Raw genomic sequence first — 65651 nt, forward strand, 5'->3', positions numbered from 1 at the left:
TCGAATTACTTGGAAAGGCGATATGTGAATGACATTTTTGCTAGGGAGAGAGATGATATATAATTTAGCATATGAGAGCGACACTATTTGCATATCACAACTAAGAATGAATAGGAGTAGTTTTGTAAAGTTGTGTTGTATGCTAGAAAATGAAGGGGGTCTAAAAGGAACAAGATATATGGAGGTAGATGAACAAGTAGCAATGTCACTACATTTGATAGCTCATCATGTCAAGAATAGAACTATACAATTTCGATTCAAAAGGTCTGGCGAAACAATTAGTAGACATTTTTCTCTATTTTTAAATGCTGTTATTCGTCTACAAAATATGCTTTTCGAAACTCCAAAGCCGATTGCAGCAAACTCAACAGATTGGAGATGGAAATGGTTTAAGGTAATTTTTACATTTGTTTTTAAAGTTTTGATTTAAGATATCTATTTTTATTTTCCTTTGGTTGTTCTTTTTAGAATTGTTTGGGAGCTTTGGATGGGACACACATTAAGGTTAGAGTACCATCAGAGGATATACCTAGATATCGGACAAGAAAAGGTGAAATTGCGACTAATTGTCCGCTGCTTGTTCCCAAGATATGCAATTTACATATGTGTTGGCTGGATGGGAAGGTTCAGCAGCAGATAGTAGAGACTGCGGGATGCAATCACTAGGACTAACAGATTAAAAGTCCCACATGGTGTGTAATCAATTTTTAAACTATGCTAAATACCTTACTGTGTTTTGAGTTTGTGCTCTATTTTAATTTAATATATTTATACAATTTATAGGACACTATTACCTTGTCGATGCCGGTTACACAAACTGTGAAGGCTTTTTAGCATCATATAGGGGTCAAAGATATCATTTAAATGAATGGAGAGACGGACGAGTACCTAGAAGTCCTCGAGAGTTCTTCAATATGAAGCATTCGGCTGCTAGAAATGTGATAGAGAGATGTTTTGGCTTACTTAAAATGCGTTGGGCAATGCTTAGAAGTCCAGCTTATTATCCGGTTCGTACTCAAAATCGAATTATTTTGGCATGTTGTCTTCTTCAAAATTTTATAAGGAGGGAAATGGCTGGGGATCTTGCAGAAAGAAGGTTGGAAAGAAGATTGGATAGTCAACAAGATGAAGTTGATGAAATGTCTGAAAACTTGGTGGAGACCATTGAGACTTCGAGTGAATTTAGCAATTGGCGAGATAATTTGGCCAATGACATGTTTAATGAATGGAATAGATCTACTTGAGATCAGTTGTGTAATCCTTATTGACTTACTATAATGGTTCAGTTTTGAGAACTTATTCTAATGGTTTTTCTTATATTCATCTTAATTATGGCTTTGAATCTATTTGAGATAAAACGTACTTCATTTAGAGACTTGTCATAGTCTCACATCTGGAGAGTCAAGCAAGGCTGATCTACATGTCTATTTTTGAATTGGGAAAATATGATTTCAAATGAGGGGCTAATCTACATGTCTATTTATCTTTTTTTTGAGCTGTTAATCATTTTTGGTATAGGTGGACATGGCTTCTAAAGCTTCAGAAGAATCTTGCAACTCAAGAAGACCAGGAAAAAACAAACATCAATGGACTACTAAAGAAGATGGTGCACTTATCGAAGCATTGATGCAATTAAACAATGCGGGAGGCCTTAGGAACAAGAATGAGAAAGGTTTTAGGCCAGGGCATGGACAAAAACTACAACAAATGCTTGATGTTAACTTGCTTGGACATGGAATTAAGGCAAAACCACACATTGAATCAAGGTTAAGAACTTTCCAGAAGCTCCACAATATTGTGCATGACATGTTGTATGGAGTTGGTAGTAGCGGTTTTGGTTGGGACTCAGAGAAAAAATGTGTTACAGTTGAAAATGATGTGTGGGTTGAATATTTTAAGGTAATTTAATTTATTATTAAATTTGTTAATTATTTCCGTTTGTTTAGTTGCTAATATAATTTTTGGTAATATAGACTCATCCAGATGCAGAACAGTTTAGATACAAGTCATTGTCGTACTATGAGGAACTTTCTGTCATCTTTGGTGGAGATCGTGCATCTGGGAAAGATGCTCAAGTTCCTGCTGATATTGTGGAAGAATTAGATAAAATTGCAGATGAAAATGATGATGAAAGTATGAGTGTTGATGGGGATTCTGCGCCATATGACCAATTTTCATGTTTGGATCAAAGGAAGAGGGTTCTAGGCCAAAAAAGAGAAAGAGCGAGAGCATTAAAGATTTGTCTCAGGTTATTAGAGAGACGACAGCTATTCTTGGAGAAGAGCTTAACAAGGCAAGTAACCGATTGAGTAAAGCATTGGAATATGATGAAGGCGCTGAAAAAAGAATGAAGGTCAATGAGGTTTTAACAAACTTATCTGGCCTTAGCATGTTGGAGCGACATAAAGCGACAAGAAAAATTGGTTGTGACCGTGAGACTACAGATATTTTCTTCACTATACCAGATGATGAGAAAGAAGTTTGGGTAAAAGCATTATTGAGTGGACAGATTTGAGGGGTACAGCTTGTGGATTTTGTGGACATGGCTTTGGACAAGTTAAACTTGTGATTTCATCGTCAAGCTAATTTTGCAAGTTAAACAACCATTTTGTCTTCAGTTTGAATATTTATATTGAGGCTTACTCCTCTAAATTTGCAAGTTAAACTTGTGATTTCATCTCTTGCTTTTTTCTGTGAATTTTGTCAATTTCTTTTGATGAAATTATTGATCCTGTCTGATTGTCAACAAGCCTGTAATTGTAGCCTCTCAGCTTCTTGAATCCATGATCGAGTATCCTACACCAACTAGAGCTGAAGTTGCTGATGTCTCAGAGGCTGTTAGGCAGAGAGCAGATGCTCTGATGCTCTCATGTGAGTCTGCTATGGGACAATATCCAGATAAGGCATTAGCTGTGCTGAGAAGTGTCAGCCTTCGAAATGATCGATGCTTGTCATGGCAATTTCTAGTTAGTGAGAGACAAAAACAAGCTGCAGTTTCAATGGTACACAATGTATGCGTGCATGTAATGCTGTTCATACGTTTTTTTTAGCAAATTATGTTGGCATGTTTGAAATGTGATGTTCAGGTCCTTTGAATCTCCTGTTCATTTGATATTTGGTAGATTACTTGCTTTTCTGAAATCTTCTGTGTTGGTATCATGAACTGCAGCTTGTTCTGTTTGGCTCTGGAATAAATTAATTACAAATATAGTACATGAACTAACCACCTCATTTCAATTTGGTACACACTTTTTTTATTTCGTAATATTCTTAATTTTTGTTTCAGTTTTTATTTATCTGTAAAAATAAATTTCCAGACAGATGGAAGATTGACCAGTGGTATATAGTGATATTTTTTTATAGTTAATTATCGACGCATGTTACTATGTCCAATCTCGCAAATATAGTGATAATTTTTTATAGTTAATTATCGGCGCATATTTTTATAGTGATATTTTTTTATAGTTAATTATTTCGTTATTTTTTTATAGTTAATTATTGGCAAATCACATCTTTTTTGGAAGGGTATTATTGGTATTTTAAAATAATAAAAATTATGTTCCTAATGAAAAAATTGAACACCAAACACTGTAATGTAATCAACCTTGTAATCAAGGATTACATGCATTCTTTCAACCAAACGCTGTAATGTAATCAAGATTACATTACATTACATTACAAACTTGTTTACATTACAAGCCTGATTACATTACGGGCTACCAAACGTAGCCTAAACCTTTCCTACTTTTTGTTTTTAAACTATAGTTTCTGTTATTTTAATTTTTAGTACACAAAAATCCTTAATTTTATATTATTTCTCACGCTTAATGTAATAAATTATATTTTAAAAAAAAATAGATTTGAATATTTTATCAAGAAATAAGTCAAGGTCGATTGGTTGATCGAAGTGGCATAAACAATATAAAGAGTTTGAGTATTTCATACTTAATTTCTCGTGTCATAGATTATTCGAGTGTTGTTGATTGGAGCTTCTCCAGTTAACTAGGCACCCATGGAACTTTCTTAAAAAATAATAAATCCCAGTCAATCTCATGGACTCAATCCCTAGGGGTGACCGGCCTGGTCCCATGGAAGTTTCTCACCGACCACCAAGGTAAATCGGGAAGCGCATACGACCCATGGAGTTTCCTTGTTCGTGCAGGTTGTGGATCTAGATGGGCAGGTCAGTAGTAGGATTGGGTTGACCCACAGATTGATAATTTTTTTTTTAACTTAAAATTAAAATAGAAAATTCAATGTGTCCGTAGATTAACTCATCTAATGTACAACCTAAATTTAAAATTTTTAATATTTTTTATTTTTATATATTTTTATTTCTTGTTGGATTCGTGAGTTGACCTGCCTAACCCGCAACCTACTTTGGATTGAGAATTTTCCAATCCACTAGTTGATGGATTTTTGACGAATCAACCTGTCTAATAACTCTAATCATTAGAAAACACTAAATAGAGTGCTAAGGTACCTCAAGTATAGGATGGGTTACTAATGACACTAATCATATCTAGTTGTTTTAGAAGGATAAAGTGATGCTTGTTGTAACTAATATAAAAAATCTCTTCAACAAAAAGGTGAAATTTGTCACCCTAACGACCTCACACGGTCAGTCCTACGATCATCTGTGAAGAGGTAAATCAAAAATTTGCAGTTGGTCATAATGGAAAAGGGCATTGCCTCGCTTCACCGAGATTTGACCCTTGCCCACTTTAGCAAGTCTACTTCGTCATAACCAACTCAATTATATCCCAGGAGCAATATAAAAAATCTCAAATCCATATATTATTGTCTATTATACAAATTAATTCTTTTATAATTCAAACGTGAATTTTGATTATTTATATAATTAACAAAAATTGAATAATGAAACATATTAAAAAAATTGAGGTTAAGTTTGCTCTATACATTCCAAACCTTAAAATGCTATTTTTATCTTTGGTGTTCTCTCTTAACCCAATTTTGTAGTATTTAAGAGTTGAATTATAATATAAAAAATTTAAAATAAAAATAATATATATATATATAAAAAAATTTAAAATAAAAATTATATATATATATATATATATTTATTTATTTATTTACTGTTCTAAGTACCAGGAAATGTTAATCTCAACGCATTAATATTGTTCTTGCAACTAGGAACTGTTCGCAACAAAAACATGTTCTAAGTTATATCATATAGAACTAAAACAAGTATGCTTTTGCAAGTGGCTCTGATACCACTGTTGGGATCTCTATGCTTCTAAAAATAATTTTAGCTGCATACAACGCAGCGGAAAAGGGATCCCTCCAGAAGATCCATGCGAAACCATATTCGTTTTACCGATTCTATCTACTAGAATCGAGATTACCGTCGATGCGAGCCCTTCGCAATCCTAACAGCAACTCTTGCCTTCAAAGGTTGACGAATTTCAGCACGATCAGTGTGTTCGCACCTCCATGGTATCCACACGAACACTGAGATGGAGAGGAACCAGATCGTGGTGCTAGCTACAATACTAGGTTCGGCCAAGGTAGAAGAGAAGAGGAAGAAGACCAATCGTCTTTTTCTCAAGAGCCTCTCATCCCTTTTTATATCCAATCATGGAATATGAAGGATTTTTGGCTCTTGGGATTCCATGGAATTAATACATTTAATAATCTCATGCATGTCATGCATGATGATCATGCAACCCTCCTAATGATGCTCATGCAACCCTCTTAATGATGAGGGAATTAATACCCTATTAATCTCATGCATGATGATTATGTAACCCTCTTAATGGATTCGATTTGACTTGAGTCCAACTCAAGTCTCACTCAATCCGAATTGGCATTAAGGGCTGACACTAACAGTTGTTACTTTGGTGGATTCTAAGCATGCTATGAAACATTTGAATGAAGTTAAATTGAGATGGATTGTGAATGAAGCAGTATAACAAGTTGCATATGCAGATCGTATTATATTAAACAAAACAAATTTGGTAGATGAGACGGAATTGGATGCACTAACTAAGAAAATCAAGCACATAAATGGGATGACTCAAATAAAAAAAGCGCAATTTGGATTTGTGGATATAGATTTCATTTTGGGAATTGGTGGATATGATTTGGACCGAATTGAACATGTAAATGTTGAAGTTTCATTTGATGAAGAAGAGTCTTGATGAAGAGGAAAAATGTATGTCTTTATCTGATGAAGAAGAGTCTTCTGGTGACAAATACATGAAAGTTTCATTTTATTTATAATTTTTCATATTAACACACCAAATGTAACTTTTAATTTTCTTTTCTAAAAAATAGAAAATAATATATCATACCAAACACATTTTTTTATTTTCTAAAAACAAGATCAGAAAATAAAAAAATAGAAATAAAAAATAAAAAATAAAAAATAAAAAATAAAAAAAAATTCAAACCAAACGCCCACTAACTTTCCGTCCGTCCTTCCTACTTCTAGTGGTCATCACTCTACAACCAACGACCATCTAATGGTAGCATCTTGCAACGAAAAGTAAATGATGATATTTTTGTTTACTTAGTTCACAACTACAAGTTGCTACTTCAAAGTCCACAATCTTTGATCATTTTTGACGGATAATCTACTATCAAACTCTCCCTTACGAGAGAGAGTTTTTGCTTTTACAGAATATTAAGATAGGTAAACTTTTGCCATCCTAAAGAGTTAAGTACAAAAATGAAATAATATTATTGATAGAAGAATAGTAGATGAGCGTAGATGTCGGTGCAGTTTTTCAGTGTTACGACGGTGTCTCGGATGCTTTGGTAGTGCAGAATGATTATCGTTGTAGCGTTTATTTGTGTTCTAGGATTTCCCCTCGTAGTTGTTTATATAGGCTGATCCGGGCGCTTCCATGTCATCCCGTCGATCCGCTTTCAACGCTGACTCGACATCTTTCGGACGTCTGTATCCCTTTCAGGCACCTGAATGCTGACATGGAGGTTGTCAGATTATCTTTGACTCTACCGTGTCTTATCCATATTTGGGCGCTTGGAGATTGAGGTGTCTCGACCACTGGGATCTTACCACCTCATCTGCTTCGCTGGCCCGATCGATTGACGTCCGGGCTCTTGGACTGTCCAATCCCTCGGATCTATATAGGACCGTCTGGAACCTAAAGTTTCGGCCCATTATTTTCTGCATCACAGAGTTAGTCAGTTTTATCAACTGTTTGATCTTAACTTTTAAATTTCCAATGAAAGCCTAGGTCAGACCGATGCCTATTGTTCTCTTTCAGGGAACACATTTTTACTCACTTCTCTCATGAGAATTTACCTTTGTCAATCAGGTCGGACTTGGTTAGACTTTTACTCAGCATCTAATCCTCTACCCCTAGAACTTCCACCGCTAGACGTCTGGTCCTCCAGACCCGCCTAGACTTCCTGCCTAGTGCTTTGATTTGCCAAGTTTTCTTGCCTAGTCTTTCTGACCAGAACTTCCTTGCCCAATCCTCCTGACCAGGACTTCCTTGCCCAGTCCTCCAGACTAAGACTTACCTGCCCAGTCCTCCAGATTAGGACTTCCTTTGCTCAACCGCAGCTAGGACTTTCCTGTACCATGGCTTTTGCGATTATGATAAAACTTCTCTGTGTGATCATCGATCGATCTTGCATCCCGTCTCAACGTCTGACGTCGTTGAAATACAGTATGAGTATAGTCGAAAGGAAGAAAGTGACTTTTTTTTTCATCTTCTTCCAATCAATAATCTTGACTTTTACCTTGTTTGTCTCATGAACGTCGTAATTGCTTCCACTATGTTGATGTTCGACCTTTGAGTTTGATGACAATCAGTTTGACTTTTACACGATTAGATACTTTCTCATAATGAAAAAATCTTTCCATTTCATTAAGTTAATCAATGATTCCTCATCTTTAAATTATTAAAAATTAATTTAAATTTAAAATGGATGTCATCTTAAAAAATTAAATAAAAATAATATTAAAAATATTAAAAAACATGTGATTTAATAAATTTGGAGTCATAAACCTTATCTGCTTATGCCCAAGTAAGGGGGCGCTTGGTATAAATTTGGTAATGGGAATGGTAATGGGTTTCATTGAGGGGTTAATGGCAATGGGAATGATTACCGAATTTTTGGTGCTTGGTATAGATACTGGAATGGGTATTATTCCCATTAATGTTGTTTGGTTTGGCTTAAATTATGGAATGGTAATCAGTCAAATTTCCATTTTACCCTTATATGTAAAAGACAAAAGTAATCATATAGAGTCATAATCAAAATCATTTTATTTTTTAAAAAATATAATATGATGAATATTTTTTTACATCCCAACGTATAAAAGGCATAATTGTCCACAATAAATCATCGTCCAAAATACAATCGTCTTACATAATCAAAATAACTACCACAATATCAAAAGTGAAAGAAGCAAAAACAACTTAGCACAAAATCACAATACCAAAAGTGAACAATATCAATCGTCTTGTAAACATCTTATTAATGCCCAACTCTCCTCTTCCATCCAGAAAACTTTATTTTTGCCTCTTCCTCGTGCTACATTTTTTCCCATAGAATCATCAGCATTATTCTCCATCCTAAAAGAATATTAAATCAAGTTAATGACACCATAAATCCAAACATACAATTTCTGAAAATGAATCGAAAAGTTGAAAAGCAAATTAAAGAAGATTCTATGGCATAACATAATCGAAAAGTTTCACTTCCATATCAAATAAGATTACATATAAAATACATATAAAAGTTTTTATAAAGTTTTATCAACGTTTGTGCTATGTTTTCCATTCACTTTTTTCTATTAATACAATTCGACAGAAATTATAGGTTAGTGTTGTAATCTATATTATTGATTGACTTTTCTCTGATGGCAGTGGTGTTGGTGTAGTTTATCTAGCAAAAAAAAAATCATCAAAGAAGACAAATTTATCAGAAAAAGGACCATTTCAAAACGAAGGGAAAAAAAGAAGCATGTTTTCCCATTAGTGATGCAATATTTCAGCCCCTAAAATTGACTTTTAGCAAATTCCTTCTGAAGATGCAATTCATTAATCAAAAACAAGAACGCATCTATCTCTAGCAATGTTGAGAAGGTGCGGCAATAGAAGCGGCAGTAGAAAACAGAAATGGACAGGTATCGAAAGAAAGCTACATCGACTGGAAAGGGCGAAGAAAACCCTACCGGCAGCGATGTGGGAGGCGGCGGCGGAGCGCGCGGCAGCAGGGGCGTGCGACGGCAGCAGGGGTAACACAGCAGCAAGAGCGTGCGACGGCGGCAGCAGGAGCGCGCGGCAGCAGGGGGCGTGCGCGGCAACAGGGGCATGCGACGGCGCGGGTGGGGAAGAAGCGGAAGAAATCGCATGCGGGGTAACGCTGTCACGAGAAAAAAATTGCACCGCACTTGGGAATGAGTTTAGTGATAACCGAGGGAGGGGTAGGTTATGAAAACACGGATATCAAATCCTTAATTTGATATCCATTCCTATCTACCAAGCATTAAGAATGGGAATGAAATAGATTTCATTCCCATTCCCCTCTCCTAAACCCGCATACCAAGCGGGCCCTAAATTCCTTTCTCTTATTAGCATTAGTGTATTACAAAGCTACGGAAGAAATATTCATTTTTAAAATATAATATAGGGGCATGAAAAAATACAGCATGAAATCAACATGACACTGCATGGTTGTGGATCCCACTATATGGATATGGAACCCACTGCATGCAGTGTATTATGTTGATTTCATGCTACATATTATTAATCTTTCTATTATTTTAGAAATAATTCCTATGAAACAAATTTTAGAAAAACTTAAGATTAAAATAAAGAAAAGATAAAAATTTATAAGGAACATGAATAATTTGAAAAAAATGTTTTTATTATATTTATTCTCTCAGTTACTTATTTTTCATTTTCCATTAAATAAATTAGTATTTAAGTAAATACTTACTCAAAATAAAAAAAATAAAAAATATGATATAATTTAAAAATATTCTATAAACAAAATTTACCATATTCTAATTGATTTGTTTCCTGGACCCAACCCAACGTAAACCCAACCCAACTCAACCTAAACCCAACCCAACCCAACCCACACCAAACTCGACCGGTTCAATTTGGCGAAAGGAAAGGAGAACTAGGGAAGCAGAGGAACGAACGCTCTCTCCCACTTCGCCGCCTGCACGGAAGGCGGGGAGTAGTTCCGGCGACGCACCGCTGGCTGACAGCACGATAACGCCCGACCGAGTTCCCTTTGCCGACGGATACTCTGCCCCCTCCTCTTTGTTCTCTTGCTAAAGCCGCAGCCTGCAGTCGAGTGTCGAAGCTTTTTCTCCGGCACGCACGATCGCTGCCGTCGCCTTCGCTCGCCTCCTCAGGGTCCGGTACGTGATACCTTTTGATTTTGGTGCTCGAATCTATCACAATCTAGCTGAGTCATTCACCGTTTTCTGGTGATGCTTCTCCCTTCGCTCGCCTAGTTAGCAGTCTCTTACCTTGTTTCCTTATTGCTTCCTTTTGTAGATCTGCATCGGCGGCTGTGCTGCCTTTGTCGACCTCTTCTTTGCCGCGTACCCAGTCGCAGATCGATGGTCAGTACTGCACCTGTTCCTTCACTTGAGATTGTAATTTTTATTAAATGGATTTTACTACGCACATATAAGTTTGGGTATCGCGAAGCTGTCTAAAGGGGATAGCTGAGAAGTGAAAAGATGATTTTCCCCCTTAATTTTACAGTTTTCAATATGATTAGCCTACGGGATGCTCAGTTTGTCAATATAGGTATATCCTTTTGATGAACATGTTGCTAAGAAAATGAACTTGCTGAAGGAACATAGTCTGTTAATTAGTCAAATTTTCATTGTTATCATATGGTAACCTTTTATCACTATCGTGCCGTAGTTTATAGATTTATAAAAATCTAGGTAACTTGAAATGATTTAGTGCTCATAAATGCGAGAGAAAATTTATTGGTTCTACCTATCTGATATTGGTTTGTTGATGACATAGTAATTCCTCTGGCAGGGCAAACAACTATGGTTTGTGTAACTTGGAATATTTTGTAATGCTTACTGAGACTTTGACGTTCACTTTTATTTAGATGTATCCACATTTATAAAATTTCTTGATTGTTTTATGATAGTTAAAACTTGATATCTACGAGTCAATTTCATTGAATTTACCTGTAATGTGCGCAGGCTAGCCTTGCAGATTCATTCTTGGCTGATCTTGACGAGTTATCTGACAATGAAGCCCATCTTGTGAGTTGATCTGTGCTTTCATTCTCTCTTCTGTTGGTAATTGCTGATGGATATTTTCTGTCAGGATGATGAGGATCTTGATGCTGCAGCTATGGAAGAAGATGCTGAAGGTGACATGCCGGACATTGAATCTCTTAATTATGATGATCTTGATAGTGTTTCAAAGTTGCAAAAGACACAAAGATACAATGATATCATGCAGGTCAGAGTCAAGCTCCTAATACCTTTTTCTCTTGCCATCTAATTGAACTTCTTAAATTCTTTGATTAGGTTTCTGATAATGACCCAATATTACCATTGTTTTCATGATTTACTTTATGATTATACTTTTCTTTTTCTTGTTTCCTGTTTCTCCTAGGGCTCTCATATGTGATTCCTCGAGTGATTGTCTTTGTTAAATATATACTTAATTTTCATTTATCTTTCCCTTATTTCTAATCCAAACAAATAACATAATATGAATATAGTAATTTGCCTATTAGGAACTGTCTACATAGTTCCATTACGGGTCCTGGTTTTACTTAGTTATTTTGATGAAGTGGATATGGACTGGCTAGGACTGAATGTTATGCCTTTTTTTCTTTTATCTTTCTTTTAATTTCAGAAAGTGGACAATGCACTAGAGAAAGGAACAGATATTTCTAGTGCTGGTATAGTGTTGGAGGATGATCCTGAGTACCAACTCATTGTGGACTGTAATGCTTTATCTGTGGATATTGAAAATGAGATTCTTATAATTCACAACTTTATTCGAGACAAATACCGACCAAAGTTTCCAGAGCTTGAGTCCCTTGTTCATCATCCAATTGATTATGCTCGTGTTGTTAAGAAGATTGGAAATGAAGTGGACTTAACCCTTGTTGATTTGGAGGGTCTACTACCTTCAGCTATTATTATGGTTATTTCTGTGACAGCATCAACCACAAGCGGGAAGCCTCTTTCCAAAGAGAATCTGAATAAAACAGTTGATGCATGTGATAGAGCCCTTGCTCTTGACCTTGCAAAAAAGAAAGTGATTGATTTTGTTGAGAGTAGAATGGGCTATATTGCACCAAATCTTTCAGCAATTATTGGAAGTGCAGTTGCAGCTAAACTTATGGGCATTGCTGGTGGTTTGTCTGCATTAGCAAAAATGCCCGCTTGTAATGTTCAGCTTCTTGGTGCAAAGAAAAAGACACTTGCTGGATTTTCCACTGCAACCTCTCAATTCCGTGTAGGTTATCTTGAGCAAGCTGAGATTTTCCAAAGCACCCCTCCTTCTCTTAGAACTCGTGCTTGCCGACTATTGGCATCAAAATCAACTCTAGCTGCAAGGGTAGATTCTACTAGAGGGGATCCAACAGGAAAGGCTGGAAGACACTTGCGAGATGAAATCCTTAAAAAGATTGAAAAATGGCAGGAACCACCCCCTGCTAAGCAACCAAAACCTCTTCCAGTTCCAGATTCTGAGCCCAAAAAGAAGAGAGGTGGCCGTCGGTTGAGAAAAATGAAAGAAAGGTTGTATTTTCACACAAAAGTATTTGGAAAAGTAAATACTCCCTTTTCATGTTTAATATTGGAAGGTACACATACTAAAATTTCATGTATATTTGACAGATATGCAGTGACAGATATGATGAAGCTGGCAAATAGGATGCAATTTGGAGTGCCAGAAGAGAGCTCGTTAGGTGAGTAGACAAGTGATAATCTTTTCTGATGATTGTTGTTTACCATATATATTTTTTAAATGGTTGTATTAGGCATATTAGAATGCCATTCTGTGGCTTAATGCTTGATATGCCAGTTGGAACTCATTTGTTTTCGTTTTGACATGTTGTTGCAGTGCTCCTGCAAAAGATCAATACATTGCTTGAAAATTTTAAGGGCTTTGTAAGTTGTTGCTGTTGTCTATTGCCAAATGCCAACTTCATCTATAACTTATGCACGGTTCCATTAATGTTGGCTTTGGTGCCATATGTTTCTACAAAACTCATTTTTTTAACTCATTAGCTTCCAAATGAGTGCTGTTGTTGTCAGTGATGAATTTTACTGTTTTAAGGTTCAATGCCCTCCTAATTTTCTGAACATTTGTTTTCTCTTGCATAATTTTATTATGATAATGCAGCTGACTATCTATCATAGATCATTAAATAAATTATTAGTTCGTACTTGAATATATTCACACATTGAACTTCATCTACTATTGTAGTGAGAGAGGGACTGATTTGTTCTTGATATGTTTTCTTGGCATATCACACAAGACTTTCTTATTTTTTTGGCCAATTATCCTCAGGCGATGGCTTGGGTGAAGGATATGGTATGCTTGGACAGGCAGGAAGTGGAAAGTTACGTGTTTCAATGGGGCAGAGCAAACTTGCAGCTAAAGCTGCTAAAAGGTACATCAGATCATTCCTTAATCATTTTGTTCATCAAGTTTCTTTTTTAATTTAATTTGTACCGTACTCTGTGATGTTGTGTGATAACATATATTTTACCAATGCTACTGTTTGTATAGCAGTCGAACTTGGCTGGTCCTGATATGGATCATCTGAGTTGGATTGAGTTCCGCAAATCTTGACCCGTTTTGGCAGATACCTCGTACACATGTTTAAGAGATTATTGGAAAACCGAAAATATTGTTGAAAGTGCAAAGGATATTAGTCAATATTGAACAGATTAAGGATTAACATTTTTTAAATCAATTGTTTTATTGCCGATCTTGTCTGTGATGTGAAGAGAGATGGCAAACCTGAAGAAACAAGTAATGAGGAGGTTCTCAGCCCACTGTGAGGATATACACTCTGTTGCTCTTTGCTGGAGCTACTGGATTGCAGTGATAGATGTCAGCCTCGGGACAAGAAAGAGCAATTCGAGGAGGAAGAGAAGATCATTTCAGGAGAAAGAGAGGGTAAGCGAGAAGGGAGAAATGGTTCAGGCATTCTTGAAGCATCAAGAACTCATTGAGAAGTGTTATTGCCTCGACTCTTGAGAGTTGGCATCATGTTTGAGGCTTGAGGAGGGCCACTTCATGGGGAGGAAGCCAACATTAAGTAAATAATTAAAATTTTGCTATAACAACTTAATTGGTAATATGTGAATTAGGTAACCATTATATGATAGGTAAAACTTAGTACTTGAGGTATTAGATAAGGGTGGACATTTATAACCGGAAATTGATAGATCAAATTGAACAAAACAAATTCAAACCGAAAAAAATTGTTTTATTGGTTTGACTTTGGTTTACATGCTAGGTAAAATTGTTGGTTTCACTTTGCTTGGTTTAAACTTATACAAAGTGTTAAAACTCGAATAAAATATTAAGATTTTAGATGTATATTAGTATGTCAACTATCATGGTTATTTTGTGATTTACTTTTTATGTTTCATGATCATCAGAAACCTTAAAATATAGTACTTCTTATTCTTAAAATCTCAATTTAAGACTCTTTTCATTCAATTGGTTGACCTAGGTTCAAGGAGAAGCAATATGGAAGCGGTGGGGCGACATCTGGATTGACATCAAGTCTAGCATTCACACCTGTGCAAGTGAGTGCATATACTTGGATCTTTGTTAATTTTTTATCTTTGTAGAGAACTCCATGTTTTTCTTTTTCAACCTTATTATACCACTCTACATATATCAAGTTCCCTACCTTGATTATTATGCTGTATAAATATCACTCTATATTTTAATTCTGCAACAAATTTGTAATTTCATACTTCAACAAATCATGTCCTTTTTAGTTATTTGTTCTTTGATTGCTCTTTCATCTTTATTTATCAAATAAACTCAACTATTTATCAGTTTTGCTCTGGGGTTTTACAATATATGACATTGTTTTTCCCACAGTTGATTTTTCATTGTTGCAAAAGCTACATAAACTAAACCTTTGGGCATCATGCTTCTTCCAAAAGGGGGTTAGCTTTTAGAAAATATTTAGAGACTTGCAAGTGATTGTCCATTATTGCACCTGCAACTCAAGTTCTTCTGTCCTATTGTAATCAAGGTATTAAAAGACACTTTAAGCAGTAGGTGGTTGGCATATTGCCAAGCGCCTAGGCGGAGGCTTAGGTAGGACTTAGGCAGTTGACATTCGATTAGGGCCATGCACTTAAAGTTGCAATTGTAAATTCAAAAATACAATAAGAGAATATTGGTAAAAAAAGGAAAAAAATATCCACAAATATGAAAAAGAATATTTTAGGGCCCAGAACAAATACTGGAAATTTTAAGAATATATTAGCCCAAAAAAACAACAGTAGATGGAGAACAAATCAAAAAATTACAAGGAAGAAATACTGGATGAAAAATAACTGAAAATGGCTGGGAAATGACCAATGGAGGGTGATGAGAGAGTCTCAGGTCCATTGAAAATAGAAGGCTCAGGTGAAATAGAAAATCCAATTTTCCATTGCGCTTAGGCATTCACCTTGGGTGCTTTTTAAAACAATATACATAATCTTCATAGAAAATCCAATTTGTTTCCAGCCTTGTAGAATTCAAAGCTATAATTTAGGTGTTATAATGTGGAATAACTGTTTAAATAATTACAAAATCTTTAGCATAATGAATTCAGAATTGTTTAAATAGCACATACTGAGTTATTGTTGCAAATGTCACCTTGGTTAGTTGTGTGAGTAGTTCTCTTCATAGCTTGGTTTTCATGTGCAATTCAGCTGGTTTTTCCTTTTTCTTTTCTCACTGCTAGTTGTTTTCTTGCACCGAAGGAATTTATGTATCATGATGTTACCTTTGCGCCATCATGTTGGAAAGTTATAGTTGACTTTCTTTGTGTTGTGGTTGGATGAATACTTTGCCATGCTGAGAATAGCACAATTATCAAGATGCAACTTTTACCATGTTTTTTGACACTCTTGAAGTTATCTTTCAAATATCTTTTATTTATCTGTCAGGACTTCTGCTTTAGTTCAATATCCAGTCTATATTAATAAGTTGTTGGGCTCTTATCGTCAATGTCACTTGGAATAAATTTCCTTAACTAGAAAATGATGTGCGAGCCTATTGTATGGCTGTTAAGAGTAAGGCAAGCACTATATACATCCCAGAAATTAGGAAAAATGATTATTTATTTATTTTTCAAATCATGTTTGGCTTGCAAGAATTGTTCATTTACCTGCAAAGATCATTATTGTCTTGTCTCATAAGTTTGAGATTGTTCATCACTTGTAAGTTAAATTGAGACTCATTGGCCCAACCTTGAATCAGAGAACCTCTTATTTGATCGACTATTGAATCCTTGTGAAAAGGGTAAGGAATCAAATGAAATTCACTAAAAATGCTTTAGGTACACTTGTTAATATACCAAGATTCATTTCGGCAATGCACATGTAAACTGTACTGAGCAAATCGTCTTTATCTTGCTTCTTTTAGTACAGAGAGTACTTTGGGAATCATTTTTGTGGTGTTCCGATTAAATAGCTGGAAGGATATTGTTTTTGTGGTCCAAACTAATAATATCTTTTATGAGGTGGCAAATGTATGGTCTAACCCAATGTGACCTGAAGGTCACGGATTTGAGTCATGGAAACAGTCTCTTGCAATGCAGGGTAAGACTACATACAATAAATCCAATGTGATTTGTTTTCTTCGGAACCTCGCATTGGCGGGGGAGCTTTGTGTACTTGACTATCCTTTATGAGATGACAAACGTGCGGCCATACTAACTAGTTGGTATCAATAAGCAATTAGAGAATTAGTTGCCAATTGGAAATTGGCTGCATACTTTAACAAAGAATTAGCTATCTTCATACATCTTACCTTCGAACTCTTCAGTTAACTAGGTCTTCCCTAACTTCTGAGTTGCTGCAGGAAGGCTAGAAATTTTATTTGTATTTTTCTTTTTACCTAACTAGTCAGTGTTTTTTCATTTATTGCTCCAGTAGCAACAGCCAAACTTACCAATAGTTACTGTATCCAACAGGGAATAGAACTTACGAACCCGCAAGCACTTGGGAACCAACTCGGCAGTGGCACTCAAAGCACCTACTTCTCGGAGACAGGAACATTCTCAAAGATCATCAAGAGGACATAGTATTTGTACCACCTGAGTTGTTTTGCAAGAATTGCTATTACTCCGACGAGTTGTTATCCTAATTAATACTTGCTATGTAGCTTATTTAGAACTCTCAACATGTTTCTGACCAAAATTGTGATGGTTCATTGCCAAATCCCTGTAATATTCAGGTGATGAACTAGACTGGACATCAAACTGCCCTTGCCCCATGGATATAATGTTATGTAACATCGCGCATTCGGGTCACAAACAATATGGTTTTTTTTCTCCTTACTACAGATAGTTTTGATTCCTACTTTAGAATGTCATGATGCCTGTAAAATACTCTGAAAGTGATACTTTTTTTAAAATCTCATGTCAATGTAATGCACTTCTTCAGAGATTGGTCACTGAGAAAGCCTACAGTGTACTTTTAGATCTGTCAAAATGCTCATACAGTTCCTCTTTGCTAACCTCTAATGGAGAGGTCAACAAATAGAGACATGCATGGCATTTCAAAGCCTCAGGCAAGTGTTGTTTTGATAATTTTGTAAAGAGAGGTGTTCATTTGATGATATGAATAAAGAAGGATGTTATTTTGATTTTCTATCATAAATTTTCATCTTAAATTAAAATAGAGATGATAGTAACTTAGGGATGTTGGTTAGGTCGAATGAACTGAATAGGTGAGTTAAGCTTGGCTGAGTTTAGGAGACCCAACATAGACAAGACAAACTCATGGTGGTTAATGTGAAATTTACATTCCATTAAAGGGGAGGCCATCCTTTTTCCATAGCGGTCAATAAATGATAATGTTGAGACCTTTGTGGATTCTTTTAGGGTTCAAGATTCTCCTTATGTTGTGGTTTGAGATCCTTCTAATGGAATTATCCTTCTCCTAATTCTTCTATTTTAGATATCCTTATCGTATCCTTAAGAAAGAACTTGAAGAAAGCTATGGCTGCCCTAACTACATTAAAGGAGACGAGAGCTTTGGCAATATATATAAAATTTTTTAAAGAATTTATGCGTGTTCGATTTGGTAAAAGTTTATCAACGGCGCACATTATGTTCGGTGTTCAATTTACACAAGAGTTTAAATGAACAAGCTTGAATAATTGATTAAATTAAATGAATAAATTTAAATACATTATGTTCGTTAATGTTCATGAACAGCGTTCATAAATAATATTTATAAATCAGGTTCATTAATAAAATTTTTATTACTAAATAAATAAAAAAATTAAAATGAATAAATAAGTTTGTATTATCAAATTCAATAACCAATCAAATAAGCTTGAATTGAGAGCTTGATAATATCTAAACGAACTAAGCTCATAAAAAAATCAAGTCAAGTTTAAACAATCATTTCAACAACTTGATTCATTTTAGATTTAACTTAGTTTGACTTGATTATTTTATCAAACAAGTTTGAATACCATAAAATTTAGTTCGATTTGATTTGTTTACAACCCTAATAAGGAGTAAAGCAACTTGTTGATTGAATATAAATGACTATACAAATAGGTAAATGTTTATGATGCATACATTCAAATCTATGATATAGATTATGATGAGATTTTTACACCCGCACAATGTGACTCGCAAGAAGTATATATATAGCCGCACAATGTGCCAACTAAAATAATCTTTGTAAGAATAGATTTTGTCGAATAATAATTACTAATGAAGAAATTAAAGATGACTATCCTATAATTGTCACTCAAGATGATAGAGATATATTAATTTTCATAGCTAGATCATTTTCTTTTCTTTTCTTTTCTTTTTCTATCTTCCTTGATATGTAAATATGCATAATCAGTGGGCCTGAATGCATAATCTCCCATCTCTCTACCCTCTCTTCCCCATCCGCCTCTGCGTCAGCATATAAAGCCAGAGCTCGTTCCAGACGTCCACCGGCCCCGGCAAGCACCAGTGCACGCAGTCATGCCTCATCTCCACCCTCTCCTCCGGCCGGTGCCCGTACACGTCCGGGTGGCCGTCCGGCCGCATCGCCATCGCCCTCGTGGCGTCCAGCACCCACATCTCCCGCCTCCCCTTCCGCTTCTCCCTCTTCGCCTTCCAGAACTCCTCCACCTGCGCCCGGTACATCTCCAGCTCCATCCTCTCCATCCGCCACCGCGCCTCGGGCTGGCTCCGCACGCAGTGCCCCCCGGCGTTCCACGGCCCGCCCTCGAAGTGCGACGGCGAGAACGTGCGCAGGAACACGGCGCCCTGGTACCACCGCAGGGAGTCCAGAGCCGACCGGAACGCCGCCCGGTTGGCCTCGTAGAGGGTGAGGCGGGGGAGGCTGGCGGTGGCCGGGCTCCAGCAGTAGTTGCACCGGGCGAAGGGCTTGCTGTTCTTGAAGTAGACTGAGGGGCGGGTCCACCAGGTGCCGGAGGAGAGGATGAGGTAGTCGAAGGCCGCGAGGTGGGGCCCGGCCCAGGCGTCCACCTCGTCCAGGAAGATGTTCGTGTAGCCGCCGCCGCCGGCGCCGGCGTCGGCGTGGCCTTTGACCAGGAACGGCGTCCAGAAGATGGCAACCGTGAAGTTGTAGTCGCCGTAGAGGAGCTGCCGGTTCTCCCGGTCGCCCGTGCTTGCTATCTCCTCCGGATAAGCCACCTGTCGGTAAATACATCATAATTAAATATTTAAATTAAATTAAATATATAAAAAAATCATTCCACCCCCAGAATTTATTGCTTTTTTTTCAAAACGCCCCTCAGAAGTTCAAAATTATTAGTTTGGTCCTATAATGTATTGCCCGGTTGGCCTCTGTTAGGTTGAAATGTCTTATCCCAAGTGGTAAGCATGAAGACATGTGTTGCTTGAGATTTCGAGTTCGAATTCTCTTAGCAACATGTATTTGTTGACTGAGTTGCTGTGCGATTCAAGTCTTAGCAACATGTATTTGTTGGTTGAGGTGCTGTTGAGGCAGTATGCTCTTATCAACATAGTGGTACCGTACTTTCAAAAAATCCCTTAGGGGATTTTTTGATATGGGGCCGTTTTGGTGGTGGGGCCGGTCACTATAAAAAGTTTATCCACTATAGTTTTCCGTTTCGGCGGTGGGGCTGGTCACTATAAAAAGTTTACCCACTATAATTTTGCCCCCGGAGCATAACTGAGTTGGTTACGACGTAGCAGAGTTGCAGAAGAGAGCAATGGTTCGAATCCTGACGAAGCAAGGCAATACCCTCTGCGTCATGATTAACTGTAGTTTCTCGATTTACCTCCTCACAAATGGTCGTAGGGCCGACCGTGTGGGGCCGCTAAGGTGATGGATTCCACCTTAATGCAGAAGAATTTATTATCAAAATCCCTCCTCATAGTATCAAAATGACTTTTTTTACTTCATAGTTTCATTTATTATCGAAATAGTCCTAAATTGTTAATGTTCATTAACTCCAAAATGCAAGGTGATTTTTTTAAAGTATATTTTTGAATTTACAAATACAAGATAAAGAAAACTCATAGTTTCTCAAAATTTACCTAATAGTTTGTGCATCGAGATTTAAAGTTTTTATAGTTTCTTAAATTTTAGATGTAAGTTGATTTGTAGTTTAGTTTGCGATCATTCTAAGATCATGTCAAGTTTGAAGGCACAATAAGTTACTAAGTGAGCTTTAAATTTAAGATTTCGTAAGACTTGTATTAACGCGAATTGATATGCAAATCAACTTGCGGTTAGAATTTAATATATGAACTTTTTTAGATTTAAGATTTCTAAGGTTAACACCAACCAACTTATAGCTAAAAGTAGAGAGATTGTGAGTTGTTTTAGGCTCCTTGCTTAAAGACTCTAAAAATATTTCTAAAAATAAAATAAAATTATTAGGACTTGGTTTGTCAAATTACCTAATAACAAGTGTTGGGGATTATCTAGCTTTAACTTGCTTTCTTACGAGTACATTTTACTCTAAAAATATTTCTAAAAATAAAAAATTTATCGAGATTTGGCATTGTTCTACCATTAAATGACCCCAAGATGTCAAATTACCTAATAACAAATTTTACGAAACTAAGCCTTTGGCGTCGTAATATATCAAAAACTATAGAGGCTACAATGTAAATTCTGAAATTGTATGGGTTTTTTAGACAATAAACTCTAAGATGCCAATTTATTAATTGGAAAATGAAATAATTTTTCACGGGAAATAATTTTCAATTCATTGCATGTTTTTTTTTTAATTTTTAAAATTAGACGTGAAATTCATGCCATTTAAATATTTTTTTTAGAAAGAAAATTTGTATTTTCGTGAATAAAATCGATTTTTTAATTATTTTTTAAAAAAATAAAAAAAATGGAGCAGGAGAGGTGTTCGACGGAATTCTCACCGTCGACAGGAGGCAGAGCAGCGACTGCATCTGGTTCCTGGCCAGGGAGTCGCCGACGAACGCCACCGCCGTCCCCCTCACGAGCTCGAGGAACCACCGCGGGTCGAACCGCGGCAGCTCGCAGCCGTCCGGCCGCCACCGCCACCGGAGGAACTCCGCGTCCGGGCGGCCGTATTTGGCGCAGTTCTGGTGCTCCTGGATCATGCCGCAGCTCGCGTTGGTGTAGTAGTAGTCTCCGGCCGAGTCTTCACGTACCCATTCGCCCCTGAATATGTCGCAATCCTTCTCCGCCGTGTAAGTAATTGCACCGGTATCGGTGGCGTTGATGGCGGAGGAGGGAGGAGAAGAGTTTGCCGGAGGCGAAGAAGAGGATGGAGAGGGACAGGGAGAAGGAGAGGAAGAAGGCGACGGAGTTTGGGAAAGAAGGAGAGAATGAGAGGGGGAGGGGGAGGGGGAGGGGGAGGGGGAGGAGGGAGGAATGGTGGAGGAGGAATAGAAGGCGAATTGGAAGAGAAAATGGCGGGAAGAGAGGTGGACGATGGCGAGGAGGGAGAGGAGGAGGACGAAGACGGAGAGGAGGTTGTGGAAAGGCTTGAGGTAGCTTCTCGCCGTGAGAAGCCTCGCCATGGCACGAGGCTTCATGGTGGAGGACAATGGAAGGAGAAGGAGAACATGGAAGGAGGAGGAGGAGGGAATGAAATTTTATGTTTATAAAGGAAAGTAAAAAATGAAAATTAATTAAAAAATATTTTTTGAAGTTAATTCTATTATACATCATTTTATATTTTATAAAAAATTATTTTTATTTAAACTCATGAAATAATAATTTTTTATTAATTTTTTCCCCTTGTTTAGACACGATCACTCAATCATTTTGTAATAGCATAATTGTTTTTTAACAAATTTTGAGTTTTGTAATCATTTTCACTAACTTTGTTTTAATAAAATAAAAATTAAACTGATAAAAAAATTAGGTCGAGCATCTCCCCCCTTCTGGTAAGGGTCGACTTGGTTATCTCTCCCGACTCGAGTTAGTATGAATTGAACGTCTTTCCCTTTCTCGGAAGGGGTTGATTCGATTATCTCTTCCAACTCGAGTCAGTCACAGATTGAGCATCTCTCTCCCTTCTTGAAGGGCGTCAACTTGATTATCTCTCCTGACTCGAGTTAGTCGCGGATTGAACATCTCTTCATTTTTTGAAAGTAGTCAATTCAATTCGGTTGAGGGACGAAGGTATCGAGCTCTCTTATGGGGTTGAAAAGGCTTCTCCGACTCTAATGAAGAGATCGCCTGGGGAGTTGGGGGCTTTTGTTGAGTCGGCTCAGTTGGGTAGAGAGCTCCAACTCTCTAGGGGATGATTGGGGCCACTTCATGTGCTTGACAGTGGAAGCACGCTACATCTTGTCAGGTGTTGGAGAAGTAAGAAAGAAAAATAAGTTGGGCAAGAGTCGAATCTCGGTGAAACTGAGGTAATACCTTCTTCTGTTATGGTCAATTGCAGCTTCTTGATTTACCTTCTCACAGATGATCATGAGACCGACCGTGTGGAACCGCTTGGGTGACAAATTCTATCTTTTTACTAAAGAAGAGAAAAAAAAACAAGTTAGTTATCATGAGAAAAGAAAATGAATGCAAGGCAGAATACTAGGAGGGATGGAGAGCTCAATCTCCATTGAACTCAACTTGAAGTAGAAAAGTAAGTCCTCCTCTATTAACAAGTTGATATCGAAATGCAGACCTTAGAGGACTTCGACAACTCATCGGTAAGTCGGGTTATCCTTAAAGAGACCTAACTCGAATGAGGAGGGTGCTCGAGCTGTGAGAGTCAATCAGGAGAAAGGAGAAGTAGTCAATAATAAAGTAATGTTCTTTCTAACGTTTGTGTGAGGTTGGATATTATTATAGAAATTTGGGAGGATCTGATATTTCTATCAAGAGAAGTAATTAGCATATATATCAACCAACACGTATTTTTTTTTAAAAAAAAATTATGATATGAGAGAAGTAACACTTAATTAATTCTCCTTAAATTTTTTATTTGTTTAAGAGTATATATATATTTTTTTAAAAATTATGATATGAGAGTAATATTCATATACTCATTGAAAATAAAGATCTTAATTAATTACTATTCCTTAAATTCTATCAAAATACGAGATATTATGTATTTTTTTCTCATACTCGTTATGCAAAAGATTTGACTTTCAGATTATTTACTCAAATGTATGTATAATTTAATTTAAATAGCTTTTGTATATATATTATATTGCTCTTAATATTATTACAGTTCACGCGTGGTTAACGAAATTAATTTCATGCATGACAAATTTTATCAAAATCATTACAACTTGGACAAATTTAATTATTTCAATATAGCATAGCCATAGTTATTAAAAATAATTTTGATCAAATTACACTATATTATGATATTTCATAACAATGTTTACGTACACTAATATTAGAATAATCACATTTTTGAATAAAAAATATGATAAAATACTATTTTAATAATTTTTTTTTCAAATTAGGGCATGCTTTTGACAATTATAAAAATAAAGGTACCCTCATTTAATTTTTAAGGATTTGAGAGGGAAATCTGATATCATGTGTGTCTGTTTGTGCGTGCGCGATACATGACAAAAGATTCCAGACATTTGAAAGTGTTTCGAGCACTTAGAATAAAAATAATATTATTTTATAATTATTTATTTATTTATTTTTTTACGATTAGATCATTTAAGATTTTTTTTTAAGGGTTAGGGGTTGTATTATTGTATTAAATAAATTAGTTGCTCACTAGTTATGCGGGATAACAATTCGGAATAGGGATGGCAACGGGTTCGGGGGTTCGCGGGGAAGCCTCTCTATCCCCGTCCCCGAAACCCAAACCCATATACCATCCTCATCTCCATCCCCGTCGGGTATCATAATTTAAATAATATCCCCGTCCCCTCGGGTTTCGGGGATCCCCGCGGGTTTCAGAGTGGTTTTCCCCGCGAGTATTTCCATTGGTATCCCCATACCCATATCCATCCCCATCCCTATGCATCCCCATCCCCATCTTGTTTTTTTTTAAATATTAATTTAAATATATATATATATATTATAAAATCTTTATAAAATAACATTATAAAACCAAACATTAAACTCTAAAATAAAACATTATCTCTAAAATAATATTCCCCGTCGGGTTCGGGGATGGGGACGGGGAATATTTGGAATACCATCCCCGACCCATCCCCGCTTTCCGAGATTCGGGGATTCCCCATCCCCATCCCCGCTTTCTCGGATTCGGGGATTCCCCGATCAAAATGGGTTCGGGGAACGGATTCTCCATCGGGTCCGGGTCTAATTGCCATCCCTAATTCGGAACACCCTCATGAGCATTAAAATTTTTTTATTTTAATTTATTTACTTAATACTATAATCCAACTTCTAAATTCTAAAAGAAAAATCTTAAATTATTTAATCATAAATAAAAAAATAAAAAAATAAAAAAATACTACTATTCCTATTTAATACAGGTACTAACGAATGAGCAGTCCTGCTATGCTACGCGCCTGTTTCTTGCGCACCCGTGCGCGACGTTGAATCCACCGTTCATCACACGATCGCGCGCCGCATCTGACCGTCCAAATATGGGAATGTACAGTACTCTGGCCTCGACCCCCGGTCGCTGCCGCCACCCTCGCTGCGCCGTCCACCGCCACCGCCGGCCGTCTGCTCGGGCGTGATCGACGGCCCACTCTTCGCGGCCGTTGACCGGCGCGTCGGCCGGCGCCGGATATGGCATCGGCCGGTGCGCCGTGCGAGTGGCGAGTTGATCGCGCTCGAACCGGTGGTCGGCAGTGGTAGTGGTCGGAATCCGACGAATTCAATCGGAAACCGTACCTCTTATATTGCACAACACCTAATATATTTTTTTTTATTTATATATATATATATTTTAAAATATATATATATATATATATATTTTTTAAATGAATTACTATATATATATATATAAATTTTTTTTTAAATGATAGGAAAAAAAAAAGGTTGAAAACGTCCAATATCACCAACTAAAACTAACTCCACTAACTTCCCGTGACGAGACGTTTCTCGTTTCCCAATTCGCTATAAGAAACACGAATGATGACTCAGAAAGGCACCCTCATTCACCAAGCCGTGGGGCCCGCCACTGGGGCAAGTGAAAAAGGCGAGATCGGTGCCTCTCCACTGTGATTGGTTGGGTAGGATTTCCCTCCCTCGGTCGCGTTTCCGAGCTGTTCTTACCGAGACAGGACGCGTGTGTTCACGAACGCTGGGACCCTCGCAGATTCGCTAATAGGATGCCTAAACGTGTCGTAATTTTGCTGGGGCGTGTCGGAGATGTCACAGCCGATCTCTGGTGTTCCGCTAGATAAGGTCCGTCGCCTTCGACGTCTGACAAAGCCCCCTCCTCTCTCTCCGCCGCCGCCGCCGCCGCCGCCGAGCCGCCGAGGGTAAGCGCTTCACGATCTTCGATTCTGTGAATCTTTGATTGCATCCCGGGTGCAATCCTTTCAATCGTGTGCTTCTTCGGTGTTTGTAATCGTACGAGTTTCCCTTTGAATGCCCTGTCGGTGAATCGTGATTTGCAGGAATTTTGCAGCTAGGGTCGTCGATGGCTTCGATTCTTTCCCCGGCTCCTGGCAATGTCGGGGTACTGAGGAGCATCGATGATAAGGTCTGTGTCGGCCTGAGGCCGCTCGCGCGCCCCGGACCTGCGTCGATGTTAGGAGGGGAAGCAAGGCGAGGCCTTTTTCAGTCGTCCGGGTAAGCAGCGACCAAGATGTGTCGGTTAAAACCTCGGGCTTGAGCATCGAGGAATGTGAGGCTGCTGCTGTCGCCGGGAACTTCCCTGATCCTCCGCCGCTTTATAGGCCACAGGGCCCTGCCGGAACACCCGTGGTTAACCCAATTGTATGTAAGGAAAATGGATGTCCGTAGATTGGATTGGGAAGATCGAAAGAGTGTATGCAAATTTCATTCTTTTTTCTGCAGTCGCTTACTAGGCGGCCACGACGGAACAGGAAATCGCCTCAACTAAGAGCTGCTTTCCAGGAGACAACCCTGTCGCCCTCTAATTTCGTCTATCCACTTTTCATTCACGAAGGTAGTTATCGATTTGAAATTCCTCTTTTTCTCCTATCATTTACAAGTTTGCAGTATCTCTTGTGTGGATTTGTGTCTCTTATATATCCAAAATTTAACCAAAGAGAAGCTAGAAAGATCATGTTAATGCCAATTTTGGATTTTGATGTTTATAGGTGAAGAGGATGTACCTATTGGGGCTATGCCGGGATGCTTTAGATTGGGATGGAGACATGGCCTTATTGAAGAGGTAATTAGAATTTTTCTAATGTAAATGGATTCTTCAGAAAATTGTAAATATACATGCTCTTTTGAGTAAGGATAGTTTCTCTATCCATGCAAAATGAAAGCCTTATGAATTACAGAAATGACTCCTTTTCAATAATTATTCTCTATTTTCTTTTTCTCTTTGACAAGCTTTTAGACTATTAAATAAAGCACCACCTTAATTCTATTCAGGTTTACAAGGCACGCGATGTTGGTGTCAACAGCTTTGTGCTCTTTCCAAAAATTCCTGATGCCCTGAAGGTTAATTTTTTTTATCTTTTATATTCTTGTATCTTTTTGCTTGATATTGAACATGTGCAACGTGTTTTCATTCAGTCACCAACAGGAGATGAAGCATTTAATGACAATGGTCTGATACCTAGAACAATACGTCTTCTCAAGGACAAATACCCAGAGATAGTAAGCATTTTTGTTCTTTATTTTCTTTTCTTTCCTCGAGGTTCCAACTAAACCTTCTGCATCAATTAGGTCATTTACACTGATGTTGCACTGGATCCTTATTCCTCAGATGGGCATGATGGAATCGTGAGAGAAGATGGTAATAATCTTATTGATCTTATTCTGCCCTTTATTTTCTTGCACTTATTTTTCGAATCTGACTTTATTAATGAAGTAGTCTTCTATGATTCTTCTATGAGGTTTTCGCAACTTGGGTTAGCAAATAACCCACTTGTTTCATTAGGTTGAAGAGCTGGACTATGATGTGACCCATATGCTTCTGATTAAGATTAAGAGAAAGTTTGAGATAATTTTTTAATAGTAGTATTAGTTGAATCAAGTCAACATAAATTGAAACCAAATATTATATCAGGATGGTTATTTCCGTTCTCAATATGTTATATAGACAAAATTAGTTTAGATGTTCAATTGCATTCTATGATAAAAGAATTATTACCTTCCGCACTAAACACTTTGACAAAGGGATTTGTATTTTCTGTTGATTCATTATAATTGTTGTGAACATGTAAATTATAAACTTTAAGAAGTTTGATACTTACACGAGTTGCTTTCCTTTTATCTGAAGGTGTTATTATGAATGATGAAACAGTGTATCAGTTATGCAAACAAGCAGTTTCACAGGTATTTAAGATTATCTTTTAAGTATTTTTTATTATTATTTTATCATTGTTAATGGCAATTGTTGACTTTATGGTATCTGGTTGACAAACAGGCCCGTGCAGGTGCTGATGTAGTTAGCCCCAGTGACATGATGGATGGTCGTGTTGGTGCCATTAGAGAAGCACTTGATGCTGAAGGATTTCATGATGTGTCCATAATGTCATACACCGCTAAGTATTTCCTTTGACTTCTCTAGTTTGGTTATTTGGTATTGCAATGTTGATAACCATGCTAACATGTTTGAAATAGCCAACTTCAGAAACTCAAGAGTCTAATGCTAACCCCTGTACTACATGCATTTGCATAATCAGGTATGCCAGCTCCTTTTATGGTCCCTTTAGGGAAGCTCTAGACTCAAACCCACGCTTTGGAGATAAAAAAACGTAAGCAAGCAACAAATTGTTTTCTGAAATCTCTTTGTTATCCATTTTAGGGATGCATTGCTTGATTAATGTTCAAGTTAACTGATTGTAGTACTTCTTTGCTGACTGAAGTTACCAGATGAACCCTGCAAACTATAGAGAGGCCCTCATTGAAGTTGGAGCTGATGAGGCTGAAGGAGCAGATATCCTGTTGGTTAGTTGGCTTCCATTCAATATGAATAACCCTTTATGATATCTCCAATTTGTTTTCTTTGCTTTCAACATAAGAATTTTGTAATTCCATATTGTAGGTAAAGCCTGGCTTGCCATATTTGGATGTCATACGTCTTCTTCGTGATAATTCTGCTTTACCAATAGCTGCTTATCAGGTTAACCTTTATTTATATTTCACATTTAATATTATACAAACATTTTGTAGCATTTTTTTCATTAGTTCAGAACTTTCCTTTCAGAAAGAAAGTATCCTTTGCATTCAGTATCATAGTATACTCAAATATTATGGTGGTATACTACCATTTTGTGTATGTTGCTTTTCAATGGAATTTATGCCTTGTTTGTAATTTTGGAAGAGCACAAAAGCAGATCAAACCTCACATAGAGATCTAGTAGCACTTCATGTTGCATGAAGGATAAACAATCTCAATGAAAAAAGGATCTCACACCAAAATTGGAACTCACAAAGAGGAAATTTTATCATGAAGTAGTTCTAACATTGGGGATTGAGGTCCCTTTAAAGAATCGAACCAAACAAAATTGAAAATAAATAAAATATTCTAGGCTTTACCATAAAGAACTTAATTAAACATGAAATATATCTCTTGTTTTTTTTAATCATGATAATTACCAAGTCAAAAACTACCAAAATGAGGGAAGGAGTTATGTGGTTGACACAACCAGGTCTATGTGGAGTAGAGATGGTGGTGGTGGTGACGAGGCCAACTACGATGGGGTAGTCTACAGTGTGCTGTCAACAAAGGGACTAGCGGGCGACAGACAATACTTGGTCACAGGAAATCAGCACCGGACATTATTTGCACAAAGATTGTTCCTAGGAAGCAATGTCAATTGTTATCAAGTCCAAGTGGATGGAGATGGCCAATTGTTGTAGTGCCTACTGTGGTATACGAAGCAACAGGGAGGAGATGTGTGGTGACACAAAATCTCTAGCACAAGGGACAGTAACAAACCTTTACTGCATCAGGCTGACAACATGGCAGGTGGCCACAGGTGTATGTCTGTGTGTGCAAACGACTGACACTTCAGGAATTCAGTGGTGACCGGCCTCGTGTGCAAGATTCAATGAGATCAACCAATCAAGATCTTTGCTGGTGGCTGGGGTGCACAAGGCGAAAGGAGACATGGAGGAAGCAGTGTTGGACTGAATGGAGAGGAGATGAGGGTTCTGCCCTACAGTTCAGCTGGTTGGAGGAGTCAGTCGAGGAAAAGGTCAGTCTCCTAAGGTCCAAGAGAGAAAACCAATGCCAAAGGGAAGGGATAGTTCAGGTACTGTTCATGGGGACGAACATCTACGTAAATTCAAGGGATTGAATATAAGGGATCCTAATGCATTTTATAAGAGGAGTCTCTATAAAAATATGATTCAAATATAAGAAAAACTATAATAAATTCCACAAACAAATCTAAATATTTTTAAAATTTAATATAACATAATTTTCTAAATTAAAACCCTATGCCACTTTACTTCAATGTCAAAATAAACCAGCTTTTGCTTTCCATTCAAGGAGACAATTGGTGTGCATCTTAATTCAATGACAAACTTTCCAAACATCAAATATGATTTCAAAGTTGCCACTGCAAGTAATCAGAATTCATAACACAGATGACAAATTTTCATAGACTTCATTTAGTCTTTTTGACCCTATTTTCAAGTCCTTGGACTTATCGTTACAACATTATTCGTAGAATAAATATCTTTATGACAATGTAGGTCTCTGGTGAGTATTCAATGATAAAGGCTGGTGCTGTTCTCAAAATGATCGATGAAGAAAAGGTCATGCTGGAATCGCTGGTGTGCCTCAAAAGAGCTGGTGCAGACATCATCCTCACCTATTTCGCTCGTCAAGCTGCAACTGTTTTGGCTGGCATGAAGGTAAAATAGAGCAACAACCACCACCGCATTTTGCAGGTACAGTAGGAGACATCTTGGAGCGTTGTATTTATGTATTACTACAATCTTGAATAAACATGTCGATACAGCTCAGTGTGATGCAACAGAGCAGACTTACAATCTTGAATAAACATTTGTGTTTATGACTTTAAGGGAGGTGTGTTATTTTTCTGATGTCTTCATCTGTCAATTTTCAATCTTTTAGATATTTGCATGTAGGAAAAAAAAGATGTTATGAATGGAACATCCTTTGTCTTTTGCAGATAGGTGATGTGAGTTTTGAGCTCAACATTTTGTATGAAAAGTTTGACATTTCTGAAAGTACAATCTATGCTCCCCCATATTAGAATTATTTGATATTGATTTTGTTGCCAGATTTTACTGTGGGAATTAGAACTATAGTCAATTTGAATAGCTATTCGGGTGCGAACTTTGCGGTTTCATGTATTTTACGATTGATGTAGTTCAAGTTCTAGTGATACTTGCAAAATCTGTTTGTACAATCTACATAATATGATTAATGATGTGAAAATTGTATGCTTGTCTAGTGATGGTGTGATTGGGTAAATCTACCATCTTGGCTTGTCGTTCGGTTCTTCGCATTGTTGTTTACTTGAGGTTGCATTTTTGGAGTTGTTTGTTTCTTATGACTGCCATGTTTGGCCAATTTGGTTGCTATTGTTGTCATCTCTATTGTCATCGACTCGCCATCGTCATTGTTTCGGTAACTGGCTTGATCTGTACATGTAACTGGTTGAGCCGCGAATCAAATGTCACTTTAGGCTGTAAATGTTTGTGCATTCTTTTGATTTACTTAGACTTTTAGCCGATTCTGAGCTGCGACCCCGGCTTGCTTACTCGACCTCGGTTCAAGTTAGCCGAAACACGCAAATTACTTGTCAAACTTAACCTGAAACAACCCATTCATTCGCTTCAATTTCGCATCTTTTGGTGAGATTATCATGTGCTTCCTTGTTATGAGAAAGGTTGTACTAACAACACTTGCAAGAGCTATGCAAAATAGGAACACAGTTCACTTTTGCAGTTCTTTTGCGCGATATCTGAGTCGAAAAGAAACCTAGTTTTATCGACAAGTTGGCCGTCTATTCTCTTAAACATGATCAATGAAGCATGATGTACGAAGCTCCCATCAATACAGATATATGGATCTTATTCTAAAGAAGTTGTTTGTGAGACTCGAATTCGTGAGTTCTAGGTCACACGGTAATAATTTTATCGTTGATCAAGAGTTTGCTTTCCAAGTGTATAGCAGGAACAATTAACCAACTAGTGTATTTTTCTCTTTCTAAAATTTCATAGTTCATTAACAAAATGACCAAATGTAAATTTTACATTATTCTTAATTTTTCTCATCTCCTCAAATGATTGGCGAGCATTTGTCTTTAATAGAATAATTTATTTTTAGGATAAATAAATAAAATAATCTTATGTTGATTTATAAAAATAAATAAAAAATAAAATAGAGACAAATAAGTAATTTTAAGTTGGGTAATAATTAGTTTAGGTTGAGAGGGTGTTATAAAGAATATTTTCAAAATAAAAAATCTTATATAAATATTTTGTCTTACTACATGATCAAAATTCATCTAACTAACTTGATTGGCCAAGTCGTCTTGATCGACTTAATAGGTCTATCTAGCCAATTGTCCATTTCAAGAGACCATCATAACTTGCCTAATTTAATTTATTTTAGATATAAAAATATCTCCATGTCAATCAATAGATAGTTCCATGTACAAAATTTATGTTAATGTGAAATCTATAGTTTTATTTTACAAATCGATCTGCCCTATCAAATAATTTAGATGAATTAAATTGAAATTTTATCAACTCAGTTTAGGTTCGCGACCCGTGTGGATCAGCCTGTAATGGACTTGAGTTGGCTAAGGGATTGAGAATTTTTTTTAATTTAAAATTAAAGTAGAAAATTCATAGACTAGTGGATTTGACCCGTCTAAATCGCAATCCAAATTTAAAATTTTCAATTTTATCTGTTTAAATTGAAATTTAAAATTTTTAATATTTTTAATATTTTTTAATTTTTGATAGGTTCATAGGTTGGTATGTCTAACTCTAACTCGCCTTGAGTTAGATTGGATTGAAAATTTTTTAACTTGTCAAGTTCGTGGATTAGCTCGTTCTATCCCGCTATATAATAGATTTTTGATGAAGTAATCAGCTCTGTCATAAATTAATCCGTTTGATAGCTCTATTTACGAGTATGATAGTAACTTGAAGCCTTCAAAATATCTTTATATCAATCATAACTAAAAAAATTAAAACTTTTTTTTTAATTATGTAACATCCAAAACTAAATATTGATCCAGTATAGATATGTAAAAGATTTATTTCAGAAAAAAAATGCATGCAGAAGACGGTGGTACATATTCATGAGAATAATTTTCAATGAAAATTTACCAAATAGTCGCAATTACCTTTAAAATATTTAAATTTTATACCCATATTTACAAAAAAAAGTATACTTGTTCCAAAATGTTCGTAAATTTAAAATAAATCTAAAGTCTTTTAAAACCATAATTACTTTTGAAAAAATTCAGTGATTTTAAAAGAGTTTCATTTTGTGAATATATATATATATATATATATATATATATATATATAGACAAACTCAGAAAGCTAAATATTTATTTTTTAGAAAAAATCAGAACTAAATTAGTGAAATAACTAAATTTTTTACCATCAGAACTAAACCAGTTTAACTCAAATTAAAAAATATATCAAACATTTTATTTTATTTTCCATCAGATATCCCACTCTTGTATTAATTCTCAAATGGATGATCAGATTTCACATTCCAACTACCAAATAAATTTAGAATATAAAATGGCTCTTAACATACAATTCAACATCATTAATTTTCGAACATAGGTTTCAAACTCTCATTGCTCACTGTACCCTGGTGGACAAACATTTTAATTCTTCTGTAAATTTACTTCATCATAACTAACTCAATTATGACGGTACTTAAAACATTTTAATTCAGAACTGCAATGAGCAGAGGAACAAGTTACACTCTTTAGTAATTATCAAAGCACACCTTTTAAATATTTCTTAAAATTGAATGCGTGATTTGATAAATTGTCTTGAGTTTTCAATGAAACAGTCACATAACGATAAATCATATTAACTTCTTATTCACCCTTAGGACATAATTGAATTGACTACTACAAATAAATATTACTTTAATGAATAAAAATCAAATCTCAACGAAATCGAAAAAAATATCCACCCCACAATGATCAATTACAATTTCTCGATTTACATCGTGGGACCGATTATGTGAAACTTTTATTACAATATTAACTTCTTATTCAACCAAATAATCTATTAAAAAGCACTTCTACCATTTGCTGCCAAAAATAATATGTACAAGCAAAAAATAAAATAAATAAATAAAATAACATAATGATCCTCAAACTCTTATTCTCTTCCCCAAATGACATGAGTATCCAAAAACCAAATTCAGATGTACACTCACTTTCCTACTCCCTCGATTTCAAAACTGAGGGCTGCAAGGATTCCTAGTAAAATACTATGCCTTCGTCGATGAGGGTCCGGGTCCGGGTCGGAATAAGACCAAGGCGCATTCTAAGAAAGATTCTTCCGTACGAGGATGTCGATAACTCATTCGTCTTCCTCGTCTTCTTCCTCCGAAGCTTCCTTTAGCCACTGCAAAAATTTGTCAAGGTTAGAGTGAAAGATTTCAAGGAATGAATATCCCAGATTGAATATGCAAGAACAACTAATTCTGTGGTCAATCAAATAATTTCATAAGCATAATCAGAACTTGGAGTGGGACAAGGGGAACTATGAAACCAATAGAGTTTTTATGATTATAGGTTCTAGCTAATTATAAAGTATTTATTATCTTAATTGTTTCTGTGGGAGATTGAAGTTCAAATATTTGAAATTCGTTAAGTGAAATTTCATAGAAATAACTATATATACATGAGTTATAGCTAAACAAAAAGGGACACAGAGAAACAAACTAGCAGTAAACCTTGATTATCTTCATTAAACAAAAGACTGTCATCGAAACTGTACCGTGATAAATGATTCGGATTGTTTAACAAATATCTTGTCAGATTCATCTGCTGCTTCTTTCTCTGATGCCCACAACAAAATTGCATCCTCTGATAGAATGTCCTTCTCATAGAGGTAGCTCAAGATCTACAAAAGGAAATGTCTACTAAATAACTCCAAGCATATGAAGAAAAAACTGTAAAAGCTTTTAATAAGGTTCATTGCCACCTTCTACCTCTGCTTGAAAACTTGATCAAGATAAACTATAAAGTGAATTTATCACTTGGCCAAGAAAAAAAAAAAGTATAATGATTAACAACCTCAAACAGAAGCTATTGTTATATAAAGTTTATTTTATAGTTCTTTCTATGGTATAACATATGATTACTACTCATCTCATGCATTGACTTCAGCATTAGATTGAGTCCATCAAACAGAAAAAAGTTCTATCTTGAAGCAAAAATGGTTTGATGCAATCTAAAGGATTTGGTTGACGTACTTTTTTCTTGAGCAAACACCAAATTGAATGACATTTTATTCAGAAAAAAGAATCATGATTGCGTAGTAGTAATTGGCTGGGACACAAGCACTCTTCATCTACCTCTTTGTAGCAGTGTCAGGTCTGCACACTCCCAACACCAACATCCCTATAGTTGTGTTAGATACTCGTAACAGAGTTGGAATAACAGGTAATAATAATCCATAGTTCAACTCTAAATCTGCAATGAAAGACTAACCAAAAGCTATATAAATACCTAGAGTAATAAATAATAATTTTTTTTTTTTACCACTGAATCATGAGATACAAGGTTGGTTATCTAGAGAGCATAACCTTAGAGATTACAGCTTTCCCAATTACCAACATTTATTTTGATCTGACATAAAATAAAGGTTCTAGCTCTGCAGAGCAGATGACAAGTGCAAAATGTTATTAACCTATCAAAACTTTTCAGTAAATGAGTTAACTTAATGTAGTCAGAAACTTCTAGACAGAACATCCCATCTTTAACAGTTTTATGAATCGTAAAGTCAAATATAAAAGTCAACATTTCTCAATGCAATTGATGAAGATTAGTTGTATCCTTCTGATGAAGCTATTACTTACTGTACAAAACAAAGGTGATAACTCTGTAGCAGTCTCCAAGCAAATCTCTTCGAATTTCAGAATTACTTCAATCTGCACAAAAATTAGATTGAAATCTCATCTTTTTTTTAAAAGAAAAAAACTTAATCAAAGAAATCATTTACAATTTGGAAAAGGAAGACACAAGGATCACATGATTTTCAATGTCCTAATGGCTCCAACTGAACAAGAAAGAAACCAAAAGGATATTAAACAGAAAAAAAAGGAAAAAGCCAAATATGACCTTGTCCTTTGACAAAGTGAGTCGCACAGTTTTGTGGGATGTTAGAAAATGATAATATTAACCAATGTAATAAACCAAGTTGACTCTCATAGTCTGTTCCAGATGCTGCATTGTCAGACTTGCCATTTAGATTTAGTAGATAAGTTTCACAGCGTATAAGATAATTGATTATGGAAATGCACTGTTTCCATCCTGTCATCAAATATTTAACTAAATAGAGTAGGGTTATACAAGATGCATTCATATGCAATTACCAACAGTTAGATGACTTCTGATCGTGGTTCTAGAAAGAGACCGCCTAAAAATTTGGAAGGGGCTCCATAGAATGTTTTGCAATTGATAGACAAATATTATTTATATGCATGCTTTATATACATGACTACACTGTCAGATATTTATTGTTATACTTCAAATGTTTTGCATTGTACAAGTGACATAGTACAAGGAGATGTGAATGGCAAGTGTTGATAAATATACTTTAGTGTATATAAACAACAACAACAACAACAACAAAAAGTCTTATCCCACTAGGTGAGGAAATATACTTCAGTGTATATATTGATCATTTTTAGTAATAATATATTGAGGTGTCTTTTAAAATAGTTTTTAATACTGATTGTGCGTATCATCTTATCCAGATAATGCACACTATTCAGTGGGCCAATTACATACCATCTACCCATACTTTTTGAAACCTTACTTCCAATTAAAGATGTCAAAGAACAAAGAAATAGGTATGAAATTTTTAACAATCTGCCTTTTCCACTTGATATTGATTCAATAGCAGCAGCGTACTGTGTGGAACAAAACTTGTTCCCTGAAAACACATAAAAGGCATCACTTCTAACAAGAATATATACTCTGACAAAAGCCACTCGATTTTGGAAATAAATCCAATTGAGTTTTTCTATTATATAAATTATTTTTTATTATTCCTTTATTTTATCTTTTTTCTGCCTTAACACATTATTTCCATTTAACTCCGCCCATGACGAATTAGCCCCGTCATGATCAGTCTTAAGCCCGGATAAAGGAGGATTGCGTTAAATTGTCAGCCAACATTAAACTAAGGCAAATGTTCAATGAAACACGTTATTTCCATTTAAAATATCATATGATTATAAGTATGTGAGCTAAAGATCATCTAAAAAGCCTATTAACTCTTCTTCCACATATATGCCGCTTGAAGTGGCCAAAGGAGATCTACCACTACCCTCCAAGTAATTGACACTATCTTGGTCATCTTAACAATTAATCATTTTGGGATAAAACAGTATCTTCCAGTGACGAACTTTAAGCTGGTAGATATACAAAACCAAAAAATTAAGCAGATGGATGAGAACTACAAGACCATTGGAAGCACATGCAATGAAACAAGACAAAGAAGATGGTCAGTTTGAATAAGAAATGCAAGCATTAAATGTAAAACTTTTAGCATTAGTGAGCCAATCAAAGTTCAGCCAACCATCAAATAACAAGATCCAATCTACACTCTATCAAGGGCCTTTGGCATGTTACGAAAGTTGTATTTTCTCCAAAGATACTTTGAGAATAGAATCTTACATCATCTTAACTCAACAGCAGAAATGAATAGCCTATTTGTGCTTCTTGTCTGGAATAACTACCACAATTCAGACAAATGTAAGCAAGTGGATAGCATGTATGTTGATATGTAGATGCATCCAAGGCTTCGAATCTTGAGCTGAGCCGAGGTTTTGGTCCCTAGCCGGCTCAAGAAGTGTCACCCGTGCTGATTGTTAGTGCCGCAGGGTGTGTTGAACACCAAAAGAGGAGAGGAAGAAGAGAATATTTCGCATACTTAAAACCCTCGTGTTGAGGAAGAAGAGGTGTATTGAGGATGTCTTGCATACATTGCACTTGGCACTTCAACGCCATGCCAAGTGTCAGTGCTAGAGTGTGTGTCCAACACCAAAAGAGAAGAAAAGGATGTCTTGTGTGTCTAGAATTCTGTCATGTCATGTGCCTCAAGGAAGTTGACAAGCATCTCACACCCACAAGGAAGTCAACATAGCATCTCGTGATGCCTCAAGGAACCTCCAGAAGACTCACGGAAGCCTCCAATGTGTCACGGCAATGCCTCACATGCCTCAAGAAGCCAACACAATGTCTCGTGATGCCTAAGAGAACCTCTAGAAGACTCACAAAAGCCTTTGGTGAATGTGCCAGCATCTCACTGCCTCAAGAAGTTGATGCAGGATCTCAAGATTCCTTAGCGAACCCTCTAGGAGGCTCACGGAAGCCTTCAAGTCGTTGTTAAAGCATCTTGTGTGCTTCAATAAGCCAACAAAGTGTCTCGCAGCGCCTTAAGAAACCTCCAAAAGACTCATGAAAACCTTTGGTTCCTTGTGAAAGAGTCATGTGTTTCGCGTAAGAGTCACATTCCCTAGGTGAGGGACTTCATCAATCTTGGGTTTTCTGTATGCCAACTGACAGGCATAATAAGATGTTTTGCCTATGTCGATCAACACATAATGAAATTTTAAACCATGGATACAGCAGTACAAATATTTGGAAAAAAAAAAAAGATTCTTAGATTGCTAAAAGAGCAGATTCTCAAGACAGTCACTTCAATGGATAGGTTAAAGAGACAACAGCAGAAGTTTTTCATGCAAACACATGCAAGCAACTGGATAGCATGAATATTGTTATATGATACAGTAGTAAAATATTAGGAAAAAAGATACACAGAGATCACTAAAATAGCAGATTCTCACAGCAGCCACTTTGACAGGTTAAACCGGTTAAAGAGAGAAGAGCAAAAGAGAATTACCACAATTTTCTGTGCAAACACATGTCAGCTACATGCAACTGGATAGAATGAATGCTCTTATATGGTACAGCAGTAAAAATATTAGGAAAAAAGATAATGGAGTTTGCTAAAATAGCAGATTCTCACAGCAGCCACTGTGATAGGTTAAACCAATAAGAGCAAATAGAGTAACTACCACAATTTTTCATGCAGATGAAAGTAAATATGGATAATATGTATGTTGATATATAGGTAAAGTAGTATAAATATTTGGAAAAAAGATAATATTAAATTCACTTAAAGAGAAGTTTCCCCAAAACAGCCACTAGAAAGACCGGTTTTACTTTTGATTGCAAATTGCAGTCATTGAGACCCACCATAAAGAATGCAAGTCCCAGAATATATGATACTTGCCTCTTCATCTACACTCTTTAGATAATGCTTCAAAAGATCCTTCCACTTGTTGATCTCCTTGGAAATGTTTTGGTATAGCTCACCTAAGGATCAATATAGTACACAGAGTCCATCAAATCTTAGATGTCCATATTATTTGGTGTGAATATAGAAATAGTAAATTCTAGAATTTACAAGTAGATGAATCCAAAATTTGAATATTTAAACCGTGCAAAAATATGATTAATCCATAAGAGCCTTGATGCGACGGTAAAGTTGTTGCTATGTAATCTTGAAGTCACGGATTCGAGTCATAGAAATAATCTCTTGCAAATTGCAAAATAAGACTACGTACAAGACTCAATGTGATCCGACCCTTTTCCAGAATCCACACTGACAGAAGCTTCGTACACCAAGCTTCGTACATCAAACTGTCCTTTTATTTTAAAAAAATGATTCAAAAGTGTCTAGTATGCAAGAAGCAGGAAAATAAGCATGTTAATATACTCCCCTTCCTCAATCACTCAACAAGTTCTCAATTGTTGAGTTGGCAGCCAATTGTCAGTATGATTTAAAATTTTCTGCTTTAATTTCCCGCTTCATGTGTTTTCTAGAGTGAGAGGATCCTATCGCTCAAAAGACTAAAGGTATCCAGAATTTCATTATATTAAACATTTTATTCACATTCCCTTATTTGTTGTATTAGTGTATTACCTTAGCCCTACAATACAGAAGCTTCATAATACAGGATCACATGTTTATTTTCAGCTCCAAGCATGCCCATCAGTCATCAAGACAAACAACCTAGAGAACCAAAGTGACATAAGTTCATAAAGCTTTCACAAATCCTACAATATTCTCATGCAATCTTTGAGAAATACCTAAAACCCAAAAAAAATTACAACCATCAATTACCTTGTGTTTTGTTATCAAGAGACAGTTAATAGGGTAAGTAAATCAAAGGCCACACTAATGACTCAATGCTACAATTCATGTGATACCACTCAGTAAAACTATTCCAATATCTGGTGACTGAATAAGAAAATGTATTATTATGACTTTCCGGTAGAAAAACAACAACTGTTCAGTGATTTAAAAAAAAAAAAAGAATTATCATGAAAATACTTGAGTGATGGCTCAAAATACAACAAAAAATATGTATGTTAAGTTCAAACATAAGGTAAGACTAGTAAGTAGAAGATAATAAAGTAAAACAAAATTTTGGTGATATAGAATCATTCATCTATAAAATCTTGATTTATTATTGAACAACCACAACAAAGTAAGGATATTATTCAAAGAAGAAGAAATAGAGAGAACTTTCGTGGCGATCTAGATTTAAAAGGAATTTTTATAAAATAATAATACTGCTAGGCAACAACTATGTTTTTAGTTCCACTTGGGCTGCAGCTGCTCGCTCCTTAGCCATTGGACTCTTTTTGGTCCTTGCTTGTAGCACTTCTCTTTAGTGCAAGGCCCCTAAACTCGGGTGCATAATTAAACTTCACATACAAATGAGATGTAAGATGAGTATATAGTGTGAATGTAGGATAAATGAGAATATTTGTCCATCTATAAGAAAGTTTAGCCGTAAATTCTTCAAAAGAGATGATCAACTAATAGACAAATCCATTTTGGGCCTATTAATACAGGATACAAGTGTTGGCAGACACAGCATATAACATACTGTGTCAAAAAGGTATCTGAGTGCTTGTATGGTGTGGAAAAGCAATTGATCCTACTCATTTAAAATTTTCAATTTATACCACCTCAACCCTATGGTTGTCATTAGCATTTCCATACATACCAAATTTAATCACTAGCAACTGACCATTGAAAGAAATAAAGAAGCCAATGTAATCTATATTTAGATTTTAGAAACAGAGAATAGCTTGGAATGATAAAATTTTATGCCAATACTCACTGTTAGAGGAATGAGGAGCAGCTTCTAAACCCAACTTCATCACAGAAAAGAATAATGCCCCAACACAATCAGCATGTGACTTATTGCATGACAACCTAATATTGCAAAAAGATCTAAATTAATATGGCTCAGTGAAATATATGTGATACAGAGGACCATAGGACTATATTCAAGAAGTAATAAAGCTCAAATCAGAAATGATATACAAAATAAAATTACTAAGTTTGCTCCAAAAAACTAATTTATGTGTCAAAACTCAAATCAGTGCAATCAAAGGATGCTAGGCGTTTGGGTTGGCCGCTGCGTGCAGATTTACCCTGGTGGCCGGTGGAAAACTTCTATGGGGTCGGGCCGGTCACCCCCAGGGATAGTCAATGAGGCTAACTGGGATTTATCATTTTTTTTTTCATGGTATTGAAAAAGGAGACGGACCTACAGATGTTTTATATTCAGCAATGTTTGTCTTACATATTTGTCTTATCAATTTTGACACTATTATTCCTTGACTAATTATAAAAAGTAAGTAATAATAAGTCTGCTAATGAAAGCACAAGTATCAGCCAGATATGTAAAATGGAAGCATCAAGGCATAGTTCACTTGATTAGTTCGTGATTGTTATCAAAGTTATGGAATCATTGAACCAAGTATGCCAAATATTTTAACTCAACAACAATGTAGAAAGAAAGAGTGTGTAATTCCCGACTGGAACTATATTACCTCAGTGAATTTATTTCTAAAATCACCGTTTCTTGGTTCACTCCTGTAAGGGCCCGATGGAAAGTTGCTTCCACCTGAAGTTGATATAACATAATTATTGTGAATTAAATGAAAATAAAAGTCTCCACACATAGATACTCCCATTACTTACCTCCTTATCAAAATCAGCTGAATCTCCATAATCTCCCCCATCACCATCATCAAAACCAGTACTTTCTGAATCAAGTTGTAGCTCACCAGAAACTGGAGTATTATTCACAAATTGATAAGACACATCAGGTTCCTCATGATAAGCATGAGATAACTCTGTCAATTTTGCTTCGGGAATTGGAGCAATAGAGTGTCTCCATTCTTCCTCGTTCTCCCCTTCATATGTAGACCATATGTAACCAACACCAGCAATACCGACCTAAAGAACAAGATGGAAAATATCATTCAGATGAGTAACAAGAACTTTTAAAATGACAAGGGGAAGATATTTAGCATCTATACAATAAAAGAGAAAGATGTAATGCAATCTACAAAGTCACTACAATTAGCAGCAACCAACATCTTGGATCAATTGTTTTGTATAAACCTTACCTCTTGAAAGTAAACCATTTTTTACATAGCATAACGAGCAACTCGCATAATTGTATATATTAAGAATCCTTTTCCCTCCAACAACAGATTTTTTACCCTAGCAAAAAATAATTGAAAGCGACTTGCTTTTTTAGCAAATTATTTATCATCCCTTTAAAATAAACAATTTTGAAGTTTAAGTAGGATCCTCGCCATTAGGATCACAGGCATGAACAGTATATGTGATGCAGCACCAAATTTGAACCCTCTAATAGGACAGAAAATTGGGACAAATTAGATGAAGCATTGGGACAAATTAGCTGAAGCACAGGAATAGCTATCCTGTATAGAGAAAACGGTCTAACACAGAAATGAAAGTGGCAACTGATTATTACATGAAACACTGTTTTGTGACTCTTTTATAGACTTATCCTGCAACAACTAGAAACCAAATAAGCAAATTCAACAATTCCCATTAATTGACTACACAAAAAGACAAATTGCCAAACAATTTGAATTATTACGAAACAACTTAAATTGAATTCAAAATTGAAATTGAGCGGATGGCATCAATATGATTTATATGAATCCAAGTATAAGTTAGATAAAGAAAGAATAATAAAGTGCATGTACACCTCAGATGAGTTAGAGTTTTCCATGACTGAATAATTTGGGGTTGATTCTGCATTCCTACTACTGACCATACTAGTAATTGCTGCAAAATGCCAAAGTGGAAATTCTATCAGAGTCCCACCAAATCAAAGAAACCAAAACAATAACAGAATATGGATGCAAAACTTAATATGGATGCAATATCATAAGAAGTTAACAATAAAAAGTAATAGCACTAAATAGAGGCTACAATATCTGAGAAAACTTAATATGGATGCAAAACTAGAATGTAAAGTCTGTGTAAGAACTATACAGGAAAGAACACTCTTACAAGCAGTACAGCATCATTCACAACTAGTAATAAGCGTACTGACATAACCTAAACATAACAATTAAATTGACAGAGTCTTTTAGTGCTCAAAATTAAATCCTGGGCCATGTGAATAAGTAAATCAATTGACTGATAATAGATTTATATGTAGCTGAGTACTGGATTCAACTGATAGATTATACAATTATAATAGCTAATAAATAGGAATCAGATCATGAGTTAAAGGATTTACAAGGACTTTCTATAATTGCACTGCTTGCATCAGCGTATTCAAGTTCTTCATCGCTATCTTGGATAGAAGGTTGAGGACGTAAAGAAACTTTAGAATAAGCAGGAATTGTAATCAATCGCCCAACTTCAACCTGGCAATGGAAAAGCAAATTAATCAACCAAATAAGAGAACTGAAAAAAAAATACAGTCATGAATGTAAAAAATTATCAATAATTTAACTAGAACTAGAAATTTCATAGGCCACAGAAGTTAGAAACTGGAAACACCAAGCTTTCAGTAATAGTGAATATTGTATGCCAGATAACAATCCATAGTAGTAGTTGCTGGATACTTGGACGTGAAAACAATGCTACTTAGACATTCCATTAACATAAGACCATAGGAATGGGAAAAAACAAAAATACACATCACAAAAAACAGGTATTTTTCAACTATGAAAACTTTATATGACATTTTGCTGCTGCACATCACATTTTGTTGTTCAACAAATTCAATTGTTAATTCTGGTGTCTATTTATGTTCGTCAATCCACTAATATGGCCCACCAAACCATCTAATGAAGATCATACATTCCACAAAATATTACTGCTTCTAGATGAATAACTTATCATACATTCCACAATATTACTGCTTCTAGATGAATAACATGAGATTGGCCTCTCCGCCAATATGTCATAGATCAATCTGTGAAAAAGTGGATTACATGCCAATACAATGTGGCGAGTATGTGATCTTAAAAAAACAAAGAACAAAAAAATGAGAACTTGAACTCCAAGTTTAACAATTTCAACTTTCAAGCTTATCTCACAATTGAAAAGCAATTAATGATACATGAGACATACCTAATTGGGAATAGGTTTCAATGTCATAAACAAACATAGAAAAGTGTATCTTCTTGGTCACTTTGCCAATTTATTTAAATGAAAACTTTATATGGTACAAAAGACAGCTCATTTTTATCTGGGATATGAGAATACACATCAGAATCAAGACACCACAGCGCCTTAAATTTTACCATAAATGCAATAGCAAAGTGGAAGTAGTGACAACAATTCACTAAAGGTATTCTGTAGTAAAGCCAAAAATTGTTCATACTCAAATAAAATATTGATTGAGGATGCTGGAGCAAAATCAAGATGATGTTAGAGTAGCAATGGCATGTCCAATAGAGCAACATTACAAGTGTGTCCACAGTGTATATTGGATGGTTGATTTGAGCACAGTGAATATATTGCGAAAATTAGTTTTGTTCGCGACCACAAACTCATCCAGCAACAGAAGCAGCAACTTAGATGAAGCTGTGGAGATCATGGGATACATGAGCAAAGGAAGCATGAAGGATGTAAATCAAAGCGTCAAAGAGATGAAACCATTAACAATTGGTGGTAGCATGTAACTTATAAATATTTTGCAAGTAATAAACACTTCAGATATTATTATATGCATGTTGCTCAAATTCTTAAATACAACCTATTTTACATTGTTATATGGGGATAGTTGTCATTTCACCTCTCAACCATTAACAATGTTTAGTTTACTTTGCCAGATATATCATTTTTTATCAACATAAAGAATTTTTAGATTCTTTTTCAACATAAAAGATTTCCAATATTACTTTAATATCGATCATAGTTTGTATATACCTCTGATACCGCATAAGCACTATGCATTGGGTCAATTTTCTACTGCCTAAAAATGTCCTTTAAGACCTTGCTACCATGAGTTCTTCCCCATGACACTTTAATACTTTGAGATCAATGGAAATATGATGATATATGAAAATTTCACTTCAATCACCTTGAAGAGGGACAAAGTACTTGGGTTGAACAATCATCTTTCAAGTTAAAAATGTCTTTTTTTCACATAATAAATACAAGGAAAAAAATCTGCTCATGAATAAATTCTCAAGAGCATCTCATATTTCCTTGGAAGTGGAGAGGAACATCACTCATGACCACAAATAATCGGTACTATGATGAAGTCATGTAAAGATGGTGAGATATAGACTCCACCATGTTGAGTAAGTTGGATCCTCCTCCTTTAAAAGTGGAGATATAAAATGGTAGTCCTTTCATAAGAGCCAAAAAGAATCTAAAATACATATTCATAGGAGATAATTGGCGCCATGTCATTGGTAGAGGATGTCTAAGGGAAGAGAAGTGACAAGGATGACAAATAATCCTAGGTTTAAATTAGCATAAAGAATTAAAGAGAAAGAAAAAACATCCTATATAGTGGAAAAAATACAAGTTTAGATATGTACCCTAACCTTCAAACTAGGAAAGGGAAGAAAGGGAGGCTTCTATATAACGAGAGAGAGAGAGAGAGAGAGAGAGAGAGGTATGTTGTTGCATTAGAAAGGAAGAAGCAAAGCATTGTGACATAGGTTGCAATAGTCGATGGATAGAGAGAAGAGGGAGTTCATGAAAAATGTAGAGGAAGGGAAGGGGGGAAGGGGGGAAGGGGGGAAGGGGAGGACATGTTGTAGACAGAGAGAGGGGCGCATATAGTATGGAGGTCGCAATTGGTACAATTTAGCAAGATGAATCAAGGATGAAGAGGCACATAGTAACAAGGCGAGGAGTGGTTCAAGGCAGAAGGGCAATGATAGCTTGATGAATGGGGGGGAGTGACATGGAAAGGGAAGGGGTGATGTAAATTGATAGAAGTGTGAATAAGGAGGTGTAGTTTGACAAGAAGTAGGGAGCCAGGAAGAAAAGGAGACAAGCTTTAGGATGCAACTCAATACAAGGAGAAGAGAAAACAAAAAGGAGTAGAAAATGAATAGGGGTGCATGCCATCAGGCTTGAGGAGGGCAACAAGGTGAGGACATATAGATTAGGGTTTAATTGTTCAAAGAGCATTAGAGCTGATATGGTTATTAGAAGGCTTTAAAGTATTATTTCATACCAACGTTTCGGTCCTCTACTGCACCGATACAATTTCGGTATTATACTATGACTGTCAACATGCTACAACACACATTAAAATGTACCAAGATGAATTTAGATGGACATCAATCCTTCAATCATTTTCAACAAATTTAAGATGACAACAGTAAAATAGTGCATTAAATTAAAACTTTATTGTACCATACCATGCCAATACTCAATATACTTCAACATATGGCCAAGTGTGTTAAGATGAATTTAAATGAAATTTGCTCTTTTAATCCCTTTTCATTTGCTCCTTTAATCCCCTTCTACCTAGGGTTTTTATTCCAAAAATAAGATAGTAATTGAATTAAAAATTTATTCACACTTCGACACATATCAGAACATGCAAAAATGAATTCAGTTTTGCACTTTTAATCAACTTCCACTTTCAACTTGTTTAATTCTTAAAAATAATACCATGCATTGATGTGTGAGGAAGCGTGTAAAACATCAATACGGAAAAATACTCCTAAACGCAAACAACATGAAAGAGGTAACACGTGCCAATTAGTGTCAAATTTTGATAATTTAACATAAGTGTACCCTTCAAGTTTCAACTATGTTGTCAAGGTGGGCACAAAATTTCAAACCATGGTTATTGGTAGATGGATGTAGCCACACATTAATGTTTAAGGTTTAAGGTTATGCCATTAATCTTTTATATATCCTAGTAATACGCATTTATAGTCAATACAATAAGTATTTTCTTCGTTTAATGTTCAAAATTTGTACATTAAAGATATATTACACAATCCATGTATGCATAATGCTGAGAACTACTAGTAATGTAGGACCAAAATCATTAAATGCTAACACTAGTAATGGACAATTGGATATATCGATGTTATGATCTAGGTTATGCAAAACAAGAAAAAGTAGCACTAACTAATTAACTAAAAGAAAATAGATATCAAAGGAGAACTGTGGGTTGAGTATACAAGCCATTACCTTGAATGATAAAATGACTCCAGGTTCCAAGACTACCCCTGCTCTTAGATGAACACCATCACAAACTATAGCATGATTCAATCTACAATCATCTTCTATAATGACATTATCCCAAATGTAACAACCATTGATGCATACATTGTTCCCAAGTGTACAACCTTGACCAACTACCGAGTTGGTTATAACACTATGGTTTCCAATTGTAGTTCCACTTCCAATCAGGGTAACAGCACCTATCCGTGCAGATCGTGATTGAACAATATCTGAAGGAAAAAAATAACAGTAAATCAAACAAAAAGGAAATAAATTTAACTTCCATGAACAATAAACACATTCAGGAATCAACAAGAAAAAAAGGTGATGATTATTAAAGTGATACAAGCAGGTTTCTGATTGGTCATAGTGTGTGATAATTGGTCGACATTCACCAATTCAACTTTTTTATCCTACTTAAATAACTTGAACTTTGCCAAAGAAATTGCCCAGAGGTAAACTGATTTGATAATATGATTGAAATTTGTCGAAACTGAAATGAGTTTCCCAGTAATTGCCTGAAACGAATTAAGACCAATAGCATGTAAAACACACCTAAAAGCTATAACCATCAAACAAAATAAAAGTATACATAACCAAAAATTGGCAAGGAAACTTGGGATCAACAGGATTCAAGCAAATTAGGAATAAAAGCTTTGACCAACCAAGATTCTACTATTTTCCAACAAATTCCCACCAGATCAATGGTGCTGGAACCAGCCCAAGTAAACCACAGAGCTGGTAACAGTACGATGTCATCAAAATACTAATGGCTACAATCAATGGACTTGAGAACAAGTGCCCATCCAATGTGAAGGCATAGCTAAAAGACACCCTCATGTGATTGAAGATGCTTATCTATAGTATTAGCATTGGTTGTTCACTACCATTTGTTCACTTGGAAGGTTTAGAATGAACTATTCAAAATAAGTGTGAAGCCATGCTCTAAGTTACAAGTTACAACCTAGACAAGACTTATTCAATCAATAATCTAAAGACAGGTGGACTACATCAAATACTTTCCATCAAAGCAAAAAAACTGAAGACATAATTACCATATAAGGAAAAGAGATGAACATCAATAAAACTTCTAATTGATGTTAGACATTTACCAGATGCTTTGTATACTCCCTCTCTATCTAGCTTCACCTTTGATGAATTCCCAAAGTATTGAAAATTTGGCACCAAAGGATATGTCCACCTTTGCAGTATGTCCTTGCTAATTGTACCATAACTCCTGAAATTATCTATTCTTGCTGCATAACTTGAATGAATTTCATGGGTAAAAATCTTGTAACCCATGATCTGCAATATATCATCAGATGATATTAGTAAAAGTTTATATGATTATCATATTGTGAACATTTTCAGGAACTGAATTACACAAGTGAAATATGAAATATATCTACAAGCTTGCATTTGCCATAAACATAAAGACTGGGAGTGCATGGTGACTGTAAGAGGAATGCAAGTAAACCTAATTCAATGTACAAAATGAATAATTTATGCAATTTGTACCTCACATCAGAGGGAGTTTAAGAATTAAAGTGGTGACTTTCATTTGAAGCACAAAATAAACTTGCCTAAGGTGTAGATGGTAACACATTTTCACAAGCTAATAAAATTTACATACATAGCAAAAAGAATTCTGGAATTCCTAGATGCTGTTGGATTCTTCCACGGAAGAAAATCCTTAGTAGTATACTCATTCATTTGTCCAATAAAGCTAACTGATCAAAGAAGTAACATAAAATGTTTGCAAACCAACAAGAAGAAGATTCTTGAAAGATTAAAAATTTGAAAAAGAAAAGTCCAGAAATTTCTCTGTTACTTTATAGTTTCTTCCTTATGCAAAAAATAGGCAATAAAAAGTCTTGGAGACCAAGAATTACCAACATCTAATCTGTCAGATATTTCACCAAACTGACAAACCAACAAAGTGTAATCCTATAAGTAGCACCTAAATTTTTTCAAGAGATTTTGAATGGGATCCTAAACTGAACGTGCTTGCAAATTAGAAACTCAATTCTCAATGCCAAGATAAGGCAACCACTAGGGTATGAAGTACCAAATCAAATGCACCACAAGCAGAATCCTCAAATTACAAGTACGGAGGTAGAAAACAAAGGTAGAATCTATAATGCATAATTATCAAAGATTTCCAAAATTAGGAAAAACAGCATGAAACAAATGTAACATTTAATCATGTTGCACATGATGTATAAAAGCAAACAATATCAAAAGTGAATCTCACATCATCAACAAGCAAACCCTTAACAAAATGGCGGCGAAGATGTTGATAATCAAAATTGTCCATAAAAAGACTGAGAACTTCTGGAGAGCAGATATCTATATAGCAATCCTGCAAAAGAATTATTTAATCACTTTTAAAAAATGGCAAATACTTGTTCAAAATATCACTAGTAGCACTGTAAATCCAACACTAATAACATTGTGCCTAGGTATTACAGCCAACCATGATGCGCTATCTGAGATGACTTTTTACAGGTCCAAAATATCACAACTAAAACTGAGTGCATTGGCATTTCAATGTGAACCAACACTAACAAGGTGGTGCCTGTTGCCTCCAGTAAACCAAGGTACACCCACTGAGATAGCCTTTACAGGACCCATCGATTGTACCGAGATGTAACACAGGAGTGACCTTTATACCTACATCCTATTTTATTAGTCTTGTCATGCATATGAATGATATTTATTTGGATCAAATATATTCATCTGTACAAAACAAACATTGCTCAGGTAATTTTTCTCTTTAAGGAAGCTACCAACAAAATATTTTCCTTTATATAAGTGTAAAGAAATTAAACAATTTTATTTTACAGGTTCATTTTTCACCAATTGCTACCTATATGATTTTTGCAATTTGCACTATCCCTTGCATGGTTTCTCTTATCCTTTACTACCCATATTAAACAAATCTCCTCTGTGCTTTAATATATTGAGTCAACCTTTTTCATATCAACAAATGATAACCATATGTTAATTGGGAAAAAATTACCTTTAAAACACTTCCAAAATAATCATGTTATACGCCTTACTGCCTTTATATATCAAGTGAAAAAGATATATAAAAAGCATATAAACAAGTTGGGAAAAAATACCTGCTTATCATTGTGCAAATAAACTGACGTATTGTTGGCTAACAATGTTTTTTCAATAGAAATAACCCGCTGAGAAGGATTAACCTTGTCCTCATAAAAAATAAGCTCTTTTGTTTGAGGATCAATAGCCATTAGAACTTCGTCAGTGCCGAACCGAGTTTGATGTGTCAAGTTTGATGGTTTGGAGTGTTTAATGATCATTGTCATAACAGCAAGCGGATCTTTTTTCTTTCTTTCCTTGTGTTCGCAGAGGACCTGAGCTAAGTTCATATTGCTAATTGTATCGCCACAAATGAGAACAAAGTCCCCACGTATCTAAAGGGACAAGTAAATGTAAAATAATCAAGATAAATGGCTAAACTTATTCTAGAATACATACAAGATTTTTAACTTCAATATGAAAGTTCTTTTGAAGGATATATAGTATACATTCATCATACAAATTAAGATATTCATCATATGAATCAAATTAATAGTCTTATGCTGCAGGGTCCACAATCATCTTTTATCCACTAAATACTATAAATTACCCTTGTGTCAGTAAGTAGAACAATTAGCTTAGGGATAAGAAATCGAGTTACATAATTCCAACACAATTAATCTCATGATTTGTTTTCTATAATAAGCTTTATAAACTAATATTACCCACCAAGGACACACTTTGGCACAGCTAGATTTTTGGTCTTTGCAAAAGGTAACTGTCTTAGATCTGTCTGATGAGTATCACTCTTTGTATGCTATTGAGACTTGAGAGGCAACTGCAATGCTGGTATCTCCAAAGAAGATATGATGCTCATTCCTAGCATGACAGGCTTTAATAAAAGCATGACTAATCTGCTAATGTACAGCCTACCACCAATCCATCTACTGGGAGAAATGTTATTAGAAAATTCAAATGTCATCATGTCCATTTTTTTTGTTCTTGAACAGACATTTAAACTTTCTATGCTTCTCCTATTACTTCTGTACAATTCAACCCTACAAACCTTCATAACAAATTGACAAGTTTTTTCCATTTGAGCTACTTAAGAATACATTAAATCTCCAGCATTTCATGATTGTTAAATAACAAATGTTTTTGGTATTCTGGAAGATTGTTGCAACCAACAAATTCTCCAATGAAATCAGATTGACAACTATGTTTTTTCATATGCCTTAAAGGGTAATTAAGATTTTTTTTTTCTTTGCTGAAAGAAAGGCTCCAACAGTAAGAAGCCATAAGGAAAAAGTGGCAATACTTATATTCTTCCTTGGCAAATTTCCTAGAATAATATCTCGAATGAATTCTGCAACCAGGAGACCACAACAAATTCTAGTAATAGAATAGTAGCATACCACAGATTTTTCATATATCACACGGAGCGCATCTCCAGCACTAATGGCGTCATGCGACTCGATCGTAGTGATAGAAAACCTGGATGCAGGCTTCGTCCATTCAGACTCTTTCAAGTAGTCCTTCACCTGCTGTGAGTGGGAGCAGCAGAAGACAAAAACCTCCTCGACCCCGACGGAATCCAGCCAAGCAAGAGTGTATTCGATCATGGGAACGTTCACCAGCGGCAACAGCACCTAAATGGCCAATTCGAGAATCGAGTGAGCATTCAACGGAAACCCTAAGCAGGGGAGGCTTCGACAGATCCTGGACCGGAACTACCTTGGGGCGCTCGAGGGTGATGGGGCGGAACCTGAGGTTGAAGCTATCGGCGAGGAGGACGGCCTGGAGGGGAACGCGGGCGACAACCTCCGAGTCATCGGCAGCGACGGAGGCGGCGCCGCGCTGCCCTTTCTTCTGCGCCATAGCGCGGCCGCCGGCGAGGATGGATGAGATCGCGGCGGGCGCAGAGCAGGAATCGAGCGCGATCCGATGGGTTCGTCGAGTCCAAGGCGTCGAAGCTGATGAGCTCGTCCGCGGTGAGTTCGATCTCGCGAGTCGTCAAAAGGATGGATCAACAGGTTTGACTCGGTTCGACTCGGACGCCGAGTTGCCGGAGAATCGGTTTCGGGTCCTTTCATTTAGGATTCGGATCGTTGGTTGGTTTAAACCACCCGATTGGCGCATGCCACGGCTAGAGTTGGCTCGAGCTTGGTCGACCAGTTTCCATGTCGTATCGAGCCAGACCGACTTTAAAAATCTACTAATTTATCTCGATACGGTTGAACTAGACTACATAAAATTTGTAGAGTTTGTGATTTGATAAGGATGAATCGTAGCTAATGACTTGATGTTGTCAATTGGTGTGGTTTGATGGTTCGAAGATCTATCGAAAATTAAAAAAAAGGATGATATGAGACATCTGATAGATTACAGAACGAGAAGTATCGAAGTGGTAGCTAAGTTGATGAAGATGAATTACATAGGTAAAAAAGTGAATGATGAGACGAAGAACAAACTAAGAAATATAACCCATTAATTAAAGGAGGAGAAAAGTACCTTGAACCTTAAAAGGGAATTCCCTTTTTCTCTTGAATGCACTTGCAAGGGCAAATAAAACTTTTTTTTAATACTAAATATTCAATTTATATCAATTAATTTTGAGATGGACGATGTCATCGTATATTTCACTCAGTAAGTAAATTTAAAAAATAATATAACTCCTAACGTGGCACTCGAGCATCATTAGTAGTTCAAACATCAATCGGGGCCGGACCTCCGGCACCCGCCGGACCGCCGGTGAGTTGCGGTTCCAACGGGTCCGGTCTGGCGGCAATCGGTGGTCGGACGGCGATGAACGGACGCCAGGAAGCGGCTAAGGTCTGAGGAGAAATACTGTGCAATCGTGATTTTGGGACGGTGTGGGTTGATCGCGATCGGGCGTGGACGGCGTGGATTGATCGCGCACGGGATCGGGTTTTTTTCGTCGCGCAGTATATCAAATCTATATATATATATATATATATATATATATATATATTTATTTATTTATTATATAAGTCCTGATTATTTTAGAAATATATCCTATCTCACTTATTTGTAGGGGTGAGCAAAAATTCGGTTAAACCGAATAAACCGACTAAATTTAAAATTTCGGTTCGGTTATTTCGAAATTTCGGTTTTTTTATAAAAAAATCGGTTATCGGTTATTTCGGTTCGGGTTCGATTTTAAATTTTGTTATTGGGTTAAACCGAAAATTAATGAGCTTAAATGTAAAATTACTATAAAAAAAAAAAGTAAAAACCCTACTTCACGCTGTCGCAGTCACCACGCCGCGGCCGCGCTACCCAACTCTCCGCTTCTTCCTCTCTCATCGCTCCCGGTCGGCTGCTTCTTCTCCCGTCGACTTTCTTCCCGGTCGGCAGCCATAGCTTCTTTGATCGCTCCCGGACGGCCTGAAGAAAAGAATGGCGCTTTCTGTCGCTCCTGCTACCGACGAGCCGATCCCCTTTCCTTGCTCGACGGCGTCTGTGTTTGTTGCTCCGAGGTTCCGACGGTCCACTGTCCACCTTCTCTCCTCTTCCTTCTGATCTCTCCTTTTCACTAGCTAACAATTTGCAGTGTTCTTAAATCTGGATGAGACCTGTACCCAACAAAATAAATAGGAAACTAATCCCCTTTCTGTAATTCTACATGCCTTTTCCCGGATTTCATTTCTGTTCTAAACATTTTTGTGCCACTTCCCAAACAGAGACAAAGAACACAATCGAATGGGAAGCGTTTGGTAGTTGATTCATTTGTTTTTTTTTCAGTGTCTTGCATTGGATTTGGATTTTTTTTTGTTATAAAACTAAGAATTAAAAACAAAATGGGAAACAACTGATAATTGAACTCCATGCTAAAATGGGAAACAAATGGGCTCGTATGGCAAATTGAACTCCATGATAATTGAACGTTGTGTTCATATAGTTTGATGTGGAATATATATACAGTTGATTTGTGGAATTAAATTATTTGTGCAAAAAATCGGTTAATTCGGTTAAAAACCGAATTAACCGATTTTTTATCGGTTCGGTTTATTCGGTTATCATAGCAAAATTCGGTCGGTTCGGTTTGGTCAAAACAATTCGGTTAATTCGGTTTTCGGTTTATTCGGTTCGGTTCGGTTCGGTTTTAACCGAATACTCACCCCTACTTATTTGCTTGCTTTTAGTCACCGATTATAATCACTGAAACCCTTGTTTCTAAGTTAAGAGTCTTTACAAGTCCTATAATCAGAAATCCTAATTCCTAGGGTAAAAGTTTTTTTTGGATAAAAATTAAAAGAGTGTTTTTTTTTTAATTTTTATCAAAAGAACGTTTCAACCGTCTGACACAAATATTCTCCGATATAGTATTTAAGTTTGACATATGCTGCATCAAATCTGAGATGTGTTATAGCAGCTATGGTTTCATAGCTATTATAATATGAGTGTTAAATAAACAAGTTAAATCTATATTATAGTAGCTACGAAATCATAATTGTTATAACATATGTAAGGTTTAAGGAGTGAAGAGATTGTCACGGGAGGATAAACTTGGAGAAGTTATAATTTTGACTCGGATTAAATGACATGACGTATAATATATCAAATCAAAGCACGTTCAGAAATTTACAATTGGTTACGAGATAAAATCCAATTTCAAGTCCAAAAAATATTGTTTAAAAAACTCCAAATAATTTTAATTTTTTAAATTTATTTTTATATTGTAGTAATTATAAAAATATAATTGTTACAACGGTGTAATAGTTACAAAATCATAACTGTTACAATACATTCAATCAATTTAGGATTTAAGTGATAAATATAAACAAGATAATAATAAAAATAGTACTAAGAATAATTGTATCATTTTATAAAAGAATGAAGTGTCGATAAAAAAATTAAAATGGAACACTTTGACGATTTAGAAAAAAAAAGAATCCTTTTAATTTTTGTCCAAATTTTTTTTAAATTATATTTATGCGTATAACCTATTTCCTTACAAATTCAATCCAACCCATTAGAAATACAAACAAACCTAATTTACTCTTCGTACCACTTAAAAACATCTTAGACCCCACCAATTTGGGGCTTATTGCACCATTCTGATAGTGAACGATTTTAGCTTAAGTCAATAAAAAATTAGGTAAATATAATTTATTTATTTTGGATAGTTAGCATTCATAAATGATTTAAACATATTAAATTAAAATTTTATTAAATTATTTAAAAATGAACTTAAATGGATCAACTCGTGCCTATTGTAGATTCTAGTGGGTTGATGATAGATTCGGATTGACTCATATAATGAGATTTTTTTAAAAAAATTTAAAATTCAAATAAAAAACTTAAATGACTCGTTTAATTCACAACTCAAATATAAAATTTTTAATTATATATATATTTATTTATTTTAGTAGGCTTGTGGATTGAACCGGAAGGGATTTTTCAATCTGCTAGAATGGCAGACATGCCCCACCTTACCCCGTTAAATAATAAATTTTTGACGGACTGATCTACCCCAATTGTTGATCGACCCGTCCGACAACTCTAAATAGTTAATAGTGAATTTACCTTATAAGTGAATAAACTAGAATGGCTAATGGGCTCGGGAGCTAATGACTTATTTTGGAAGGGGCATTTTGGGTAGACTACATATTAGGGAACAACATTGGCTTGGAATACCAAAGTTTCCAGCCCCTTTCGGTAATTTCGAAATTCTATGAGTGCGATTCAGAAATGTTTAATACTTTTGGGGTTAAAGTGAAATTATCACATAAACCCTACTGACCATAGTCGCTTCCTCGCGGGTGGCATCCTCTGTTTTGCCCTACTCGTCGTCCGCCGCCTCCACTCTCGTCTCCGTCTTCGTCTTCGTCTTCGCCTTCGCGAAGTAGCAGCAAGGTATGGACTTCTCCTTCCCCCGCCCTTCTCTCTATTCCTCTCCTCCTCATTTTCTGCAACTTCTTCTCCTCCGCTTCCTTCTATGGTTCGCCACTCTTCTTTTTTAACTTATGGAATTAATCACTTGATTATATCGAATTCTTGTTGTCTGCATCAGATTTATTCTAAAGTTGGGATCTTTTGCCCTCGATATAGTGTGTAACTGCATGCTCTTGCTGCGTTGGTAGGCAATAACCTGATTTCCGAGTGTTTTTCTTGTATATATGTGCTGATTTCTAGAAATAGTCAGTGCAAATGCGCATATGAACAAACATAGAGATATGTAACATCAATTGCAGGAAATAAGTGAACGAGATAAGATTGCATAAAGAACATGTGTAAGATATACTCATTCATGAATTATTTGGTTCATGTATGGTTTATCCTCATGTATTAAGTAGTTGCCTTGATGTTGAAATATTCAAATTGTCATATGAGCAGCTGCCAATCAAAAATTGTGGTGAGAATCTGTCACAAATTCTATTGATATTTATTTTGTAAAGAAAGGGAAAAGAGATGGGGTGAAGTTTAAACCCTAGGTGAGCCAGGGCTTACAGTCCTAAGGTGAAGTTCTGGCCCCTGTGCAGGTGAACCCAGCCTCCGCTGCCTGCACAAGGTGCTATAGATATTTGTCATTAGACCATTTAAACTCTTGAGTGGCAATGGAAAACAAAACTGAATGTTGGAAAGAAAAGAATGAAGGAGAACTTTTAGATACTCGAGAGCACACAGCAAATTAGTCACAATTTGCAAGTGGTTGCATATCTGCGAGTGGGTTGTGTTGACCCCTCTTTTATAGAGGTTGGCTCCCCAAACTCCCTAAACTGATGAATCAATTGAAAAGCTACATCTGCCTATTGAAACTCGAAATTAAAATAAAATTAAATAGCTAAAAGGTTGTGCCAATTAAAATACTCACCCTCAACTTAGCCCGGCATGGTATAGCGATCCCACCATCTTTTTCTTTAATTCAAAGGACCATTAGGTAGATCCAACATCTAATGCCCTTGAAAGCCAAAGGCTTAAAGAAACATGGGTGTTTATAAATGGAAAGAAAAGTTTGTAAACACATGATGTGAGAATAAAAGGTATAGACACCAGGTATATGGTTCCAACCTTTTGAAAGTTTTGGATTTTCCCTCTATTGGTTTTCCCGACAATGAGTTTAGTGCATTTATCTAGGTTATGCATGATAATACCTTTGATGACAATATGTGATGCAAAAGTGTCGTGCATTGTTGAGAATATTTTCCACAAGTTTTCCCTAATCCTTTTCGTTCTTTTCTAGTTAGTTCATCAGTTTTCTTTCAACAATCAACAATCGAAAATAATTAAGTAATGAGGTGATAGTGCATGAGCAGTGTGTTTCTGGGAAAAAAAGTCTAGTGTAGTTGTACTTGAAGATCCACCAGTTCATTGTTACACTGAAGAATGACTATGAAGCTATGCTTACAAATTATGCAAACATCATAAAAGCTTTTCTGCAAAAATGAACATTGTTTTTGTGAGGAAAAAATGCAGAGTTTACACTAACCAATTCTGAGTTAAAAGTTCATGTATAGATAAGAATGTGGGATTAGATTTCTTCAGTTGAGGAGCTTGTTTAATGATAGTATGAGTTTAGGAGGACAAACTAACTAAAGTATAAAAGGTCAATCATAGAAATTCGTGATTATTTTTTCCCATAATTCTTTAAAAGGAAGGAACTTTAGCCTTAATTAATAAATGTTGTGATACATGTTAATAGTGAAAAGAAAAGTCAATATTTACAATGAAAATTGTTGATAGAGTAAGCTCCTATTTTGATTATTTCCCAAATACTGATTTTCAGCAGAACCAAAGAACTATAGGACCTTGAAGAGTTATGCAGTGCCTTTTTTCCAACTTTGCAAAATGGATATCAATCTATGATTTTGAAGAGGATATAGTTTGATTGAGCCAAATTTTTTACATCAAGCATCAAGATGAACGCATTGTGCATTTCACTCCTATGTCAACCTGCAAAAGAGTGTCATATTTCTGCATCATAATTGTTATTGAAGAGATTAAGATATTAGTAGAGTCCAAATGTGCCTTTCTTATTCTCAAACACAGACAGTTTGCGTAACTTCTCCTTTTGAACTAGATGTAGACTAACATTAGAGAGGGTTGATGTTGAATGAATACACAGATTCATGTATATAATCTCGATAGTAAAAAGCTTTATTCTTATTTATGTTAAACTGTGCTAATTCAGAATCAGTCAGTCATTACATTCATTTTCTAAATATGTGTATAATCTGCAGCTTCAAACTTGGATGCAAAAGACATGAGTTGCAGGAGGTTAATGAGAAGTTTCATCATTCCCAACAAGGCTGCACAATTTGTGGCAATCAGAGGGTTTGCAGCAGGTGGCAAAGCGAAGAAAGGTTCTAAAGGTGGTGATGCTCCTAAAGCAGCTGGGTTAAGCAAAGAAGTGAAAAGCACGACAGTTTATGGAGCCAACATCCTTAAGGAAGGTGCAGACCTCAAAATTTTGCCAGACACAGAGTATCCAGATTGGCTGTGGCATCTACTGGACAAACGCCCTCCATTAAGTGAGCTCCGAAGAAAGGACTCAGAATCTCTTCCTTTTGAAGACCTTAAACGTTTCGTTAAGCTGGATAATCGTGCACGTATCAAAGACAATAATGCTGGCAAGGCTAAAAGCTAAGTTCTATTAGTTTGATTTGTCATCCTCCTATCCTCTCTGCAGGAATAAACTTTCCGATACTTCATGCTCAAACTTAGTTGGATTCTCTACGTTACTACTATTGGATCTTGAGCTTGCATAATTAAAATAGCCTGACCAATCGATATCAACGATGGTTCTAAATCTTGGCTGAAAACTTTGTCGAGATGTTCATCTTTGTTAAAAGCAGTTGTATTTTTTGCTTAGAGTAAATTACATTTCATCCATATGCGAGTCGCATGGTTTGCCACTTGTTGAGAGATTTTCTGCATCACTTTGCCTACTTTTAAGATCTTTACTGGCATTTTCCTAACATTGTTAACCATTGGAGGTTTTCTATATGTTAATTTTACATGAATGTATTTAATTTAGCAAGTCGATTTGTAAATCAGCTTGTATGAGGAATATTATATGAATTTGTAAATCACTTTATCTTCTTCATGAGAATAGGCTAAGTTTTTCAGGCAACTCAAGAACAAATACAGAATTCAGAAATTGGGCTAACACTATGGAGACAAAGGTTTTGCTTAGACACAGTGCAGCTAAAGATTCTCGCAAATGCCTTATCCGATAACAGGCATGAACTGCCGCAGCTATCGAATGCTGAAAGTTTTGCGAACAAGCGGTGGCTTGACTCAGGTTTTCAAGTGTGAATTTGGAGAGAATGTAGCCTTGGATTTGGTCCATGTCAGTTTGCCTGCCTTCCTGAAGAACAACAATATTGATTGAGGCTAACTAGCAAGAAGTGCTTCATTTAAAGATAATTCTTATTGCTTTCAGTTTATTCAGTGGTGTGTTTGGTCACTGAACTTGAGATCAGGAAGCCTAAAAAGACCTTCAGATGGAATATAGAAGAGAAGACAAGAAGTGAACTCCAACCTTGGAAAGGTAAACAGTGTTCATTTTAAATTTTATTTAAAAAGTTATTGAAAAGATCAAAATATTATATCCTAAGGAGTGATATCCTGCGCGTCTTAAAACACGCAACTATGCGCGACATCAGAATCAGGACATCCAAAAGAATTCTGGACGCTTGGAACAGTAAATATATTTTTGCTTATTTTTTTATATTTAATATTATAACTCAACTTTTAAATCGTAAAAGAAAAATATTAAAAGGCTTAATCGTAAGTTAAAATAAATAAATAAATTTTAATTTTAATTTTTTTTGTATTTAATACTATAATCAAATTTCTAAATCTTAAATGATTTAATCGTAAGTCAAAAAAACTAAAATAAAATGATATTATTTATTATTTTAGGTGTTCGGAATTTTTTAAAACGTTACAATTCTGATGTCGTGCACAGTCGCATATTTTAAGTCGCATAAGATATCAATTTTATTATATTCTAATAGTACCATATCTTTGTTTTTTTAGGGATGAGTTTTGCTTGTAACACATGATTTACAATAATATTAAAATAAATACACTCTTCTACAAAAAAAAAGGTGGAATCTATCATCCTAGTGGTCCAACATAGTTGGCTTCACAATCATCTGTGAGGAGGTAAATCGAGAAATTACAATTGATCACGACGAAAATAAATACACTCAACTAAATGCATATTAAGGAGGAGACGCCATAATAATACGATGAATGATCCTAATAATTAATCTGGACATTAAAAAAAAATTTCTAAACATAAATGATATATGCAAAATTACTATAAGAAAAAATACATAATTTTATATTTCATCAGCACCAATTAATCTTTATGAGGTCACGTGCATCACATCATCTTCAATTTCCAGAAGCTTGAAGATTAATTATTGCTTGACTTCAGAGTCAAGTGCAGTTGCACATTTAGATGACAATGGAAATTTTGTGTTCTAAAGCGACATTTCTAAAACTGTGGGTCTTTCAATTTTTTTTTTATTTTTAATAATTCAAGTATTTAGTTTTTATTATTCGATTATTTGAAGGTCATCGATTTGGTCTAAAGTTGTCAAACGGACTAATCCATGGCGGTATGAATTAACCTGTTAGAAATTAGTCATATGGCGGAGCGGGAAAGGCCGATCCACCAACTTGATGAGTTGGAAATCCCTAATTCAATCTAACTCAAGGCGGGTTGCGGGTTAGGCTAGCCAACTCACGGGTGAGTCAAAAAATAAAAAAATATAGAAAATTTTTTAAAGTTTGGATTAAAGTTTAACGGATCAAGTTGAAATTTTTAAATTTGAATTACGATTTAGACGGATCAAACATATTAGTTCATTGAGTTTTCCATTTTAATTTTAAAATTTAAAAAAGCAAAATAAGTTTTCTCAATTCGCGGGCCAATTCAAGCCCACCACGGATTGATCCATACGAGTCGCGGGCCTAGGTGGGTCGGCTCATTTGAATTCATATTAATAAAATTTTGATCTAACCCACTTAAATTGTTTGGTGGAGCGAGCCAATCTGACGGGTTCAACCCAAATTGACGGCTCTAATTCGACCTCATGAAAATTTTTCATCGATTATCAGGTAAATCGAGAAGCACAGATGAATTCTGACGGATGATTCAATATCATAAAATTTTCAAACTTTTTAAATGTAATATGCCCGGTGTAAAATTTAAATTTTAATTGTCTAAAAAATCCGTCTCACTTCGTTGCATAGCGTCAAGACCGCTTAGTACCTCTAAAATAAACTGAGACATTTGAATTATCAAAACATAAAATAAAAGGGGTAGGAATTAGACAGGTGCTGATAACCTACTCAACAAGATTAGATAATTCATTCATAACTAGTTTTTATTTTATTTTTTATGTTAAGCATTATTTTATTTTTTATGTTAAGCATTGGTTGAGGAAGATCCTCCAATCAATTATTATTATTATTATTATTATTATTATTATTATTATTGAAAAAGAAAGGATCAAGAGTGATTGATCAGGACAGACCAGACCTTTACCTGGAAATTCATTGAGAATTTAGAAAGTTCAAAGTAGATCTAGAGAAGCAAAAAGAGTTGATCATGATTCATCAACTTGTTCTTGACTGAGTAAACTAACCTCCAAAAGAATTGACCTTGAGCAATGTGAAGAACAATCACTATCTTTGAAGAAGTCAACCCTTGAGGCTGAGTAGTCTTCCTCCACAAATCTTCTTCATATCGATATCGATCGGTTCGGAAGGATTTGTGGTACAGAAATTTTGTTCTTCAGAGGGAGAGATGGTTGCTGAAATCATGGAGCTTCTTCAGTGGTTCAGTTGAATGTCTGTAAGCATCTCTAGCCTCTCAATCCTTATCTAAACTCAATTTCTGGTTTTGTTAACTTCTTTCCCCTCCTCAAGATCTTCTTTTAGCTGATGTGAATTTCTTAGACTTGTTCAGTTTTCATGAATTCGACGAATTCGAAGATAATTGAGCCACGGGTTCCCTTCAGCATCATCAGAGAAGCAATACTAGCTGCTTCTGATTACACACAGCAATCAAATTCCATGGAGGTTGTGGAACCACAGACCCAAGACAGCAGCTCAGTACAAGGAAGAACAGATTTCCTAGTGTCTTTCTCAACCAAAGTCGAAATCGCGAAGGAGCTTGTGGCACGATGCAGCAGCCGAGATCATTCGGAGCCTGGCAATGAGCTCCAAAGCACCATCAGACAACTAGAGGAAGTGATCCAAAGTATGGCACAAGACTTCAGCAATGTCTCACTTTCAGATTTTCAGAAACAGAGATTTGCTGAAATTGGCTTCGATGACTTCTTCAGCCTCCCTCTGGATATTTCACAAAGTGATGTGGAGCAACAAAGTGCATCTCAAGGCGAAAATGGTTACGAAAGTTTCGTCAAGGGGATGTACGATCGAATGGGAAGAAGAAACGATATCGAAGAGTCGAATGTTCTCCCTCGACTGGCTGAAATTCTGCAACCAGCATACCAAGGATTCCTCTGCCCACTGACAAAGAAGATCATGGATGATCCAGTTACTATAGAAAGTGGCATAACTTATGAGAAAGAAGCCATTTTGAAGTGGTTCGAAATGTGTTCGAACAATGTAGTCTGCCCGTCGACAAAGATGGAGATCACAAGTGTGAGTTTCAGCAGCAATTTGGCACTCAAGCACTCCATCAAAGAGTGGAAGGACCGGAACGAGGCGACGAGGATAAGGATCGCAAAGAGTGCTCTGTCACTAGCCAATTCAGAGGCCATGGTGCTGGATGCAATCAAGGAGCTGCAAGTGCTGAGCCAACTGAGAAGTTGCAACAAGGAGCAGATGCACAATGCCGGAATTACGGAGCAAGTTACTCGGTTTCTTCAGCACGAAAGCGCGAAGGTGCGGTCCGAGGTGATGCAGCTTCTGTGCTTGCTGGTGGAGGATGAAGCCGGAAAGGTTCGAATTTCGAATTCTCATCTTGCAGGTTCAGTTTAGGCGGCAGTTTCTGATCATGGATTTGAATTGTCAGGCCATTGTTGCAAACACAAGAGTGAGAGCCCTCTCAAGGACGATCAAGATGATATCCAGCTACAACTCCTCGGAGAGGCATGCAGCTGTTTCATTCCTGCTAGAGCTCTCCAAATCCGAAATGTTCTTGGAGAGGATCGGGGGAACCCCCGGCGGCATCTTGATCCTGATCACCATGAAGTACAACAAGGAAGCCGATCCTTTCTCCGCGGCCAAAGCAGAAGAAACTCTCAAGAACTTGGAGAAGTTGCCGATGAACATCAGATGCATGGCAGAGAATGGCTTCGTGGAACCCCTTCTGAACCACCTCATTGATGGCTCGGAAGAGGTGCAGATGGAGATGGTGAGCTACCTCGGAGGGATTCTTCTCGAGGATGAGATGAAGACTTATGTTGCAGAGAGAGCCTCCGCCACCCTGATTCAGATGATCAACGGCGGCGACGCTTGCATGAGAAAAGAAGCGCTCAGAGCTCTGGTGCAGATCTCAGCTCACCCTCCCAACTGCAGGATTCTGGTAGCCGCAGGCATCATGCAGGCCGTGGCCGAAGAGATTCTCCCGCGCAGAATCAACGGCGAGCCGCTGGATTCCCCGGAGGACGCCGCCGCGATCCTCGCCAACATGCTCGAATCCGACGCGGAAGGTTTGTCGGAGATGAAAGTGAGCGAGACCGGGCTCACCGTCGCCTCGCCTCACTCCGTATACAGCATCGCCCAGTTGCTCAAGAGCTCCATGCCGGAAGAAGCGAGTGCGAACCTTGTGAGGATCTTGCTTTCCCTCGCCAAGCTCCCGGACGCGCTGACCACTGTAGTTTCGGTGGTCATGGAGATCGGCGCGATCCAAACCATCGTTGAATTCCTCAACTCTGAGCTGGAGGAGCTTGCCGTGGTCGCTGCAAAGCTGCTCATCGCGCTCTCGCCTCACGTAGGCCACGCCATAGCGACCAGTGTCTGCAAGACGATCGGCCAACCGGAGGGCCTGATCGTGGGTTACAGCGCCGAGCGGATAACCGAGAGGCAAGCGGTGACGACGAACCTAATCGCCGAGCTGCCGCGCCAGAGCACGCCGCTCAACCTGGTCCTGCTCCGCCAAGGCACGGTGCCGGTGATTCTTGCAAGGGTACAAGAACTGCAAAGAGGCGAACTGAGAGGCGGCGGCGGCGGTGGCAGCAGCAGCAGCAGGATCATGGGGCATTACCTGGAAGGCCTAGTGGGAATCCTTGTGAAGTTCGCCGGCAGCTTGCTTGACCCGGAGATTCTCGAGATGGCCCGAGCGAGGAACTTGACGTCGGTGTTCGCCGATTTGCTGGTGAGGGCCGGGGGAAGCAGCGAAGTGCAGCGGCTGGCAGCGGCGGGGCTCGAGAAACTCTCCTCGCAGTCCGTGAAGCTCGCGAGGCCGCCTGCGGAGGCGAGGAGGAGGTCCACCAGGCCGGCCAGCTTCTTCTCCAAATCCACCTCCGGCTCGGCCGCAAGCAAAGAGGGATCGATTTGCCCGGCGCACAGGGGAGTCTGCTCCGCGACCACCACGTTTTGCTTGCTGGAGTCCGGGGCGGCGGAGAGGCTGCTGGTCTGCCTGGAGAACGAGGACGCCAAGGTGGTTGAGGCAGCGCTGTCCGCCATTAGCACGCTGCTGGAGGAGAGCGTGAACGTGGAGGGGAGCGTGCTGGCGCTGAGCCAGCTCGGGGCAGTCCGGAGCGTGCTCGGGGTGCTGAAGGTGCACGGCCGGGAGGAAGGGGTGGTGCAGAGGACGCTGTGGCTGGTCGACAGGTTCTTGGAGAACGGGAAGGGGAAGTGGTCGCAGGAGATCCACAGTAACAAATTGCTGCGCACAGTGCTCGTGTCTGTTTTCCACAGAGGGGACGGCGGCGGCGGCGGCGGCGGTGGCGGCGGTGGCGGCGGCAGCAAGAGGCTGGCTGAGAACATCCTCAGGCACATGAATAGAATCTTCAGCAACTCCAGCAACGCTTTGGGCATTGATGGACCTTTTGATTGACCACTCTTTTGAGTGCTTGTTTAAACTATGTGGAATATGAAGATTCATATAATTTATATTATTTAAACTTATTTGATAAAA

General features: G+C 36.7%; 6 protein-coding genes across 6 annotated transcripts; 4 read left to right on the forward strand and 2 right to left on the reverse strand.

Annotated features, from left to right (window-relative positions):
• Window positions 1-10240: 10240 nt before the first annotated feature.
• Window positions 10241-17630, forward strand: LOC141819243 (U4/U6 small nuclear ribonucleoprotein Prp31 homolog). Its single transcript, XM_074706586.1, has 9 exons — window positions 10241-10375; window positions 10515-10582; window positions 11189-11251; window positions 11316-11453; window positions 11856-12748; window positions 12848-12918; window positions 13524-13626; window positions 14701-14776; window positions 17173-17630. The coding sequence occupies exons 2-9, from the start codon at window positions 10580-10582 to the stop codon at window positions 17281-17283; spliced, it is 1458 nt and encodes a 485-aa protein (XP_074562687.1). The 5' UTR covers window positions 10241-10375; window positions 10515-10579; the 3' UTR covers window positions 17284-17630.
• A 1465-nt stretch (window positions 17631-19095) lies between these two features.
• Window positions 19096-22227, reverse strand: LOC141819240 (protein trichome birefringence-like 19). Its single transcript, XM_074706582.1, has 2 exons — window positions 21586-22227; window positions 19096-19869 (listed from the first exon to the last, which is right to left on the reverse strand). The coding sequence occupies exons 1-2, from the start codon at window positions 22225-22227 to the stop codon at window positions 19096-19098; spliced, it is 1416 nt and encodes a 471-aa protein (XP_074562683.1).
• A 3986-nt stretch (window positions 22228-26213) lies between these two features.
• Window positions 26214-30793, forward strand: LOC141819244 (delta-aminolevulinic acid dehydratase, chloroplastic-like). Its single transcript, XM_074706587.1, is given in 13 exon segments — window positions 26214-26318; window positions 26321-26530; window positions 26612-26723; window positions 26878-26951; window positions 27161-27229; window positions 27305-27388; window positions 27458-27527; window positions 28014-28069; window positions 28161-28282; window positions 28420-28491; window positions 28603-28684; window positions 28782-28859; window positions 30440-30793. Coding segments are annotated over 13 exon segments (1287 nt in total). The 5' UTR covers window positions 26214-26231; the 3' UTR covers window positions 30611-30793.
• A 3222-nt stretch (window positions 30794-34015) lies between these two features.
• Window positions 34016-52453, reverse strand: LOC141819242 (translation initiation factor eIF2B subunit epsilon-like). The gene is made up of 15 exons (XM_074706584.1): window positions 52289-52453; window positions 51970-52203; window positions 50635-50949; window positions 49764-49871; window positions 48622-48814; window positions 47477-47739; window positions 43593-43722; window positions 43053-43132; window positions 42008-42265; window positions 41857-41930; window positions 41139-41233; window positions 39236-39318; window positions 35790-35861; window positions 34706-34831; window positions 34016-34330 (listed from the first exon to the last, which is right to left on the reverse strand). The coding sequence occupies exons 1-15, from the start codon at window positions 52430-52432 to the stop codon at window positions 34286-34288; spliced, it is 2220 nt and encodes a 739-aa protein (XP_074562685.1). The 5' UTR covers window positions 52433-52453; the 3' UTR covers window positions 34016-34285.
• A 3946-nt stretch (window positions 52454-56399) lies between these two features.
• On the forward strand, window positions 56400-59410 carry LOC141819245 (large ribosomal subunit protein mL54). Its single transcript, XM_074706588.1, has 2 exons — window positions 56400-56434; window positions 58759-59410. Exon 2 carries the CDS (start codon window positions 58782-58784, stop codon window positions 59163-59165), a length of 384 nt encoding a protein of 127 aa, XP_074562689.1. The 5' UTR covers window positions 56400-56434; window positions 58759-58781; the 3' UTR covers window positions 59166-59410.
• Window positions 59411-62540: 3130 nt separating this feature from the next.
• LOC141819241 (putative U-box domain-containing protein 42) lies at window positions 62541-65570 on the forward strand. Its single transcript, XM_074706583.1, has 2 exons — window positions 62541-63508; window positions 63582-65570. Exons 1-2 carry the CDS (start codon window positions 62615-62617, stop codon window positions 65568-65570), a joined length of 2883 nt encoding a protein of 960 aa, XP_074562684.1. The 5' UTR covers window positions 62541-62614.
• The last annotated feature ends 81 nt before the right edge of the window (window positions 65571-65651 follow it).

The sequence above is a fragment of the Curcuma longa genome, unplaced genomic scaffold (assembly GCF_044706935.1).
Source record: "Curcuma longa cultivar G26 ecotype Majalengka, Jawa Barat unplaced genomic scaffold, ITB_CL_G26_1.1 contig_28434, whole genome shotgun sequence".
NCBI classification, from domain to species: domain Eukaryota; kingdom Viridiplantae; phylum Streptophyta; class Magnoliopsida; order Zingiberales; family Zingiberaceae; genus Curcuma; species Curcuma longa.

What these genes read in the sequence shown, in the direction of transcription:
- LOC141819243 (XM_074706586.1), top strand. An exon ending in TTGAGAAAAATGAAAGAAAG is followed by an intron (nt 12,749 to 12,847) that starts GTTGTATTTTCA and finishes TATATTTGACAG; the next exon opens with ATATGCAGTGACAGATATGA. An exon ending in TAGCATTCACACCTGTGCAA is followed by an intron (nt 14,777 to 17,172) that starts GTGAGTGCATAT and finishes TGTATCCAACAG; the next exon opens with GGAATAGAACTTACGAACCC.
- LOC141819240 (XM_074706582.1), bottom strand. Translation starts at nt 22,227, where the DNA reads ATGAAGCCTCGTGCCATGGCGAGGCTTCTCACGGCGAGAAGCTACCTC. An exon ending in TGCTCTGCCTCCTGTCGACG is followed by an intron (nt 19,870 to 21,585) that starts GTGAGAATTCCG and finishes ATTTACCGACAG; the next exon opens with GTGGCTTATCCGGAGGAGAT.
- LOC141819242 (XM_074706584.1), bottom strand. Translation starts at nt 52,432, where the DNA reads ATGGCGCAGAAGAAAGGGCAGCGCGGCGCCGCCTCCGTCGCTGCCGAT. An exon ending in AGGGTTTGCTTGTTGATGAT is followed by an intron (nt 48,815 to 49,763) that starts GTGAGATTCACT and finishes GATATATTGCAG; the next exon opens with ATCATGGGTTACAAGATTTT. An exon ending in TGCTCCTCATTCCTCTAACA is followed by an intron (nt 39,319 to 41,138) that starts GTGAGTATTGGC and finishes ATTGATCCTTAG; the next exon opens with GTGAGCTATACCAAAACATT.
- LOC141819245 (XM_074706588.1), top strand. Translation starts at nt 58,782, where the DNA reads ATGAGTTGCAGGAGGTTAATGAGAAGTTTCATCATTCCCAACAAGGCT.
- LOC141819241 (XM_074706583.1), top strand. Translation starts at nt 62,615, where the DNA reads ATGGAGGTTGTGGAACCACAGACCCAAGACAGCAGCTCAGTACAAGGA. An exon ending in TGGAGGATGAAGCCGGAAAG is followed by an intron (nt 63,509 to 63,581) that starts GTTCGAATTTCG and finishes TTGAATTGTCAG; the next exon opens with GCCATTGTTGCAAACACAAG.